This window comes from Diuraphis noxia, unplaced genomic scaffold, assembly GCF_037042655.1.
Source record: "Diuraphis noxia isolate RWA-SAM2 unplaced genomic scaffold, SU_Dnox_SAM2 contig0002, whole genome shotgun sequence".
In the NCBI taxonomy this organism is placed as follows: Eukaryota; Metazoa; Arthropoda; class Insecta; order Hemiptera; family Aphididae; genus Diuraphis; species Diuraphis noxia.
In genome coordinates, this window is record NW_028301712.1 from 37,510,193 (window position 1) to 37,570,880 (window position 60,688).

General features: G+C 30.1%; 2 protein-coding genes across 7 annotated transcripts; both read left to right on the top strand.

The window, feature by feature from the left end:
- The first annotated feature begins 7,410 nt into the window (after window positions 1–7,410).
- Window positions 7,411–50,668, top strand: LOC107162907 (serine/threonine-protein phosphatase 2A regulatory subunit B'' subunit alpha). Of its 6 annotated transcripts, none has more exons than XM_015510056.2 (14): window positions 7,411–8,009; window positions 28,870–28,974; window positions 39,592–40,951; window positions 46,772–46,869; window positions 46,967–47,096; window positions 47,168–47,271; window positions 47,351–47,531; window positions 47,863–48,106; window positions 48,199–48,370; window positions 48,447–48,573; window positions 48,659–48,823; window positions 48,897–48,926; window positions 49,240–49,322; window positions 49,740–50,668. In XM_015510056.2, the coding sequence occupies exons 3-14, from the start codon at window positions 39,809–39,811 to the stop codon at window positions 49,918–49,920; spliced, it is 2,658 nt and encodes an 885-aa protein (XP_015365542.1). In that variant the 5' UTR covers window positions 7,411–8,009; window positions 28,870–28,974; window positions 39,592–39,808; the 3' UTR covers window positions 49,921–50,668. The 6 variants fall into 6 exon arrangements, with proteins under 6 accessions (XP_015365542.1, XP_015365547.1, XP_015365541.1 ...); XM_015510061.2 differs by lacking the exon at window positions 28,870–28,974 and adding an exon at window positions 49,456–49,500 and having other exon boundaries at window positions 49,740–49,879; XM_015510055.2 differs by lacking the exon at window positions 28,870–28,974.
- Window positions 50,669–57,054: 6,386 nt separating this feature from the next.
- LOC107162888 (uncharacterized) lies at window positions 57,055–60,115 on the top strand. The gene is made up of 2 exons (XM_089219313.1): window positions 57,055–57,211; window positions 58,183–60,115. The coding sequence occupies exons 1-2, from the start codon at window positions 57,194–57,196 to the stop codon at window positions 59,950–59,952; spliced, it is 1,788 nt and encodes a 595-aa protein (XP_089075439.1). The 5' UTR covers window positions 57,055–57,193; the 3' UTR covers window positions 59,953–60,115.
- The last annotated feature ends 573 nt before the right edge of the window (window positions 60,116–60,688 follow it).

A 60,688-nucleotide genomic window follows, 5' to 3' on the forward strand; every position in this document is an offset into this window, starting at 1 on the left:
AAATAGCAATTAAAATTTGCTGATAGATATTATATCTTTTACTAATAGTATAGAGGCTATTACACACATTGCTATTTACCAAATAGTAAATTTTAAATTAGTGTTTATTTGTTTTGGGATATAAAGTTGTATTACATATGTGAAGCCACTATAAGCACCTTATTATTATTGATGAAATAATTTTTCATTTTATAATTTGATGAGTTTGAAACTTTAAAGGATTATCGGATTATCCATAAAATTTGTAAATTACTAATTAGTACTTTTTGAATACCACAATATAAAATAAGAATAGAATTTTGATGATGTATATGTAAGCAACTAGATAGCGGTGTAACGTAACTTTTAACAGATTTCTGATAAGAACAATTGGTGATCACAAAATAATGACTCGTTGTGCAACCATTCTATCTTAAGCCGTGGGCACAACAGAATTAAAAATTATTGTACAATACGATAGGCCTTGTGCGCATGTGTGGTGTACGGTGTACTACCTTGATCAGCGCCCTCACGCTTGGACACCGGAATTACAACCACGTTCCGTCTATGAGTATAAGGTATTAAGAGGACGCTACACCCGCGTGTGTTGTCTCCGTCTTACAAGTACGTAACATTGCAAAAACTGTTTTGCGCGGGAAAGAACCGAAAAGGCTACAGTCATAACTAAGAAACGAAATTCTCATCACAGATAAAAGGGAATTTCGACTGTGCAACGTTGTTTTTATTTTTTTGTTATTAGAACTGAAAAAAAAGTTATTCGATTTTGAAAAAGGCAAAAATAATGAATTTTGAAACAATAAGAACTTTTTTTCTATTTGTGATATCGAAAAATTAAAAACAACGTTGCACAGTAAATTTTCTCCTTATTATGTGGTGAAAATTTCGTTTCTTAGTTATAACTGTAGTGTTCTCGGTTCTTTCCCGCGCGAAACAGTTTTTGCAATGTTACGCACTTGTAAGACGGAGACAACACATGCGGGTGTAGCGTCTTCTTAAGGTCTATGGTTCGTACGTAAACGGGACTTGTACGTCAGGTTAGGCAATCACTATGCAAATGTGTGATTTTGTGTAATTTTGATTGATCCATGTCTTATTTAAATAGATAACAGGCTGAGTATTATTATTTTGGTGAAGATTGGCTATATAGTACGCAAGAACCATAGACTATGGCCAGGAGTCAGGACTGACTTGAATTTGTTAATATGTCTAGTAAAATCCAAAAAACACCCTAGCAAAATCACGCAACATCGGTTGAATAAATTGACATAATTTTTTTTTTTTGTAATCGGAAAAAGTGCTAACGCCAAATATGGAACCTTTCCTGTTTCCTAAGCGTATAGTAGGAATCCTAGCAAAATCTGAAAACGCCCTATCTAGCAAATTCGGCAGACTATAAATTAGCATACTTTTTTTTGGAATTGGTCATTGTGCTGGTGCACCCACAAATATATGGCCTCCGGATGTTTGTTTGTAGATTCACAAAGTTCAGGAGCCCTAGCAAAATAAAACAAATTCCTAACAAATTTTTGATGCCAGTTTTGTAGTCTTAGCATAATGTGACTATTCCAACTTGACGGACATCTCACCTTTAGTAGTATAACATCTAGTTCCCGGCTGCACTAGCTGGAAATCTGGTTATTAAGCCACACTGTTTCAGTAGATAAATCTACATATTTCCGTTCATCCTTCTTTCGGCTACGGCTACGGTTAGGGGTTAAAATATTTTTGTACATCGAAAACGATCTTTCTACGTCCACCGAAGTTATCGGGGCGTAATTGAAATCTGACTTAATGGTATTTTTATTAATGAAAGGCTGATTTTTTTTACTATTTTCAATTTTTGCAAGCGCATTTTTGTGTTTATCTCTTCCGATATGTTGCTGAATATGGAATTTTTTCTCACTTGACACTTTGACGTCACAAATTTTACAATATAAAATTAATCCATCGGTTGAAAAAATATTTTCACCGAATTCTGAAACATACTTTTTCAACTTGGAATTGTGATTTTGTTTAAATTTTGGCATAATTGAAAAACAGAATAAAATAAACGCGTGGAAAAATTATTGAACGACAATTATTGCGATCGACAAATGCAGGCGGACTGACGAACAATCTTGAATCTATGCATTACGAACATATCTTAATCTTTAAATAGGTGTACGGGTAATTTTATGGCCATACCAAATACTCGATAAGACGATATCGATAAATATTGCGAATAATAAAACCCATTTAAAGTGATAATACTCTAGCTGGGTATAAAATTATAAAATCAACTGAAAATTAAACACAAAATAGGCATTTATAAGTACAAAAGGTGAAAAAAAGGCAAAAAGGCATTTATAAGTAAAAAGGCAAAAAAAAAAAAGATCTATCGTCTAAGAAATTAAATAAAACACATTTTTGTATAAAAATTATTTTTCTATTATGATTAATAAAAGAATGGCATTTGCCTTCAAATCCGAACCCTACTTATAACTTTATAAGTTACATACGAGTATACGACGTATATAATACCAGCCCTACCACCATTTTAAAAATGTTGCAATTTCTTAGAATGATCCCTTAGGCTTATTAATATGATGTTTATACGAAACAGCGTGGTATAGAATTTGTATGACCGAAAAATAATTTTCAATTTTTGGCACAAATATCAAGGGAGAGGATGACGGCAACGAAATCGTACATCTTTTAAATATTGCACCATTATAAATGACGAGCTGCAGGCTTCTAATTGACAGTTATCAAATAATTAGAATTAATGACAGTTTAAGCCAGCCATTGGCTATTATTAGAATCCATATGACACTTAGACGACACTAATTTTTGCGATTTCTAATTCGCAAATAAAAAGTGTTAGATTGAACTATCTGACTGATACAAGCAAAAAAAAAAGAAACACTTGGGTACACGGCATAACAGCACGGTCAGCAGTTCAGCAAGATCAGTTTATTATTCCAAATTTGTTTTATGATCAGTACCTATTATACAAGTTCGCGTGCATAGTGCGTTTTTGCCGGCGGTCACGGGACAAGGTATGGTACAACTACGTATAAATCAGTCAATATCGGGAATAATAAATTACACATGCTGCAGCATACATATAGTACATACCTGTCGCCCAAAATCGTCTTTACAGGCGCGGATACAAGGATGGCATGGGAGTAATGCCCCCCCCCCACCAAAAAAAAAAAAAAAAAAAAGAGGCTGGCGAAAAAAGTAATACCATTCATTATAGAATAGATCTATTCTATAATTAATGAAAATACTATATTATTTAACATTAAATTATTCTTATTACATATTTCTATATTAGATTATAATGTTTTGTAAAATTGATATTGGTATATTACAAATCTATTTTAAGAATTTTTCTGTAATTTTTAATCACGTAGGCTAACGACACGACATGCGACGACGAAAAAAAAAAATTAGATTTGAGTACAACAGCAAATACTATTAAAGAATTTAAAGATACATTACAAGTTATTTTGAAATGTCGTGAAAATGTTGACACAGAATTTTCAAATATTTTTAAATCATCTGAAGACTTAGAAAACATTATCGATGTAGAATTACGAATGGCTAGGATATGTAAGCAACAAAAAAATCGTTCAAACTATTCTACTAATAATGTAGAAGACTATTAGTTATTACAGAATCACGATATTTATTCCTTTATTGAATATAATAATGTATAATAGATGACTTAAAAACACGTTTTTCACAAAATACATTGGAATTATTTCAGTTACCGTTTTTTTTCGGTCTAATTTGTTTAAATTACCAAGTGACCAAAAAGAAGAAATCAACAAAATAAAATTAGTTGCCAAAGATTTTCAAATATTACTTCATAGAAATGAGGTATCTACGCTATTAGTTGGTGATTGGTGAATAGTGAATACTATATTTGGAAAGAAAAATGGATACGTGAATATCAAAAGGATTCATCAGTAATTTCTAAGAATGCCATTGATGTATTACAAAATTGAAAATTGTGATGAAGACGCTTTTTCTTTAATAAATAAAATATTAAAATTATTAATTACTTTGCCCATTAGTAATTCTAGTTCTGAAATAACATTCTCTATTCATTATTACGACGTCTTAAAACATGGTTAAGATCAACAATGTGTGAAACACGTATGATTGGACTTGCATTATTTAACATCCATAGGGACATAGTCCGTACATAGACATGGATGTTGAAAAATTAATTCAACGTTTCTCCAAAAGCAAAAGAAAAATTTCATTTGCAATTTGAAAACTATAAGTAATAACAAAATTAAGCTAATTTTAAGTTGTACATTTGATTAGAATTTATCGTAAATTATTAAAAATTTAGCTCAAATGTAGAAAAAATAATGTAACTTAATATTTTATAAGCAATAAAATGAGATGTAAGATTGAGTAACCTAAATATTAAAAAAAAAAATGTTTGTTTAATTATTTTCTAGTCTATTTAAAGGTAACCTATAATCAGTAATCATCATTATCCTGATGTTGAAAAGCCCCCCCCCCCCACTTCCTCGTTAGTACGTAACTGATCATCGCATGTATACTATTTAATACAAAAAAACCCGTCAAGTATTTTATGTATTCCGAAATCTGGGATACATACATACGAACAAACAATTAAGAATAATATATATTTCATTTGTACTGTGAATCATGATTCATGACAAACATATATATAGGGTATATAAGTACCTAAACCTAGCACCTATTATCATGATTTTTGATACGCATTCCCATGCAGCTCATTATTTCACCAATACCGTAGTTCTCCACTTCTTATTTGTTGTTTGCAGGTGGTGAAACGAACATAGTCTTTGAAAAGTATAGCTGCTTTTCCATTTTTTAATATTAAGGGATGAGCAGGTGCTCAATATTTTTTTAATTTTAAGAGAAATATAAAATCTGTGCCCTATATGTGTTAAGTGAGAATTTATATAATTATAACATAAAACCTGCACGCGAGTAAAGAAGCTATCCAGTGAAAGCACTATATACCTATTTGTTTTTTAACTATTCATTAGCTAAATCACGAAACCAATTTGATTACCATTGCCTAACCCAACCAAAAAAAGGCTGCTTATGGGTTATTTGAGATTTGTTCGCCACTGTTGTCTGCTGTTAATAATATATACATATAGGTACATAATATATCATATATGTATAAATATCTAATACAGACAAATTTGATTTTTTTTTATATTTCCTATAAACAAAAAAGTCGCAGTTGTTAAAATTTACTATTACCTAGCTACATTCAAATCTCTTTTTATAATTAAATCAAGTAACATTTTTAATGACATTAATAAAAAACCTATTATTTACAACTGTATCTCTAATACTAATGCAACTTAAAGGAGGTGTACAGAAATAATCAAATATTTTATGTCAATAAGTAATGTTTTCTGCAAAAAAAAAAAAATTATCAATTATCAAATGTATTAAATAATAACTAAAACTTATGACGAAACTAAATTAATGTATTAAATTTTCAAGTTTTTTGACGGAGCGAAGACTTTGTTATTAACGTTAATTCAAAATAAATTAATACAGATCAAAAATATTAGCTATATCGATGTACATAATATATACTATAATATATAGCCTATAAAAAGCTCAAAAAGTTTTTTATGGTGTTTAGGAAATGATAATTTAACAATTCGGTCAAAACATCATTTATCTACTGTTATTTTTTTAAATAATATTAACATAAAATCGGGATTTACAAATATCTCGTTTTGCGTAATAATCTCAGCTTTTCAGCTTTTCATATTTAATTATTTTTTTGTTTTTCCTGGCCCTTTTGAAAATGTATCAAATATATATAGATAATACAGAATACTCAGTATAGGTAATATCATTGATTATAAATATTAATTTATAATCAATGGTAATTTACTAATATGAATGAGTGTATGTTTTCAGTTTTATAATATATAATAAATAACATTTTAAATAAAACTTTAATAACAGCTCACGCAGTCATTCGCGAAGCCTGTAGTGGAGTGTCACCAAAATAAAACTACAAATTACAACAAGACATGTAAATTCGTTCTAGTAGTCGTTAGAGATTGTTTAGGTTCCTTTTCAGTATTCTTAGTTATATTTAAGCTATAAGGTTAAAGTTTCTATAGTTATAGGTATGTTGTTATAATACTTATATATATATATCAATCTGTAGCGTATATAGAAAAAATTTTCGTCGTGGGCTATAATATATTATACATAGCAACTAACAATAATGATCTATCACCTATAGAAGCTGCCATATACTTAACAGTTAAGACTATTATTTTGGGAGGGGCTGCAGCCCACTAGGCCACCCCTCTATATACACCACTGATATCAATATATGTATATTCTAAGTAATTTAATATAGTACGAGTAGAATCAATTAATCAGTATACGAATTAAATTAAAGCTGTGTTTTTCATTATGCGTGTAAATGTATAATCATGTTATAAGAATTATAATGAATTAACAATACAATACACTTAGCTATTATGTGTTAATATAATTTATTAACATTTTATCGTGGATTTGTCCGTTGGGTATAGGGAGTAGCTAGCACGCAAGCGAGGCCAACGATAGATATTGTACTAAAATAATACAAATTAGTTTATTGATTATTATTTATATTATAAAATAGGATATTATGAACTTTTTGTGATGGAATTAGAAAATACGATGTAATTCCAACATCGGGTCAAATTTAAAATAAATGTGTTCATTCTTTTTTGTCGCAAATTTTTGCCAAAATTTTAACAATATTTTGGTTTTCAGTACTTTTCACTATGTGTTTTAATAATCTAGTTGTATTCAGGAATGGAATTGATGGGTTGACGGTTAATTAGGTGGTAGTTTGGTATCTACTTAATATTATTGTTTATAAGCACGCAGATTTTGGAGTCCAGCTAAAAATTTAACCCACTCGCTATTTTTGAATTAACTAATATATTTTATCATATATAGCATATTATATAAATATTATAAGTATAATAATAATAATATGTGAATCAGATGATGGTCTGATTATATACCGTCATGTGCTGCGCGCATTACGGCAATAATACGTCAAGGATTTTCCGAAAAAAAAAATTGTCCTCTGAGAAAAGAAAATTATAAAATTTTGCAAAATGGAAAATAAAACTATTAAAATCATTTTAATAAAATGTAACTTAACTAAAAAACACTCGAAAAAACATTAAATTCGTTGAACAAAATAATATATTGTAACGAGCGATGACGATTTTGAGACGCACCGACCGCGATGCATTCAGTGGTTGCCAAATGATTGCTGTGTGGGAGGTTGGAAAGGGTGGAGAGGGGTAGACGCGACACCAAATGGGCGGCGTCCGACTCGGTCGCGCCGGGAGCACCGCGCCACCGCCGCACCCCAGTCATCAATCAAACGTCGTGCCTTTCGGTTCTGTCGATACGCTCACAGTGCTCACTGGACTGTTCACACAGTATTCTGGCCGCGGTGCGTTTCAGCGTGCATTCCGGTCGGCGGCAACAGCATTTGATATTGCGAACAGTCAACGAGAAATAAATAACGGTGGACCTGTGTTTAAGTGGTCTTCGTCTTGATAATCATAAAATAAAGTTAAATTATCGTGTCCCATATCCCGGTGTTTAAGTGCTAAGTTCGCGTTTCCGGTAGCACCATCAAATTCGGCGTGCACCGCCCGGTATTATTGTCTTAAAACTTTCGTTTCGCTAACAGTTCTTAAGCGACGCGGGGATTGCCACATCGTGGTCGTACGATTTTCAGTGTTCCACGCCCGCTCACTGTGTGTAGGTGCAATGCGTGTGGACCGATATATTGCATTTTAATAACGTGATTTTGGTTTAGTATTATAATAAATTATCAACAGACCATATCGATCTCTATTCTGTCTGATCAGACTTCGCATCTGCAGTTGGCCGTTACACTATGGCCTGGGTGACAAACCTTCGCTACAGTACATCCAGAGATTGCACGACACCGAGTAAATACCTATTTGTGTTTATTACTGAGTCTAGTGTCTACTATAATATTATATCCAATACAAATATGGCCACGAGACAGCCACATATGTCATACACATACCTAGTCTGTTATTACTTATTTCATATAATAGGTATCAGTTTTAGTACAAATACTATTGGAATTGAACGTCACATAACACCTCGCATAACACCAAAGTGGCAAAGCGACATAGTCACATACTTAACTGTTAAGTCTTAACATTGTTTTAGTTATGTGCTCTTGTAACCACACACAGCAGTTTTAGTGTTCCATACCTACAAAATGTGTGATTACTGGCTAATGGTCAAGAATAACACAGTCTGAACATGTCCTATTTTTTTATTTACTAGTGACATACATTTAACAATTGATTTTATCAACAAATTCCTGTCCAATAGTTGGTTTTCAAACCCAAAATGTCTATAAATCCAACTTTGTAGTGATTATAACAATATACCGGACAATATACCTATTACTTATATTTTAATTAAGAAATTGCTATTATATTAGATTGGTACACTAAGAAATACCTTTTTTTTCCTCCTTCATTTCTTTAGCTTCATCATATTATGGGAATTACCACAATCATAAAGCTTAGTCCCAGCCCTTAAGTAGTAATTCCTAGGTATAGGTACTACCTAAATTATATTGCTTGTACAAGCTTCTGAATGAACTATGAACAATAGCATGATAATATGTTACATATTAATTATTATTAATGAAGGTAACTAATATTCCTATTAAAAAATACATTTACCCAGAATAAAATGTATCTACAAATCAGAGTAATTTATGAAGTTGTCTAGGTATTCTCTTATATATGTAGTTATTGTTTATTAATAAAATATGTCAACTATTTTAGAATATAAAAGTGCAAAACAATTATATTTATTTAAAAATTATATCAGAATTCAAGAAAATAATTATTGTATTATGCTACACAGTAGTTAGTAGTATCTATTAGGTTATCTATATGATGGCACTTACCTATAGAATTAAAATTTAAAAATATATGTTCAATATTTTATAATTTGGATGCTAAATTTACAAATATGTCAGTAGCGAGTCAGTAGGTAGGTGCATATAATATTAATTTTTAAAATGTATCTTTAAAACCATAGACATAATAATAACATTAATGCCCTCATTATGATTTTGATGACAGCTATATTATAATAGTACTAATATGATAAGGTCATTATTATTTATTGATATTAAATTCCGTCCAATATGGGCCACTATAGAAAATGACTAGTTGATTGAAAAATATTTCTCGAAGGGCCGAGACTACCCAATCCGGCCCTGAATATTATCTAATATGCTTTTAATATTATTCTTGGGTGTTTTGTATATGCTTCTTTTATCTATGGGTATATCTCCTTAAGAAAACTATTTTGGTTTCATTAACATAATATATATTATGTTATGTAAGAAAACTGTAACATTAGATGGACATTTATATTTATAAATCTACTACCTATGTTGTATTATTGATACTAGGTAATACCAAGAGTAATATACCTTTTCAATGCAGTAGCGTGCCCAGGGGGGGGGGAGGTTAAGGGTTATATTCCCTCTCTTCTGTAAAAAAATAAATCCCGTTATTTTTTTCTTCAGTAAGTACTAGCATACATTTTTTTTTAAATGTTTCATTAGTTTTTACCAAGGTTAAGAAATAAGATCTTATAGTATTTTAATATTTCTTATAAAATGCTTACCTATAGCAAGATAGCAGAGTACCTAAGATTAGAGTTTATTTCATAATTCAGAGGACCAAAATAAAATTTTACTTTCTGATTTTCAGATTTTTTAGGTTTTAGTAAAGATTTTAGTTAGGGTTTTAGTGCTCTTTCTAGACTTTTAAGATATTTTTTACTCATATTTTAATCAATATTGGTCATATGTTATAAAATATAATATTAAGTAAAGTAGACCGACTACATGAATGTATTAACGCATCATTTCATTTTAGGCAGGTATTTTTTTTAATCTTAAACTTATGTTATCAGCTATTCAGTTGATTTTGATGTGTTCCTTTTTTGTCGTTTACAACTGTAAGAACATCAAATGAGCGTTAAAAAATATTAGGTATATAATATACTATATTAATATAGCTAACTAGTGTACTCATACCTATTATGTGTTTTCGGTTGAACGTGTTGTGGTTATTCATTGTCGTACATTATCTTGTGCTTTTCAGATTTAGCGTATTTTGTTGTTTTCATTGCATATTTTTAGTACATATTTAGTGATATTTAAGGAGATATTAAAGCATATTTTAAGTCCTATAGAATCCCAATGGTGGTCGTTGCTTATAACATCCCCTCTCCCCGTTCAAAATTCCTGGCATGCCACTGAGATTGAACTTTTAATTGTAATAAACATATATTTATATGTTTATACTAAATACATGATAATTAATCAAATCAACACTTACCTACATGTCTGTAACATAAAATTAAAAATTGACTAGCATCTAGTGTCAACATTAAAACAAGTACTAAATCTCATGCACAATTTTGGGTTGTATTAAATTGATTTTGAAATAGTAATACAAATAAAATAATGATGTAGGTATCTACATTACCTACATATTAATTATAAGTTTAAATGCATATACCTAATTTATAATTAGATTTTATGATAGTTTTATGAGTTTGAGTAATGTAACAGAAAACTGAAGAGATCATTCTGAATAGATTTACAATAGAACTTGTGAATAACTGTTAGTTGTTATATTTAGATATATTGTTTAATAATTTCTGTTGATGTGAATTACATCTCAATAATTTCCATTGTTTAAAATTTAAAATTACTGTCTTATGGATTAAGAAAATATGATATATTGTACCTGGTAACTTTTTGTGAGAACTATAATTATAATAGTTTAATCTTTCCAAAGATTTTATCCCAGAGTTTATGTAGGTAGGTATATGGTACAATGATATTATTATGACAATTTCATAGAAATATTTCAGAGTAGGTACACAGCTATTATCTGACTATGTATTCGTATGTATTACTTTTATAATACTTATGTTTATTGTTTATATTTATGTATAAAATACATTACCTATAAACTCAAAATTATTTTATTGTGTACCATATAATATGTATATCATGGTAGGTACTTATTATTTTAATATTTAAGAAGCAAAAATAATTCTTAACTGACTTAGTTAGCTAGAATCAAATTAGTAATTGCTGAAATTGAAGTCTCCCATTGTCAACTATAAAAATGTAATATTATTGTAATAGTTTGGCTTTATTAACAAGTTACATTTATCATCAAATCTCATAGGTACCACATATTTTACAGACATTTTAATTTTTTAAATTATTATCTCAATAATTACAATAAGAAAATTGCGAGGAAAATTGTATACAATATACATATTATGTTGATACACGAATTTCATGTACCTAATGTTATAATCACACTGGATTCTGAAATGGTGTACATATCATCAGTTTGAAAAAAATTTTTTTCCCTCCTAAATTTTCAAATCCAATTTCAAATTATACGCACGATGTATCGTGCGTAAAATATGAGCGTTTGTGCATGTATTATTTATAAGTTTACGAACACATGATTTTGACCCTATTAAAATTGCGTGTGTGTAGGTGTTCCTTATTGTATTTACATTCCTCATTCCATTCATTATCATATCTGAACTGTAGGTTTTAATACGTTGTGTGGGATTATCCAAACATGTAGGCTACGAGGTTCCTCGAGATTTTCATTCATTCATCCATCTTTTTATTATCATTATTATTATTTAAGTGTGTGCATGCCCAATACAAACTCGAATTAATATATTAACATTTCCGTTTGACATATATTATAGTATTATACTTTATAAACATATAATATTATAACATGTAGCATAGGCAGTCTTATAAAAAAACTAAAGAGATATATACTTCGTTTATTTAATACCTAAACAGGGATTACGTCACGAAAATTAATTAATATTTAGAACAAATTTAAAGTATTTACTAAATTGTACTCAAACTGTTCTGGAACAGTTTATAGGCATTTACCATATTATGTGGTGATATTATGTAAGTACAGATATACAGTGGTAGTATAGTGAGTTTTTGTGTTAAATATGTGATTAATTAGTGTGTTTATTGTAATAATTTCTAAATTACAATTATTTGAATTTTAGTTTGTTCATTTAGGTACTTAGTATGATTTCGATTGTTATAAAATCGCACACTTATTTATTAATAATTATTATGTATCTTAGACTCTTAGCAATATATTTTTCTTGTTTCAAACTCAATCCAAAAATATATGCACCTTAACGAAGCCTCTATAATTAGTTTTCATATGATAATCTTACATATCCCTTTTTATTAAAAAAAGTTGGTACTTAGCCAAATAATATTTGTAGTATTATGTTTTTGTGCGCTTCAAGATTTTTATGAAATGATTTAGGTAATTTGAATATCTCGACAGTGCCGGATAGACAAGGTATCGGCCCACCGAGTTTTAGTTTTTTAACCGGCCCTAAAAGGGGCCTTTTTCAAATAAAAATGTATAAATTGATTTAGATTTGACGTAGTGCACAGAGTTAAATAAATGTATTCAAATTTGTGTTATGAAATAATTGCCCAAACACTTACGATCGACATTTTTTTTGAGCGGCCCACCGAGATTTTCTCGGTAGCTCGCCTATCCAATCCGGCCCTGTATCTCGACGAGAATTTTGTTTCATTAAATATATTAGAAGTTTTCTGACGAGTTTGTTAATATTTTGATTAATTTAGAAAATGCTTTTATTTTTTATTTATTATGATTTAAATCGATTAATTAATAGTTAAAAATCATATATTAAGTCAAACTAAAAAATATCATTAATGTGATAATTTAGCTGTATAACCTGAATAAGTATTTCCATAGGTATTTCCCAATTTCAACATTACCAGACTGAAGTCTTTAGATTGGTACCTATATTTTTACTATATAATCATGTATTCAAACATTTTATAGTTAAATAAGTATATACTGTTAAAAGTTTTTAATAATTATTAAAACCTTTATTTATAGCTGAGGAATAAAAATTAGTTTTTTATTTAGTGACTTCAAAAACTTTCAAGCCAAATTTACATCAAAAAATAAATAACATACATTCCTAGAGAATTAGCCGTTTTACAACATCTAGTTAAAAAAAAAAACAACTGCTATAAAAAAATATATCTATAGGTACTCTATTAAATTAAATCGTATTTATTTCTGAAAAACTTATACCTACGGTGCCAATCTCAATTGCAAATAATATGATTTTCGTGCCATATAATATATAAATAACAAAATATAATTATAAATTAAATTTATTATCATATTACGAACATTTTTATTTAATAGTCTATGAAATGAACACTGTAATTTAAAAGAAATTTCTTAAATCGGTACATTTATTTTTAGATACTAATATCAGAATGCCGAGGGCTTCATTGATTTTTCTATGATGTGTGTTTTTTATCAGGCGTGTGGAGTTTCTAAACATTAAATACATTAAAAAAACAATTTGAATATTTAATAAAGATTAGAAATTTAACACATTGTTTTTATTTTTTTTATTTTTCTGTTCTGAAATGTATTTTAAAATCATTTAGTTGCTATTAACATATTTTTTATATCGTCGATAAGTCAGTTTTACTCAATGAGGTCAATCACATGTTTTACTATAAATTACAATTATATTTTTCTCTTTTTTTGTAGTACTTACCAATCATATACGTTAATTTTATTTGATTTAATTAGGAGGTTTAAAAAAAAGTACGAATAATTTAAGTTATGATACATTATTGGTACCAAATATTGTATAGAACATAAAATATTGTTTATTTATTTGTTTTTTATGTTCTATTAGTTATTATGTTCGAGAGCTCTTAGGTATGTATGATAATTTATTGGCCTAAACATTATTATTAAAATATTTCATAAAAGAATAACGATTTAATATTTTACTCTTCCATTATAATATGTATGATCTGTACGAGTTTGTGTTATTCAAAAATCTTTTTTTTAATAAAAAAACTATTATTTCTACTGATTTGTTTCAGCTGAGGTTTAGCTCTAGTTTAAGCTAAAATGTCGTTAGTTTGATCATTGTCATTATGTTCAATAAACTCTATTTAGTGTCACGATTTCAACTGTAGTTACGAATTCAGAATTTGTACATCTTGTATTCTTGTTGTTTGTACATATTGCTTGTAGGAGAACTAATATATTATTACTATCATTAAATAAATATATCGTATTCATTAAATTTTCTCATAAGTATACGATTCGGCAGATAAGATTATATTTGTTGATATTACTCTCAATTATACAATGAATTAGGCACTAATAATAGTTTGATAAAAATATTTTAACCTTTCAGTAATATGATCAAAAACCACCAGGATTATTAGTACATTTTTATTACTAAATAATATGTATAGTCGTGAACGAAATTTGTATTTCTTAATTTATCTTAACATAACTCTCTTAATGTTGGTGCAAAATGCTATTATGAAATACTTATAATTTTTAGAATAAAAACATTTTGTGTTGTTATCTCGGTTGTTATGATATGCTTTTTTTTATATAAATATTTCCGTGTGAAATCATAATAAAAGTAATGTTAATTAATTAATAGTTTTAATTTTTTATATCTACATATTGTTAATTTGTTGTTTTTAAGTCCGGGAAATTCTTAAAATTGAAAGTATTATTTAACATGAAATAATATCTACACATTTGATTTAAAAAGCGGTAAATTATGATGTTTGATTACAATTTATTGAAAATTATCATAAATATTATGATTTATTGAATCCCAGATGAATCAATATAAGATCTCCATAATCCATTGATTTAAAAACGTGTTGAAAACGATCCTTGATTTTGTTATAACTATTTATTATTTTTATAATGTTAAATCATTATTTAATTATATTGTGGTACCTATGTTGTTAAAAAAAATAATGATTGAATCTTTTTTTAAACAGTATTATAACTATTTAGCACTTATTTATTATAAACACGAGATCTACTTGTTGAAAACGAAAAGAAAGTTTTTATTTTGTTTTACGTTTTTAATTTTATATTAAAAACTTGGCTTATGTTACTGAAGTAATGAACAATGCATTTTATTGAGTAGGTAGTATTTTTGTCTGTTTATAACAAAAATTATTTAAGGCATATCAATTTTCATAACGCATCCAATAGTATTAAATAATATTTTGATATATTCATTTAAAACGTAAATTTGAGTTTGTATTTAGGTAGATATTTTAAAATATATTTATTAGATGTTTTTATAGTTTAAACTAAAAATAAAAATAATATTCCACGATATTTTTATGAAATGTAGTGTTAAATGGTATCCAAAACCGTCTTTCCGGTATACCTATATTATTTAAAAATAATAAAAAGAAAACACGTCTGTATAATAAGTACTGTTTTTCATCACTCAACTATGAAAATTACGGTACCGCCTAATACTTTTTTAATTTGTTAAGATTTCACTTCCTTGATGATATATACATTTAAAAAATGTATTAATATCAACCTATTTTATTTATTATCAACTTTATAAATAATAGCCTGTTAATGTAAATACTAAATGGTATATTAATATAATGTATCAGACAGCGTATTAAATAGTTAATATAAGATTAATTTATATTTATGAAATCATTTTAATATTTAAAACAAGCTATATTATAATGAATCATTGTTATATAGATAATAGTTGAAAAACATCAAACTCAAGCAATAATTTCATAAACACTGTCATTTGGATGTTTAATATAAGTACTACAGTACAGGTTTGTAAAATTAAGACACAATATTAATAGTTACTATTTGTCAACCATTATTTTATATCATACAAATTAACACTATATTTATATTAAAGTAGTTAAAAAGATTATTATTTTTTAAATGTATATTAAAAGTTATTATTATATTATTTATATACATTAACAATCTACGTTAATAGTTGTTTACAATGAGTTATTTGCAACAAGGTGACGCCCGGTCAAAAGGACCGATTTAGTCCCTGATTTTATCGGTGTTTCCGAATTGCGGACAAAAACCGTAAAAACATGTGAGTTGCGGACGAAATCTAAAAAGGTAACATACGAATTGCGGACACAAATATAAGATACTAATTGCGGACAAATTACCTATTATTATTTTTAAGTCATCCTAATATATATCAATTGATCGAGGCCCTAAATGAAGTACAGACTAGTAGCTATACGAAAATGAATTGTTCTGCCGTGCGAAATTTAAAACGAGCAAAAATAACTGTTGAAAAAGAGGCATTTATTAGCAATCAAATTTTGCAATATTCACGTGGTGAAATCAGTTCAGTAGAATATCATATATACAGGCTGTTTCAAAAAAATGTTTACCAAAAGATTTAAAGATCTATAAATACTATGACGATAATCTATAAGTATTTTATAAGCAATTTTTGTTACAAAATTAAAACATTAAATAATTTAACAACATTTTAATAATAACGATTGCTCTTTTACAAGACACAAATATTTTTAACCCCATCACCTACCAACTTTTTGGTAGCTTGTCCTAAGTCCTGAAAAAGTGGTGAAGGGAAATATTTGTGTCCGCAACTCACCTGATTTGAGAAATGTGTTTGAGAAAAAAAACTCTGTACGCAACTAGTACTACGATAACGAAACTCGTGTTCGCAATTGTTATGTTACAATATTGACCTGAATAATTTCGTCCGCAACTAGTATGTGTCCGATTTTATATCACGTAAAATGATAAATTTGGTGCTTTTAATACTTTCATTGTCTCATTTCTTTGAAAAGTTAACTAAGCTAATACTCCGGCTAATACTAACCCTAAAATTTCTAATCTAATCATGTTTACCATATATAGGCTCATAGCTTATAAAATTAAAATTGAAACATAGGTAATATTATTTATTTTAAAACAATAAAAATTGAAATCGTGTAAAATAATATTTAACTGAAAGTTAATTAAATAATTCATGTTTATTATATTTACTGGTATTCATCTAAAGAAATACAATAATAAATTATGGAAATAAATAATAATATTAAACATACATCAAGTATTTGTTTTAACCCTATTGGCTTGTGGACTGCGGTATTAGTATAGTATATCCCTTTATACCTACTGTATAAACCAATTGAAAAATAAATTTTTTTTTTTTAAATATAAAATAACGGTCGAAATTATTTTAGACTGCTGGGTATTTTTATGATATTAATTTAATGCGTATACAATCATATGGTAATTTAACCAAACCATATTATGTTTATTATTGATTAATGATTTATTATGGATAGGCAGTCATTTAATTTATTCGTTTTAATTTTCAATAATAATAGCGTTAAATGTATATATTTCAATAATTCTTGGTATTTTTAAAATAAGGGTGTAATACGAGGCCATTTAGTTTCTTATGAGTTGAGCCTGAATTTAAATAGACTACTGATATTAATTATGTCATCACCAGCCAGGATGTACTATATTGTATTTACAATTATGTAATAAAACAGCCTACATGAGTTGCCTATGATGAAAATCAAATAAAAAATAAAAAATTTTCAATGAAAATTGGCGTTATATCATTGGTAGTGAATCGTGATCGAAATTCGAGCTGCACGGCATACGAGAACTTGTTGAATGTTGTATTATTATTACCTATTACGTTAATCCTATAATGTGTGCCCACTGCAGCCTATGTATCCAATCATAAGTCGCTCGTTGCACTCAAAATTACCTTGACCCGCGAGTAATTGAAGAAAAAAATACAATTCAATTTTATGTATATACTTATTATATGCCTATAGAAAAAACCTTAATCATCTATGCGTGTGGCTCTTTATAATTGCGTGTGTACGAAGTTGACGTGCAGTGTCTACGCAGCTTTATATACTTTAATTTAATAATAATATATTATATAGGTACACACGCGTGCGCGCGAACACGTCTGCATAAGCCCAATTATGAATATTAATTCCGACGACCGTGTTTTCGTGTTAAAAGTTCCCTCTGTTTGTGCACGCTATATTATATTCATCATAATTCATAATATATTATGTACCTATTACCTATGTAGGATAAATTCCTGGTAATAATTTTGCAATATTTTGTTTAGATTTTTTCAACGGGACCATCGGGACGAATTCCACGTCCGATGGTGTATTATATATATAATATTATTAGAATATTCAATATATTATATATAGACATGCGTGTAATAAGGATAACCACATTGGTGGTTATGTATTATAGTAAAAAAAGAAAAAAGAAAGGCACACCGGCTGCCGCCCATCTGTCAATGACCGCGGCTTTAGTACTTGTGTATAGTTGGTATATATATCTACATCGAAAACGAGCGACTGCGACGTGTTGTAACGGTATGCCCATTTTGTACTCGCATTTTTCGATCCTCTATCAATAATAGTTTCATATTATTATAATGATTTTTATTATTTTTATAATTTGTTTCAAATGTTAACTACGATGTACTCAAACACTAAATCACACTTCCAACTACTGATGGTATTTAATTTAGTTGTGACGCAAACTTGTTATATTTGTGACCGATGCTGACTGCAGGCCGTATATCATATTATATCTTAACTAACACAACCCTTGATCAAGCTTATGAAACAAACACTTACATATGAAAATAATTATTTGATTGATATGTAGTGCTTATGTAAATACTAAATATTCTATACAGTATAAGTATAATTGGTATAACGCTATAAATTTATGTTATTAGTGCAATAGTTCCAGAGGTACAAATGTATGATAATATGGTATTGTATATTTGAGAAAACCCGTCTATATCGACTAAAAGTATATCATATAACACACCATTTTTTTACTGCACTCATTGGAAACCAATGCGGCTAGCAGTGAACAAGTTCGTAGGTAGCCAAAACATTACTCCAAGTGATGTACAGGACATGTTTTGTGGTCCCACTGACGTCCCGATTTGCATGAACGAGCGAATAAGGGCTGCCTCTCAACGCGCCACGCAAGCTTTTTATGAAATGATCGAAGACATTCTTAGCTGCAAAGAGCATGATGAGAGGCTAGCTGAGGCCTAAGCAAGAGCGGCTTTAAACGTCTGAGCTCTTTCCGTCAAAACAGCAGAACGGGATGCCAGGCCTGCGGGTGCGTGCGACACCGGGCCGAGCATAAACGGGATCGTCATAATTTATCTATGGGACATTTATGCTGTAGCATTAGGTGTTGTAATATGTATATTTGATGTTAAGTATTGTGATTAAATGTTTTAACGTTATTCATCAATAAACGATGGCAGCAGAGGAGTAGTATTGTGCAAACAGATCCTCCTCTGCTGTCGGTTCTAACCAGGAAAAAAAAAGGTATATCATATTGCATTATATGTTTGCTCAATTTTTTTCATTTTTAAACGTTTCGTGAATGATTTGAAAATCCCTAGAAGTTTAGACCAATAATGTGATCACATCTGGGACATTATGATAGACCTTAACAATTAGTATCATACATTCAATCACCATGAAATTGCAAAACGAAGTATTTTTTAACTTTTTTTATTTATGTAGATATATACTAAAAATGTACCGTTTATAATTTTACTAGATCGAATTTCAAGTGATTGACGTATAATATGAGCTTAGAATACCTATAATTCATTTAGGGTGTAGTCGAAATCATTGTGTCATAGGTTTTACCCAGAATTTACGACCAGTGTAGGTATTACAGTGACGATTTTAAGAGAATGCCACACCCGCATATTGTGTTGTCTCCGTCGTACAAATGCGTAGCATAGCAAATTTTACGCTCAGAAGATCATGTTTAGCTCCGTTAATTTAAAATTTAGAGTGAATTGACCTATTATAAAAATTAAAGGCAAGATTATTACCGAGGGCATCTTATAGGCTTTTTATTATATTTTAATTTTAAACCGAGTTATGAGTATTTTAAAATTGTAAATTATTTTTATATCTAAAAATACTCATAACTCGGTTTAAAATTAAAATATAATAAAAATCCTATAAGATGCCCTCGGTAATAATCTTGCCTTTAATTTTTATAATAGGTCAATTCACTCTAAATTTTAAATTAACAGAGATAATCGTGATCTGCTGAGCGTAAAATTTGGTATGCTACGCACTTGTATGACGGAGACAACACATGCGGGCGTGGCGTCCTCTTAATATGTTTATCATTTTACATTATACAGTACTAAAAGTTTTTTGAAAACTGGAAACCACTATAGTTATAATTATAATTTAGTAAATATACTTTTATTTTATTTTTCATAAGAATGGGTAACTATGGCCATTATCGTTTTGTAAGGGGGTTACGGTTGATTGAGAAATACCTATATGTGGGACGAGGATTCGTCACTAAACCCCGGGTGGGCACCCATCCGGGAATTGGCGATGCTTGAAAATACATTAGTGACTGAGGCCAACCACTAAAATATTAGGTATACCAAGTCCTGGTATATAAACTATTTAGTTGTATAGCGCATACGATATACCTATTATTAATTTCTATTATAATATTATAGTTAAATATTGAGTAGATATTCAACAATATAACTAGAAAATAATATATTTTATTTTATACTTATATTATAATTATTATTGTTTGTTACTTGTATATAATTTTTCTATACAAATATCTTATAGACAATTTTATCATTTGTTGGATTAATTATTTTCAACGTTTTTACCAATATATTGATTTAAACTGTTAAAATAAGTTATAAAAATGCAGGTTTATATAAAATGGATTAATAGTCACACATGTAGGTACTAAGATAGTAAGATGTGTCAGGTATGCAGCAGGCGCGGTTTATAGGTACGACATCACGTCGCGTATGAACCTTACTCTCGCCACATAGTTTGGTGTACGCTGAAAATCTAGCGCATGAGCATGGCTGGCATACGTATTCATTATATTATACATATGTATTGTTATTGTGGTACATATATATTATATATTATATGAAACATTTTTGGTCATCTATAGAATATAATATATTGGGCTCGTGTTATAATAATAGGTAGAGGGTGGTTATAGTAAAGAGTCGTTCCAACATTTTCCAATTATCGTTAATTTAAATTAGACTTTGAGACTTTCTACATGACGCTTTTTTCGTTTTTTTGTTAATTTATGCATGTATACAAAATATTGGAGAATCCATGGATTTTAAGGACGTTTCATCATTAAATATTAAGATATAGGCGTAATTTAAAATTATTAACTATAAGTACATATAGATATATAATTTCATATTCATTATTCGTATGGCTGCTATTATTCGTATACATGTATAAAATATATAGTAATAAGATAATTTTTTAATTTGTTTATTTTTATAACATTATTTTAAAATAGTTTAGCGGAAATAAGTAAAACGAGAAAACTCCATAGATCACACTGCAGCGCAGTATATTATGTATATTATATATTATTATTTATTACATATTATTATACTTTAGTCAATGTCTCTTTAATATTGTATTAAATTACATTTGGGTAATATGTGATATTTTTTAATTCTTATATTTATTTACTTATTTACAGTGACTTGGTTACGAATAATGACGAAAGTATTATATATCTTCATTCTCTCGTGGCCTTAATGTTATTAAAGACTAGTGTAGATTTTCGACCACATTTTGTTCTTAATAAGTTTATAATATAATATTATTATAGTGTTTAGTCATTTTTATATAAAAACACTAATATCAAATATTATATATTCATTTTACAGCAGTGTTCCGATTCTAAACGATTGGTCGAACAACTGGTTAATGTTGTAAATGTTGATTCCTTATAAAATTATAAGTTTTGTCAATGACCGATGTATACTTTTATTTCATCTTTATATAGTTTATACATCGGATATAGGTGAACAATAATAATAAGACGTTAATATAAATCATGGATGCGAACTAGGTCCGAAATGTTTTTATTTTTTAAAACTGTTAAATTTTATTCTGAGGGTCCACCAGAGGGATGGTTCAATTTAAGCTAAGCGATGGATGAGTTTGTTTTAAAATGGTATGTTTCTTTTTTCAATGTTATTATTTTTTATCTGCCAGATTTTTTAAAGCAAACAATTCAAACATTTATAAAAAAAATAGTAGTTAAGTCAAAATTAAGAATGTGTATGTTTATGGCATCAAATTTGATTTAATTAATATTTTGTGAGGTCAAAAGTAGGAAATTTCCAGTACTTTTTCATAATTGGAAAAAATTAACAAATAACAGTTGCAGTTTTTGAAAAATTTTTTGTGATTTAGAATGAAAATTCAGTATAAATATTGAAACTATATCATTTGAAATAAATCTTTTTATAATTATATATGCCTCCCGAGTAACAATTTAGGTTCACACACGGTTTACAATCATTTATAAAATAGCGGTGCTGCACTGCGTTCAAATTCCGTTCCAAACACGGTCTAAACAGTAATTTGCATACCAGATTTAACATGGAGTGCACCGAGTTCCACAAAAGTGCAATTTCGGTGTTGGGACGGTTGTAAGGTTCATTTATTGACGGTTCCGGTAAAGTGCAAATTCGGTGTTGGGATGGTTGTAAGGTTCATTTATTGACGGTCCTGGTAAAGTGCAAATTCGGTGTTGGGACGATTGTAAGGTTCATTTCTTGACGGTTGTACAAAAGTTAAAATGTAATGACTAGACTTTGTTTTTTGTTTAATGATAATTCCAATTGTGAGGGGGAGCAAAATTCGTACTCATACCCCTTGTAATTTTTATTTATACCTACTTGGCCCATGTATTAACCAACAACCTTTTTTAACCTTGGCCTTAACACTTTAATATTCATTTTTTTATAATATGATTTCAGTTTTGTGTAACCTCATACTATATACACATATAATATTATATACTTTACTATTATTATAATACCTATATATGTACACTAAAGTCCATCATATTTATTCAAATTTTGATACATAAAATATTATACATCTCTTGTATAGGATTTTATTTATTATACTGTGCATACGTTAGTGATGTTGAATTGCTAATCATAAACCATTACATGTGTAATTTTTTATTTAAATAACAAAATTAAACCGCATAATTTAAATTGAATAAACAATCTATATAATAGAAGTAATTATATTATAATTTTAAAAAATTACATAAATACAAATTATAAAAAGGATAATGTTTAAAATAATATAAGTAACACAATTAATATAAAATTATGCCAACTACTATTTTGAGGATTGCATCTGTAAAGGTGATTTCTGATGTTGAATTGGACGGCAATGTTTTAAAATATTTGATATAATTTCTTTAAATACCTTGAGGTCTTGGGTGGTATTTATCCAACCAGACAGTGATTCTAAAATACATTAATACAAAATAAAATAAATTGTTGATGATTAAAACTCAAATAGGTCAAAATAATGTAAAAGAAACCAAATAATTAGACTACAATATTTATTGTAAATATATATAAACAATATACATATTGAAACCATATTTTTGGATCTAAAAAACAATAATCTGTTGGCAGATGCCACATTATAAGTAGGTAAAATCAGCTTGTAAATGGAAAATAAACATGCTGAAGTCAAAATAAATAAAAGACAATAGACAATAGAATGATAGAATTAATTTTTTGTTAAATAAATGAAGCATAAATGGTAACAAACAAATAAACAATATTGAAGTGTAAATGATATATTATTATTATTATAATTTAAAGAAATTTGCGCGGTTCTTTCCCGCGCAAAACAGTTTTTGTTATGTTGTACGTTTGTAAGACGGAGACAACACATACGGGTGTGGCGTCCTCTTAAGAGGATGTCAGCGCACCATTTGTTATCTCTCTCTGGCCCACGCGCAACATAGACAAAACGCATTTACACAGAACCATTTTTTCTATGTTTTTAAGTAATCTTAGAGTAAAAACACCCATTACAAAAAAAAATAGAGAATAATATTTTTGAGGGAAAGACATATCAATATTAAATTTTATTGCAATTTGATTTTGTATTCGACATTCAAAATAAACAAAAAAATGTTATAAATTTAAATGATGTTCTAATTATTTTGAGACAATATTTAGACAAACCGTTATGTCATTCCCTCAAAAATATTATTCTCTATCTTTTTTATAATGGGTGTTTTTACTCTAAGATTACTTAAAAACTTAAAAAAAACGATTCTGTGTAAATGCGTTTTGTCAATATTGCGCGTGGGCCAGAGAGAGATAACAAATGGTGCGCTGACATCCTCTTAAGAGGACGCCACACCCGTATGTGTTGTCTCCGTCTTACAAACGTACAACATAACAAAAACTGTTTTGCGCGGGAAAGAACCGAGAAGGTTACAGTTATAATTAAGAAGAAAAATTTTCACACAATATAATGAGAACATTTACTGTGCAACATCGTTTTTATTTTTCCGATATCACAAATACAAACAAAGTTATTCAAAGTTGAAATAATGCATTTTTAAACAATAAAAACTTTTTCGTATTTTAGATATCAGAAAAATAAAAACGATGTTGCACAGTAAATGTTCTCATTATATTGTGTGAAAATTTTTCTTCTTAATTATAACTGTAACCTTCTCGGTTCTTTCCCGCGAAAAACAGTTTTTGTTACATTGTACGTTTGTAAGACGGAGACAACACATACGGGTGTAGCGTCCTCTTAAGATAAATAGGTATAATTATTATATTAAATTACTACATACCTTATTCCTTTACCTTTAATAGGTAGGTGACAGTACAGTTGACAATTGTATATTTGTAAAGGTAGTGACTAACAATAAAATAATTTTTAAATTTAAACTTTTCAAAACAGTAGACTTGAGGTTATGCCGAAAGCCGTATATCGAGGTACGCCGATGGCCGATACTGCAGACTGCAGTATAAAATGCGTAGTACGATGGCACGATGCAGGCGGACGAACTAGACATCACTAGTCAACTAGCCACGGAGGCACGGAATAATATGACAATAGAAAATTAAACATGTGCACTCGGCCGCTGATTATAAAATATTTATATATAAATATGTAATATATATATATATATATATATATATATATATATATATATATATATATATATATATATATATATAATATGTAATATATATATATACACTATCATAATACGAATATAATATATTGGAAATGAGCTATTTTTATTTTGGTTTTGCGTTTGAGACGAGCATCATATTGTTATATATATATTTATATCGTGTTATCATGGCTATTGTTATGTTATAATTGGCGAGAATTGACTGTTTGTTTTTGTGATTTTAAACGCGAGCAGCTCGTCCAGGCGTCCCCAACGTAATAATAACAATATAACATGATATTAATTATAAACACCGACTTCTTAAACCGAATCTTAAAATCGAGACCGTGTCTAAAAAACGGCTTTCGTCATCAATGTGTTTTAATTTTTTAAAAGGATGTCAGCGCACTATTTATTTTCTCTCTCTGGCCCACGCGTAACATAGACAAAACGCATTTACGCAGAATCTTTTTTTCTATATTTTTTAGTAATCTTAGAGTAAAATCACCCATTACAAAAAAGATAGATAATAATATTTTTGAGGGAATGACATATCGATTTTATATTTTATAGTTATTTGACTTTGTATTTGACTTTCAAAATAAAATAATGTTGTAAATTTAAACGATGTTTAAATTGTTTTGAGACCATATTTTGACAAATCGATATGTCATGCCATCAAAAATATTATTTTCTATCTTTTTTGTAATAGGTGTTTTTACTCTAAGATTACTTAAAATCATCGAAAAAATGATTCTGCGTAAATGCTTTTTGTCTATGTTGCGCGTGGACCAGAGAGAGAAAACAAATAGTGCGCTGACATCCTCTTAATGCTAAATTCTCGTTAGTACTTATTAGTAAGTTATTAATACGTTATTAATTTATTATGTTTTATGTATATTATGTATAATAAATACAATAGTATGTTTAAATATAGACAATAGTTTATACATATAGACTCTAACAGTCTATAATACACAATTTAGTCAATTGAACCGTCGAGACACGGTTCAGTCTATTGCACGGACCTAACACTAAAATATTATTTCACTCGGTTAACAATATCTTCGTGAACGGTCCAGACACGGTTCAGTCGATCGAACGGACCTAACACCAAAATATAATTTCACTCGGTTAATCATTTGATTTGTGAACGGTCCAGGCACGGTTCAGTCGATCGAACGGACCAGACACCAAACAAAGTTTAAAAACAGTTCAAAATAAAATTAGCACTCTCCATGCACCCATCGGTCAATTTAACCGACCTCACACCCTGAAATTGTTACTCGGGCTATTACCTATTGGTTAATAAATGTTCACTCTCTCTCTAAGCTATCTATAGTTGTTTGAAGTTGTCTACTCTTTTCCGATTTCTGTTGAAAAAAATCGTGTTTCTCAGTCTAAAATCTTGAAGTAAATAAGAACATAAACTGTTGTTGTTTAAAAATACGAAAACCGTATAGGCACAAAATATTTTTTGTAGTTAAATAAATATTGCTCATAGATAATTTAATATATTACTCATAGATACTTAAAACTTTTCAATTATAATTATACTATTAGTTTCTTATATATACATTACAAAATGTAATTTTTTAAATATTTAGATAAATTAAAAATTATTCATTCTACCAACTAGCTATACATAATTTTACCGAATTAAGAAAATACCAATACTAACAATAATTTATGCATCATAAATTATCTTTTGAAATGGACTAAATAACACATTCATTTCACAGTATTGCCATTAAAAATTAACCTAGTTGTATAACTATATTTCATGTACACTTCACTTAAAATCTACTAAAAAGAAAGTCGAGTCTTATAAAGATGATTTTGGCATCTTTTGTTCACAATAAGATACATTAAGATGTGCCTTAATATTGAATTGGGTCTTGTAAATTGCAGTTAACCAATATCTATGTGTAATTTTACTGCAGCGTCACGCCCTTTCTAGTAGGACCTGTTACTTCATACCTACTTATTATTAACAGACTGAGCTTACAAAAAAAAAAAATGTCGTCTACATTTGTCGGTGTAGTGTATCTAACATATGTATTTGGTAATATTACCTGACAAGTGACATATAGGTATGGCTTGGTCAAATTTGTATTTATATGACTAGATATTGATAACATATTTAATCAAATAACTGATACCGAACATTCAAGGCTCGTTTTAAAATTTGTTTCGAGGTTTTTGTATGCAAATTCTAAAAGTTTACCGAATATAATTGTATTTTAAACTGTGTTTAGGTTGCATAAAAATATTGCTTAGCTATTAATTAATTATTTAAGTAAAAGTTTATCAGGTTTACAAAAATATCAATCCCTTAATTATAATTTTTTTTCCTATCATCGTTCATAATAATTAACAGGGCGTTGCTTTAAAAAACACAAATCAATAAATAACAGGATATCTGAAACCTAAAATCAAAAAAATGATCCTTCAAATTAATATAGATAATTCCATTAACTGAATATGAACATAACATTGGTCACAACTCCTCAAAAATTTAAGTACCTATATACTACTTTAAAATCAACTCGATACCTGATTGACGATGGTGTAGTAATTTTTATTTCATTAAATAACGATTGGTATGTGCATATATAGATAGATTTTTGTATTGTTTGTAAATGGTAAATACATCATGACTTATATTACTTCAAATTACTACATTTTACAGTTACCTATTTTATTTATTACTTGTTTCCAAGTCCTCATCAGGTTCAGCCTATGTATGCATCGCAAATAATTTTATAACGAGTAATGGTTTTATATGACGGCTGATGGTTATTATTTCTAATATACCTTTTATTACCTTTATTTTTCTATTATAATATTGAAATTAATGTTTTATAATGTCTCTATTATTTGATAATTTTAAGTAAAACATTTGAATATTTTTTTCAAACCATACCCATTTATATTATTAAAACAAATTAAAATATGGGACTTTTTACTGTAGGTCAATACACCAATAAATGTTATAATTTAATCAACTATCATATTATGATTATTGTAAAATTGTTTCTATAAAATATATGTCTTTCATATTCAACATCATAACAATATATTAATATAGATATATAATATATATGTGTGAAGAATTAACAATTTGTCATTAAGGCCGTATGAAATAACAATCAACGTGATTGACAGCCGAACAATAAATGAAAATTCGAATTATTCGAGGTCATTTTGACTAATATTTCATCACTCAAATAATCGGTGACACGCGTGGTTATTCTGTAAATATCGTCTTTGTGGCAAAATTTGAAATTTTGTGTAAGTTTATAGGTACATATTTTATACAAAAATGTGAACGATCGATAGATTACTATTCTTCTTCTTCTTCTCAGCTTACCGGTCCGTTGAGGACCATTGCTGCCTTCAAGAAGTCTCGCCATCTCTTTTTGTTATAAATCAGGTCAAAACTTACATTATGATCTATTACTTTTAGGTCTCTGATTATTACATCGATCCACCGGGTTCTTGGTCTTTGCAAGGGCATTGTTTTGGTAATTTTTTCTAGAATTAATTTTTTTAGTAGTGTTGTCGTTTGCTCTCCAAGTGTATCCAAATCATTCTAGTCGTTTGAGATTACTATTCATTATTCAATAAATACTAACTAATATGTTTTGTTTTTTCTACAGTATTATCAAAATTTAAATAATTTTTTTTTTTTGGTTTCTCCATTTTTTTTATTTTTTTTTTTAGATTATTATTTTGATTTTAGGGGCATGAAGTGTGCAATAAGTTGTAGTATTGTTTCAAATAAATTGTTATGACCATAACGCTTACACCACATGTACTCGACCAAGTAGCTGTTCAGTATTGGTCGGTAAGTAGCCCACTGTTTTTATTTCGAGATTTAATTTTGCTCCAAGAACTCTCAATAGTATTAGTTTGAGCCAAAGTATTAGGATCTATGTATAAAATTATAATAAGCCAAAGAAACTTTTCTAATTCCTGTTCCCGACAGATCAGCACGTACATTGTTAAGAATTATTATTGAACATGTTGCTCCTGGCATGACAATAATTATTACTGATGAGTGGCGCTCCTACCAAAAGCTTGATCTAACTTATCAATACATTTCCGTGAATCATTACATTAATATATATATATATATAATCATCTAAAAAAAAAAGCGGAGGAACCAAAAAATAAATAAATAAAATAGTGGTAGTGAATTAACGGAAAAGGTCCATTTTTATTTAGTTTTAATTTGTCGTTAGTTGATTATATTGTTACTGCCACGGGAATGCCTCCTCATATATTTCCTAATGTTGGTATAGTATTACCTATTGATAGATATTTACACTATGTAAAATAATATATTATATTCAGTGGTATTACTTTTAAACTTACAATAGCGTTCCCTTTTTATCGACCATACGTCAGTGATGAACTTATAGGATTTTATTCTTAGCTGGCAACTGCACAGGTAATGCGAACGTGATAAATTTATCGTAATCCTGGACTGGGTCCAAAGCTTCTGTGGTAAGGGTTATTTTTTTATCAACGGTTAAGTGTTAGGCGATTTAGTCTAATAATATTACGTTTGCTAGTTGAATAGTACAAATATATCGGTATATAATCAAATTAACTTAAACAAATGTTTAGACTTTAAAGTACTTACACCAAACCAAAAATGATAAATGATTAATCTATTATAGGCGTATTATATCTTATCAATTAAGAAAATACACTTGTTAAAATAAATACAATTATTATTATTTAGGTAATTTTATATGTTCAAAAGTTGTGTTATATATTTATTGATGTTTTATAAAATCTAAACGTATAGTTATAAATTATTATGATATTAATAACTGAATAGTTTAAGACCACATAAGTTATAAAAATATAATTTAGTTTTTTAAAGTATTTGCAGTTGAATAACTAATATATTTTGATGGTAAATTATTTGTGATGCAATTATTTTTATATCGTAAATCGTTTATAGTCAATTACCGTGTATTCGATTTCCACTGATGAGGGTTTTTAATAACTTTATAAACAGTGAATAAATTTATAATACATATATAGTGTACATAAAACGTGAATTTGTCTTAATTTACCAAAGACGGTCAGAATTGGTTTTCAGACTTTCCATTTGTGTGTATTGATATGTGCTTTATTTCTCTTCGGATTAGTTCCTGTTTGTCTTCTAATGTAGTGAAAAAATAGGTTGAATCATTATAGATTTTTTTTCTAACAACGATTAGTAAGTAGTTAAGAAGCCTGCAGAGTTACTGTCCATCTACAGGAATGAGAATTGATAGGCTTCATAATATTAATTTTAACATTGATTTCGTGTATATTAAATGTATGGATATATATATATATATATATGTCATATTACCAGTTAATAACAACTTATAATTTCATAATAAAATCATGGATGTGAACTGCTACGTATACCGTACACAATATAATTATTATAATATTACACACTCACGTTATGAGCGGATTATGCATCTCGCCCGCTTATTATTTATGTTTTTTTTTTTATCACACGGTAATCCACTTTTGGCTGCCGAAACTTGGTTTTGGGGTTATTTTCTTTAAATATTTTATTGAGAGTTATTGTCGCGCCGTAGAGGGCAACGATCGAGACAGAGGCTGGAAAATCGGCAGCGTAGGCGACACGTGCATCAGATCTCGTATAATATGTTCGTGCGCGTGTGCCTGGCGCGTTTTTTCGCCGCACGCCCGGCTGACTACCGTCGCCGCGCCGTCAGACTATTTCAGGCATAGAAAAACGTATCCGCCGCCACTACCACCGTCATCGCGCCGGTCGTGTTATCAACTCGCAGCGCTTATATAACGGCTTCAATGATATTTACAAAATTATGAAACACATTCGCGAATTTCAGCGTCGTGCTCGTTGTATAGGTATATTATAAAATAATATTATTTATTATCCTACATCCATCTGCTATAAGGCGCAAGATATTTGTCAAACTGTTGGCGGGCGCACCATTTGCAGGTGTCGCGGTACATCAAGAAGTTTGCTGAAAAAAAATACATTCCATACCATACTTAGATGACCTGTCGACCTCACTCCATGACTTATCCCGCTGCCTACCTCCTTCTCATAGGTAATGTGATTATACGTGTATAATACTGTGTTTATTGCGGCACCATCTGATTGTTTTCTCCTCAGAAGCATTATTTTTTGTTATACGACGAAAATATGCTCTGTGCTTCAGCGTATTATCGTCAATAAGGAGTTCGTGTATCACTTGTACACGCTTGTAAATTACGAAATAAACAAATTCAAGCTAACTGTATTATTATTTATATTTTTCAATATGTTATAATCTTGGTTAAAAAAATTAGAACCAATTCCTGTAAACGCTTCCACTAAAAATAATGAGTAAAAAGAATGATATTTATGTAAAAGGGTTTGCATGTTAATGTGTGATGATTCCTAGAAGTTCATAATTGAATATTCATTAATTTCCCTTTTTCTAAAAAACATATCGAATTATATTAAGAATTTCGTAAGGTCCAAATATTTAATCTAGCAACTCGTGAACCGCCAATACCGTAAAAATTATAGGTAGATTCTAGATATTTATAATATGTGTTATATAATTTATCGACGACAACATTGTGCGCGCGCAATTTCATTCGCTCCGTTATAATATATATTATTACATTATACATATAACCTTATACACATCACATAATAGTATTATCAACACGCCTTCCACTACGCCGTAACGGTTGGTTCTATAGGTATAAAATACATTGCGGTATATCGTATATATATATATATAGAATAGGTAAGGTTACCTTTAAGAGAAGAACCCATTATTATTATTATTTTCCTATCTGTATCATAGACCATAGCTATCCCATCCGTCCGGTTTTGTTCAATTATTTTTATTGGCAGCTTGATGGCGGGATAGGATAATGAGAAGAAAAAGAATAATTTTTTTCATCGACACATCTTACCTTTTGTATCTCCCGATTTTGGCGCTCGTGCGTGTATTCGCAATCGCAACTTCTGATAAAGCATTTTTATTTATTGCTGTTATTAATAATAATTTAATTTAATTAGTGTTTTATAGTCCGCAATGGTCTACTTTTTTTTCCAAATGAGAATTTACTTTTTGGTGTAAATTGTTAAACAGAAAATTTTTTAAAATTAAATAGCTTGACCAGAAGTACCTATATCGGCTATACCTAATATATATTTTAGTATTTATTTTATTTGGAACATGTTTACAATTTATATAACTTTGATGTTAGTATATTGGTATCGTACCTATCTGACTAAATACAATTCTCAAGTATACTAAAAAATTCTATTTTCTATTTTAAATACTTGGCAATTTAGATGAGCTATACATAATGTATACTTGGATGAATCACCTGCATGTATATATGTTTGAAAAATGTTATGAATAACGTATAAAATCAAACCCTGTAACATTGTGACATCAATAACGTTGTTGAAATGGTAGCGATTTGCCACCCTTTGACATAACTATTTTCGAAAAATTGAAAAAAATTCTTAAAAAATATTAACGTGGTGCAATTTGTTAGCCAAAATAATACTTGAAATAATGCTGTGATTTTAATGGAGCTATATGTAATAAAATAACTGAATATATATATACCTTGAGTCAGGCAGTTACGTTTAGAGCTGCAGGTGCCTATAGGTACTATTATATTTTGCTTATTATTTTTCTTCTTTTTTTTTTCATTTAAATATCAGTCACATTCCTTGGTTTATGGAATGTTATTAATACAGATTTTTTTTTTGAATTCATTCAAACTAAAAATGTTTCAAACATTTTTCCTTAACTCCTGTTTTTATAATTTTATTATATTTATTTACTACATAATATTATATCATACATGTATTATTTATTTTCCTTTTCAACATAATTTGTTTTGTTTTTTTATTATAATTTTTATAATTTTACGGTGTTTATTCAATAATCTTATATGAACGTGTATGTTAGTAGTTTGTATATTGAGTTTTTTTTATGTCAATATTATAATTAAAACCATCGTACTAACGTTTTATTTTTTTACAGTATTTTCTTGCGTATCATAAGAATGTTTTATTATTTTTACTGTCGGTAAAAATACAAAAATACAATAAACACGACTGTTCAGTTCATAAATCTTATTTAATATTCCGCAGTTTTGGAAGTTATATTTGACGATAGTACATAATAATATGTATTGAAAAATATTGTGCTTCATATTAAATTAGTTTTATTCATCATTCCTGTCTTCTTAAAATTATTATAATTTAACCAATTTGTATTTATTGAAATCTCAAAATCTCTTCGTAATAAGTGTTGTAATCTGACATTTTTATAATAGTGTTTCTGTGCTATAAAATGTATTACAATAACATAGTAGTATTGGATATCATTTTATATTAAATACAAAAACCGTAATAATTTAAAATGTATTCACAGTTTACATCTAATAAAAATAGGTGCCTATTAAATAGTATATATAAAATGTAATTATTAAAGCACAATATACAGAGTGATTCTTTTAAGTGGGTACACTAATTATCTCGAAAAGTATTTACTTTTTTCAAAATATTTTTTACATGGTTTCAAGTTGTTAAAAACCCAACGTTTTAATTAAAAAATTATATTTTTAAATATTTTTTATCCTTATAATTTTTTAAGTTTTTTACTTTTTTGAATGACAACATAGAGTTTTAATTTCATATTCCAAAGCACAATATTTTCCTAACTATTTTGATTCATAAAAATCGAATTTAGGGCTAGTAGTTTTTGAGTTATAAGTATTTAAAGTTTAGATCGGCAGAGTGGAGTGGTACGGGGTTACCCCGCAAAATGTCCACTACTCCGCTTGTCTAAACTTTAAATACATATAACTCATAAACTACTCGTCCTAAATTCGATTTTCATGAATCAAAATACTTAGAAAAATATTCTGCTTTGGAATATGAAATTAAAACTCCATGTTGTCTTTCAAAAAAGTAAAAAACTTAAAAAATTATAAGGATAAAAAATATTTTGAAAAAAGTAAATACTTTTCGAGATAATTAGTGTACCCACTTAAAAGAATCACCCTGTATATATATTATGTGAAAACTAAAATTGCTTTAATCTTCAAGACGGACAAGACGGTAACACAAAATGCATTGCCGTGTGTCTAGGAATGCCCGACAAATACAAACTAATAATAATATTTAAATCTGGTTTATACAGTTATTACTTATTATGTTTAAATACAATTAAATATATTGACTTCTGCGGTAAAAATACTGCGTATGTTCGTTTTTATCCAAAATTGTACCCTTCTCTTTTTGTAGATGATTCACATTTCGGCTAAGACAAAATGTTTATTATATAATTGATGCTTTTTGTTTTGGCGCAAAAAGGAATGGTACGATTTTGATCGAAATGAAATCGATCTTTTTTTAAATTTAGTCGTAAAGTACCTAATAATAGTTTACTCAAGTAAGTAGTTATAATGTACTAAAATCAGGGGTAGATCTAGGATTATTGTATTGAGGGTGCTACGATGGTTATTATTTCAAAGACCAATCAACACAAAAAATTTAAAATGTTAAATAATGTGATATCCTATCGAGGAAGAATTATATGGTTAACAGCTGAGAGAGAGGGTGCTATACTGTAACATAGAGTCCCTATATAGATCTATCTAACCGAATACGTTTCTAAAATTATAATTTTGTATATACTAAAAAAGCCATTAAGTAAAAAATATTTTTGGCTGCCAGATATTATAAATTATTATGTTTTAACATAATCCTACAGGTATCATGTTTAATTGATCGTCCAGGTTTCCTAAATACACTATAATAGTTACATTTACACCTTACACATGTATTATGTTGTATTTAAATGGACTGTAAGTTTAGTTAAAATAACATTAAACAATGAATTATAGTATTTTACAGTGACTGTGTAAAACTAATTTAAGTCTGCTTAAAAAAAATGAATTTTATAAATGATAGAAATAACGAGGCTAGGTATATTATATATTATAATCTCTTACCTCGTATATATTTTATGTACAATAACAATAGGTATTACTGAAGAAATAATAACTATTTTTTACTACTAGTAAAAAATTATGTTAAAATTATGTCGTAGAAATAAAATATTATATTTTATACTACTGTTTTTCGAATGAAAATTAATTGCAGCAGTAATCGATATATGATCTATATGCGTATTGGCATTTGTCCTCATTACTCGTGTGTGAAGCAAAATATCGGATTAATATAAACGCGGAACATGTAGTATAACTCGATAAATATATGACATGACCTTTTTGTTATTCATAGTAAACTACTAAACTAAAAAAGTATTTGGTACCTATAGTTGTAAAACCGTTTAGAATTTATTTAAGATACCTAACTATAGGTACTGTATAAAATGTAGATAATCATGAAGAAAGACTTCTCAGAATATTGTGAAGACAAATTCACCAATGTTCAACTAATTATCATTCATAGGCTTTTAATTTGACCTATTGAAATAACATATTACTATAATGATATAACCATAGGCATATTAAGCTAATGACGACTATGAATTTATAGTCATATTATTCTAATTAACTTTCTAGTTAAGTTTGAAAAATTGATTTATATCGTATAGTTTGAAGATCATAGTTCCTAAAAATACACTCTGTGTAGAAATCTAATTGATACGTATGTTCTACGACCACGTCCAAGAAATGCGTGGACGAAACGAATTTTGTATGTGTTAAGTTATTTTTAACTATATAGTTTATAGCGTGTTCTGATATTCTGACCGTTAGATAAAATATGCTAACTATTCAAAAGTTCCAGTACCCGTCTAATTACTATAGCTATTGCATGGATTCGCAGGTGTGGGACTTTGGTCTACACACGAAATCAATAAGTCGTGATTAATTGATACCCGTACAAGTGTAAAACAGAATTTAACAGATTGATTTAATAATATTATAAAAACCGACAAGTTCTTTAGTTTCAAATTTAACTAAACTCAAACTATACTCTGGTGCAAGTATGTGAAAAATTCAAAAATACCCTTACAAACTGGCTGTTTTATATCTTTCGAATAATTTGGATAATACCAATATAATATTAATCTCGTTCTTTTTGAAAGGGCCAAGTGATTTTTTTTGATCATTTTATGTATGTGCAAAAAGTGTTATTCAATTTTACGAGCTGTCCTCTGGACATAGGTATCATCAAGGTTTTTTGAAGATGACTGATCAATGTGAAATGTACCGGGATTGTGTGTGACATTTGAGATATGGTGACTGGTACTTAATGCTTTAAATAAAAACTCAATTTTGAAACTATGTAGATTGTCGGTAATATAATAATTAAATACTAAATTACTTTGTATATCTTTTTAAATATTAATGTAATATGTAAATATACTAATAGATAATGTACTGTTACATCCAATGGCCATAGACGCCGCGGATGGTTGTTTAATAAAAAAAAAAAAAAAATAATTATAGCATCTAGGTACCTAAATAATACGAATTAGTCATAATTAATATATCATTAAATCAGTAATAGTCATTATTCAAATGGTTGTGCTGTAGAAGCTATATATACATTTTTACCGAACTTGAAACGAGTGTATAATAAACGTACAAAGGAATCTATTTGATTTGACCGGTTAAATGATTATATTCTTAACTTTATTGATTCTATGCTTCTATGGCTTTAAAAAATTGATGGGACTTGAGTAAAAATTTACTTGTTTAGTTTTTAGTATTTTTACATCGAAATTTTTAAAACTGAGACAAAATGTGTTTTATTCAAAGGATACAGATTGTTACTATGGGTTGGTGGCTTAAAAGAAAAGAAAGTAGAAACCCTAGATAATAAATACCTATAATACCTAAATAGCTATATAAATACCAAAGTGATAAAAAAATATTTAAAAAAAAATAGTTTTTTTTTTAGAAATCGCAAAAATATAATAATATTAATATAGTCGTGATCGAACGTTTCGTCTTGTACACACATATATTACTTTACATGGGCAGGGTAGTACAACAATGTAGTATATTATATAGATATGTACTATATGTAGGTATATGTTATTATTATTATATACTATAATACCTCAGTGGCGGCGAGTTGGTGGTTAGGTATTCAACCTCATTCTCGTCCCTTACTAGTTTTTCATCGTTTAAAAACGTAATAATGTTCTTATAAACCACATCATAATGTATATATGTATATTTTTGTTTTGAAACCCCTTTCCCCCCGCTCACAATAATTGTAAATATCTGCGTACGTCATTGCAATACTTTAGTATAAGTACTATGTTTCAGTACACGCGTATGTACGGTATTATATGACGAACCACTCGTCGACGACCCATGTGCACATGGGACCGAGAGAAATTGCCGCCGGATCTATATATAGAAACGCCACTATGGCGGTGTTGTACGATCGGAGTCAAACGTTCAACCCGTCGCCGTCACTGACGGTGACTCGGTATACTTCTTCGACCGTAGTAGTCTATTCTGCCTGTCTCTCGCGCGCCCGCGTCCGATAGTCATCCGTCCGATCCCTGTTCGATAAATCGCCAAAACAAGAGATTCACTTGTCGTCGTTGGTTTTAATTTTTATATTTTTATCGTCCACTCGTTCGATTGATTGTCAGCTTTTTTATTTTCATTCGTCCGATGTTATACCTCGCTGGCGATTCGTTTAATTACATTACGTACTTGGGTTTTATTTTATTATTTACGTGCACATTACAGTGAGAGAGAGAGAGAGAGAGAGATAGAGTGAATGACAGTGAGAGAGAGAGCGCGAGGTGACAGAGAGACGACCAGACCGTCAGCCAGCCAGTACGCCGGTACCCGTATGTACGCACCGAGGAAACGACACTCCGCCACCGCCGCCTTTTGCGTGTCTAATATATTAATTGACAACGCCCTTAGTTAATCATTTCCTTCCTCTAGAGCACGCGACCTTTAACTCGTCTGGTGCTGCTACTACTATTATACACTGCTACCTACTCTTCGGTAATTGCATCGTATACACACATAATAATATTATATATCGTATACATTGTGCTGTATTTTCGATCGAATAATGATAGTAATATTATGCTTTGGTGGGGTGTGTACCGCGAGCAGTGTGCGAATATTTACTTGTGGTTTTCGGAGAAACAAAAACTGTTTTAACATAGCTACTAATATTATACAACATTAACGGCTGCTTTTTTTGTTATAACGGTTAAATCGTTTTACATTTTCAACTATTCATCGTTTTAATAATATTGATTTCATATTTTTAATCGGAATCCTTTACCGTAATTTCGGCAGACAATATATGGAACAATAAATTGTTTACGAAGACAACGCAATGGAGCACAAATTTATGGTGCGGTTAACGAAACGCCAAGATGTGCAGTTATTGTGACGAGGTGTAACGATACAATACGTTTTTTTAAACGATGGAAAAACAGGTGGAAAGTATTTTTGTATTTACCGGTTATACGCTAATGTATATATACACATAAACGGTGCACTCGGCGCAGTGAAATCGAGAGTGACTTACTCTATTCCGTATAGTTTCGTATTGATTTGTCATTAGTCATTACGAAAATAGGTGTTTATTTTCTCACGAAAAACGGCGTCGAAGTTCCGTCCCATGGCAACATGTATTAATTCACAGCTGCAGTGTATTTAAAGTCAAAAGTAACGTTTGAATATTTTTGAGAAATCGTGTTTGTAATCATTTGGATTGGAGTTTTTTTCATCTGAATATTTTTAATAATTGCATTTTATTATAATATCAAGCTATTTATATTAAGTTATTTCATAGTTTATTGAACATAAACATAATAATTTATTATATAGTGTTGTGTTGGAGTTTTCATACTCACTGACCACTGTTTCCTCTCTGTAATGTTTTCGGAAATACCCCTAGAGTTTTGCAATTTTTATGGAACACGATTGAGTAATAACACTATACTTTCAACTCACAAGAGCATAATATTATAACTAATGTATAGTTGCGGTAATTTAAGCTCCACGTTAGAATTTAAGAATATATTATATAATACACCAATATTGTGTTATTAAAAAAAAAAAACAGTATATCAACACGTTATTAAAAATTAAAAATTAAAAATTAAAGTCTTTATCGTATATTAACGTTCAATACTAGATGATGAGTCGGAAATGGCTTAGTTTCAAATAATGTGTAAATATGAACATAATTTGTTTGCTTCATATCTAAATGACGTAGTCAGTTCGTGAATAATCCCGATTCGAATCGAAGGTCGATAGACAAAAAACATTTTATATTATTTACAGTTACCTTGTCACTGTTTTGATACGCTGCGGCATCACAAATATCAGCGATACTATACACATACTATATAATATGATGTATAATATATTATAATAGTCTAACCGTAATATTTCTAAACTGTTTCAGGCGAGGTATCATAACCGATGTGCAGCTGCAGGTCTAGGTTAGGTACACGGTCATCATGACGAAGCGCAGTCATCGCCGCTGAGGCCCATCGTCTCAACCACTATTTTAGCAGTGTCCACGTCCCACACGCCGACGGTCGCGCCGACTGCCGAAGAATTGTATGACCGCCGTCATCGTTGTCTTCGGTTGAACGGTACACGGCCAGGTTCGGCGAGCGATGACCACGACAGCTAACCACCGGGCCGCCGCAGGAGGTAACATGGCTCCCGAACCGGAGGAAGACATCGCGGCCATCGCCAAACAGATATCGGACCACGCGGAGGCGATATACCAGACGTGGAAGGCCCGGGGCCTAGCGCCCAACGAGATACTGACGTGCCACCGGGACTCGTCGGCCGCAGCTGACAAGTTCGGCTCGGCGCTGACGCCGCAACCCAAACTACCGTCAGACGTGACGGCCCAAGGACACCATAACCGTGGCACGCAGCTGATGACCGACTCGAATAGCACCAACAACCTAGAACGGCTGGTGAACAAGTTCGTGGTGGAGGACAAGGCCCGACTGCAGGCGGCTCGGCAGTCGCGTTCACTGTCGCCTAAGCCGTTCGCATCGTCCATTCAGTACGCGCTGCAAAAGTTCGAACAGAAAGCTTCCTCGTCCACCAGCCCCGTTTCCGAGCCACAGCTACAACTACAGCAACACGCTTCCGCTGGCAAGCAGAACGTTGGCGGGAGTGGTGCCGCCAAGAGGTACTGCAGCAAGCCGTCACCGATACGGAGCTATGCAGCGGCACCTGTATCAGATGATAGTAAAGTGGACGGGCCTGTGTGGCCGTTTCGGAACGGCGGCAAACCGGTTGTGGCTCAGTCGCAGCAAAACACTTGCGACTTTATGGATGAGGTGGCGAAAGAGGAACAGCGGCTGATCGACGCACTCAAGAACGGATCGGTGGTTGAGAACAGGAAGACTGAAAAGCCGGCCGTACCCAGCAAAGAAGGCGTCCTGTTGCGATCGGCCGCTGGTAGTTACGACGCGGCGGTGACGGGTCACCGTTCTAAGCCAGAGTTCCTCATCGGGCTGTCAGCGCTCAGCTCTTCCAGGCGGAACCAGCACGCGCACCGTCAACAGGAACAGGTGCCACATCCTGAGCTCACTGACCACCAGCGGGCAAACATCCGGTCCAATCACCACCAGTCCAACCCTGTTCGGCCGTTTTTAACGCGTGGTTCAGTTGCCGAACGTGTGCTCATTTTTGAAAAGTGTCCGACCGAACTGATGAAGAACTCTGCCGTTTGCAATTCTTCATCTGGTCAGTCGTCGTGGAAGAACATCGGATCGGATGTGCACAGCAAAATCCAAGTGAGTTTGTATTATTAATGTAATCAATATCATGTAAATAGTAGCAGCTCATTCTCAAACAAAAATATTTTATAAATTTTATATACTTGGTTGACTTTTAAAAATTGGCTTTTGAAAACCATGATATGTGCGCAACTGGGTTGGAGGGAATAGCTTACTATAACTGTTAAGTCATTAGATTATTTTGTTAAAATGGATGAGGAAAATAATTCCTATCGTATTCACTTCGCTTCACTATGAATTATGATATATATATATATATATATATATATACCTACTATTAAATTTAATATTCAATTATTATTGATATTCCGATTGAAATAACAAAAAAAGTTTTTAAAGCTGACTTTTATTCGCTATAGGCTCGAAAATTAATGTTGTAGCTAACTATAGAAAGTCTATTTTATAGTCATATATTTTTTTTAAACTTTGTTTATTCTTATGTATTACATTAGTTATTTTTCTATAAAATTCCTACCGTTATAGCCGTTATAGGTTCCTAAATACTTTTTAAAATCGGATAAAAAGTGTAAAATATATCATTATTACAAAAGTTTCAACATTGGTTATAAGGGAATATCTATTTAAGTCCGGGGCTCGGCTTGCGGATCGTACATCATAAACGACATAAACACAACGTAGGAAATGCGAAGCTATTGTCATCTCGGTGTGGTTTTCCTCGAAGGTTGCAAAGGTATCGTTGTATAGCTATAGTTGCGTGCTCATTCCCACGGTATGAATCACATCGTATACGAATGTTTAGCATAGAACCGATTTATTTATAGACGTGTATTTCAAAAATGAATTGATTGGATGATGAGGTATAGGTGACTTACCACACCCACGAACAACTTAATTTCGGTTCGAAGTTCTTCCGTCGAGATCACGGACAAGTGGCGACATATAATATAAAGATCTGGTAATTTATACCGATGCCATAATGACTGAGTTTAATCGAAAAAGCGTAATACAGACATAATTATAGACTTATTAATACATATATAGTAGGTTCCTACTTAGTGAAACGTAGCCAGGATTTTTCTTAAGGGATGCTCTAATCTTATATTGAAATATTACTTAAGTGGGGGGAGGCTATTTTGTAGTAATCAATCTTATTCATAAAATTATAAAATATAGAGAGTAGAACCATAAGACAAGTGGCAGCATATTGTCATAGATACCTACATTAAAGCATATACAAAAAATGTGTATATTAAATACATTTATTTTTTCTTAGATACGGCTAATGGAAAGTATATTACGACATCTAATTCATCTAAGATAAAAAACACCTTCCTAGATATGTCACTGCTTACTTACGGCATGGTTTGTAAAAATGGCGTATTCGTTATATTATTGACGGATGCGCTTTTCCGCCCACTTAGTAGTCAATTGTATATGCTGCAAAGCGTATAAGAATTAAGAATATGACATCACAGCGTCGTGTTCATGTGATATTGTGTATATTTTATGCGCTACGTCCTTCTTACCTATTACATGGTATTTCGTTAATATAGAGTGAAAGCAAAATAGCAAAACAAAAAGCAAGAAAACAAAATGAGTGAATTATATTTTCTTTCGAAAATATTATGTGTCTGTTGTTTGCTCTGATCTTGTAAACCAACAACCTGGAAGTGTTTAAAAGCTCTCCAAAAACAACAAACATTATGTATTTAAATAGTATAAATGATAAGTGACAAACAGCATTCAACTTCAAATAAACAGGTTTACAAGAATTCATTTGAAAACCTTCCAAAAGTCGTAATAAATTATAACGCAACGCCAATATTGAAATATTTTAAAGGGATCGTATATAATTTTTCGTTAAAAGTATAACACAAACATTTTTGATACTATCTAAATAATAAACAGAAAATGGTAAATAATGATCATACTTCGATTTTTTTTTCTAACAGTGTTGCTATATTGTCTATAGTTTATGTTACACTTCATGATCGAAATTCGTTGTGATTTGTTTAGTTAAATTTTTCGTTGTTTTCGCGTGAATTTTGTTCGCTCTTTTGACGTAGAACCCTGTTATATAACATAGGTACCTACACCGTACAAATAGCAACTGTGATGTTATAAGATTAACTCGCGCGTATTGCTAAGCACGTATTTCGTATCGCAGTAGGTAAACGGATAAAAGACGCGCCATCGGATTCAGCAGCAGCAAATTTAATAAGTGGGTTTTCATTTTTCATCACATTATATTAAAACAGAGCGAGCAATCGAGCTATAGATGTCGGCGTTGAACGCGTGGCGGCGGAGGAGGGAGAATGTTGCAAGGCAGGTTTTTTATATTTTACTATTTCATTTTACAAAGTCACAAGTGAATGTGTTTCACAGTCGCTGGGTCAACATGTGTTCGGTTTTATAATAGTAATAATACATCGTCATAATAATAATATAATAATAATAAAACGCCGTCGCCGCAGTCGGACGCGTCAACGCATCGCGCGCTAACCGCTGCAGAACCGGAGTGGTGCGGCCTTCGTCGCGCACAATAATAATAATAATAATAATAACAGTGTTATGATAATAACGATGCGAGTTTGACGAGTGGAAAAAAGTCGTCCGGTCAGATGTTCGCGTACGGCTTTTGTGTCGCGACCTCCGCTCGACGCAGTCTCACCGTCGCGTGTACGTTCAGCACTGCAATAATAATACATTTTGTACAATATTATTGTATAGTATATCGCTGCGTGATTGCGACCGACATCGGTTTGCCGCGTTTTTATTAATTGTTTTTTTTTATATTCACCATTTCGCTTGTTGTTCTAATGTTTTAATTGTTTACTAAGGTCGTTTCGTTTTCGTTTATCCGCGTAAATTATACCTCACGGTGGCGGTGGTGCCGTTTCGCGCGTGGGCTCGCCATTCCGCGCAGTCCGCCGCGATCGACCGACGACGACGACGGCGGCGGCGATTTAATAATACAACACTCGTTTGTGCGATATCGTCGTCGTCGTGTGTACCATTACGCCGCTCAGACGCACATCCCGTCCGCGTGACTGACTCCCCTCAAATGCGCCTCCCGCCGTCCGCGTGACTTACGCCGCGACTTTTGCAGTATGCACCGGACGTGCATCCGCCGCCGCGGTGTGAAATATGTCGTCGGGACACTATGGTGACGAGCGTACGGTCTTGGTGCTATGCCTGTCAGGTGCTAGTGTTGCAAAGGCACGACGGTTCTGGTGTCGGGGATGATGGTCGGGTCCACGAGCCCAGGTTTCCGTACAAACCCTGGAAACAACGATTGCCCAGGTCTTACAACAAGGTTGGTGATACCGAATATATGGTATATGGTATATTCGGTATATACATATTATCATAAATACCATAAATTGAACATAGGTTTTTTTTTTCACTCGCCCGCAATACGATTTCCTTTCAACCTGTAGACGCGGACGGCAGAACTTTTAATAATAATATCACATATTATAGAACACCCGCGTATCGTTTATACGGAGGTTCGATTGTGTTTTCTTGTATATGTATTCGATTCTCCGTGTTCTCCCCTCTCAGGCTCATTTAAATTTTGCAGTTTTCGACGAATGTTTCGAACCGAAACTTTAAGGTCTTACGTATTATGGACGTATTATAGTATATACTTATATTTCGACACAGCTGTCCGATAACGGACGTGTCCGTTATAAAGAGTAATGCTATGAGCCTGTCTCTGTCCTCGTACATATCCGCCTGCCCGCCTACTGTATGGATAACAAACAAATAATATATTATATCAAATAGGCGTAAACTAATATGCCCGCCTCCACGCTTGTAACTGTATATAGTTTTACATGATATATCGCGGTGTATGTACATCAAAAAACATTATGCCGAATTAAAATTAACAGAGATCGTCTTTTTGCCTACTTTTATATAATATACCACTTTCCTAAACGTTTATAAGATTTTTTTAAAGTGGAACAAATATTTCATTTAAAGCTTGGTCACATCGTGAAAGTTATCGGTGGCGGGGAAAATATACGGACGCTATAATCTACAGTGTATAACACAATAAATTATATGAATTTCGTACGTTTTGAGGAAACAAAAGAATCGTTTTACTGATTGTACCTGATTTGTTCAAAATTTCAATAGCGATCTGATCCAAACTGTAGTCTGGATATGTAATTTTGCACAAGTTTAATATGTTTAGTTAAACTGACTACGACGGCGCGGTTTGTTTTGCCTGCAAAAAGGGCGCGGACATATTATTACGAATAGGCACAAACGATTTATATATTTCATGGTCATCGCTATACATTAAAGCGGCTACCTTCATCATTACGATTACATACCTATACTTATTTGATGCATACATGATATAACTGTAGGTATATATAATAATAATACGTGCAACGCAGCTGCAGCTGTTCACGTCATTTTCGAATCGAATAAAATGTCCAAACGCCCTTGGTTCGAATGTGATTACCGATAGGTTTACTTGTGTACAACGACTCTGAATAATTTAGAAGATTATTAATAAGTTCTTCATAATCGTGTTGTGAATGCGGCCGACTCGATGGGGAGGTTGTTTTTATTTGTCGAATTCGTTCGTTCGTTTGTAACGCGTTTTATATATTACAAATAATTGTCGTTTTTGTATACCCATCATGTATACACGCATAAGATACCTTCCACTACTCATGTATGTATTACAATAATAATTGGAGTTAATATTATAGAAATATAATAACATGGGTTCGCCAAATGTCATTTCCGCGGGTCTTGTGTAGAACCCATGCGAACCAAAACAGAGAATTATGCATTTCGACGTCTTTCGCTTTTATTTCGATTTCGTGTGAAAATCGAGTTATGTAGTATGTCTCAACTCTTAACCATGTGTTCCTTTCGTGTATTGTGTATACCATGTTACTAAAATATGAATTGCTTTATATTACCATAATATTTCGAATATGGCTCTACGAGTCCGACGTCCTTCCGTAGGTACCAGGCAGGTATATTTATTATTATTGAGTAATCGGTGGATTATGTAAAACGAAATAACACCGCGTCTTTAGGTCACGTACAAGATCGTTTATAAAATAATTGATAACGGACCCCCTCTCAACTGACATATACGCACGACAGCCGGTTCTTATATTATGTATCTAAACTCTAAAGAAATCTGTGTATATAATGTGTACCTATATTTAATTATTATTATGAATTCAACGCGTGCAGGACGAACACTTCGAGTTATAATAATAATAATATAATCAACATATTATGTTATGGATGCGATGGCGTCGTGAGCTTGTTTTTCGGTGGCAATTATGTTATAATGTTGTCCCTCGTAATGTTCGTAGTCGGAGGTCATTAGTTTTTATATATCTGTTGAAGTATAAAATATTATGTATTATTATGTAAATAACTTATAATTCAAATGCATAATATATATATATATATTTATGTCGATGCGTTATCGTATTGTATAAACTCATACATAGGTATCTATTTTATTCTAAAAAAATGTATTTCAATACCTACATTTTTTTTTAAATAAATGTGCTTACAACTTTGTAATTTAAATTATTATGTCCAAAGGTGGACTTATTGGGATAGCGATGTTGAAATTTGGGATCGTTTTCATAAATTGGTGGTACCGAATTTTGGTGATAAATAGTAATAATAATAAGCAATTGGGGTCTGGGAAAATTATTCTAATTTTCTGGGGCCTATCTATATAGTTCCAATCAGCTATTTCTTAGGATAACGCAATAGTCGTGGTGAAGTAAGAAGTAAAGAATTTTTTTCTTCAAACTATTTTAATAGGAAGAATCGTGTTAATAATTGATTGTATCGTTTCAGAACTATTCAAAGGAATCAAATCAGAAACCTGGAGCGCCTCCACCGCACACTACGTTACAAAGACATACTAAGGCTAACCGTAACGTATTTATTCCTAGGTATGGTAACGCATATGTTTTTGTGTGGTAACGGCACACGATGATATAATATAGCCATATAGGAGGTGTATTGAATTTGATTTTTTTTTTGTGTTAGATTCTACTATCCATTTGGCAAGCCTGAGAGTCAACAGCAGTGGGATACTATCGTCAAAACAATCACAGATTTCTTCATGTCGTTGCCGAATTCACAAGCTTCGAAACATCATTTTGGTCAAATTGCAAAGGTAATCATGTCTTAAATTTTGATCATTTTTGTATGATATTTCAATTTTTGTCTTTTTTGTGCGTGTTTCAGTTATGTAATTGTCCGCTTTATTGGAAGCAACCTCTGTTCTTTGCCTGTGGCGGAGACTTGTCCAGTACTATAGACGTAAACACCTTCCTTAATTATTGGAAAGAGTAAGTCCATTGTTGTCATTATTATTATTAATTCAAAACTCATAAATCATAATAATAATAAATCGAATTTTTTTCTCAGCGTGTGGTCTTCTTGTCACGACTTGCCATCGATGTTCATACGCATATTATCCAGAAACTCAAAAAAACAAACATTATCACCCGAAAACTTCATCTTATTAGTCCAAGATGTGGTCGATTCCCATCCCGGCTTAACATTCCTGAAAACTGCACCAGAGTTCCATTCTAGATATGTGCACACGGTAATTAAAACATTATTTAACCAATTTGTTTTATATATAAACAAATCAATTAACTATGTGTTTTATAATTTTAAACGATAGTAGACAGTAGTGTGATTTAATAATTTATCATACTATAACGACTAGTGACCACATGTTGTGGTTTACAATTTGAATTAATAATATTTATTTTTATCCATTAATCAACATTTTTATTTTAAAAAGTATTTAATTTCAAGACCACAAATATTTTTAATTCCTAATAAAAAACTATTTAATACAATTCTTCAATTATACAAGTCATATTAAAAACAGACTAATAATATATATTTTTGTAAATTTTTAAAACCAGGTAATATCAAGAATATTCTACAGTGTTAACACATCATGGAGTGGTGATCTTAGTCTAGCAGAAATCAGACGATCAGATTTAATTCGAGTCATTGATCTATTAGAAAAAGAAGAAGATATCAACCAAGTAACTGCATACTTCAGTTATGAACATTTCTATGTCATATACTGTAAGTTTTGGGAGTTGGATCGTGATCACGATTTATTTATTAGCAAAACTGATTTAGCCAGACACAGCGATCATGGTTAGTTTGATGTGAATAAACATTTTGTGGATAGTATTATAAATTATTTCACCTGTCATGATTTATAATTTTACGCATACAATTTTTTACAGCTTTGTCCACAAGAATAATTGACAGAATATTTTCTGGGACTGTTACTAAGAAAAAGCAAAAGAATTCTAATAATAATTATATAGAAGAAAAGATGAGTTATACTGAATTTGTTTGGTTCCTAATGGCCGAAGAAGACAAACGACATCCTAGAGCGGTTGAATATTGGTTTAGGTAAAATATCCCAATATATATGTTTAACTCTATAATGCTATATTACACATTATTTGAATGTAAATAACTTATTCAGATGCATGGATATTGACGGTGATGGTTATTTGTCTATGTACGAGCTTGAATATTTTTATGACGAGCAATTGCAAAGAATGGAAAGCATAGGAATTGAATGTTTACCATTTGAGGATTGTTTGTGTCAGGTATAATATTGAAATACATTTTATTATAAACATCTCTTTTAAATTCAATCGTTTATGTCATTTTTGTTATTTTAAATTAATTTAGATGCTTGACATGGTCAAACCAAAGTGCTGTGGCAAAATATCATTAGCTGATCTCAAAAGATGCAAAATGACTCCAATATTTTTTGATACATTCTTTAACCTTGAAAAATATCTGGATCACGAACAACGTGATCCATTTGCTTCACAGAGGGATAATGAAAATGAAGTTAGTAAAATATAATTTAATAAAAACTAACTATTATTTGTTGTTTATTTAAATGGTATTGTATAATTTCAAGCATACGGATAATGGAAATAAATATTATAAGGTCAGTTATCTTAATGTTTATAACTGTTTGAGTTGTCAGGTTATTTATTTTTATTTTAAGTTAAAGACTTCCACTACATGGTTATTAGCAGTTTTTTTTACTGTAGGAGGGTTATGGTTGGTTCGGAACACGTGTGTCTAGGATAAGGATTCATAATTAAAAACTTAGGTGGTCACCCATTCTTGACCTCAGAACATAAGTAACTGAAGTCATCCACCGAGCCATACCAGGCCCTGTTTTATCTTATATTTGTTATTATGTATTATATTATAGTCTTATGTGCAATAAGTTTATGATTTTTTTGATGTTCTAGGCATCAGACTGGGATAAATATGCTGCTGAAGAATATGAAATGTTAGTAGCTGAAGAAGGTGGAAACGATGCACCAGAAGAAATGTAAGTATTTCATATTTATTACATTAATGTGACCAATGGCTTCTTTACGGAAATCTTGACATTCTTTTTAACTTTCCATCACTACTTAAATATTATAAATATGAAAAAAAAATTGGTGGTAATATTATTACAGAATAACAGACGAAGACATTTGAAGGAAGAAATATATATGATAGTGGTAAGTGTCTGTGGTCTGTTGTGCCGTCCTCCATTGTTGTTTAGCACACTCCTATAATTTTGTAACACACCCGTAAACTAGATCTTTCCTTACGATTGTTTTATTTTTTTTGTATAACCACTGTAGCTCTAATCACCTCACTGTAATAACACTATTTTAAACAGTTGTATTTTATTCTTCTGTATTTTAACTATTCATAATTAAAGTTAGCAAAGTATTAATACTAAAATTTTTTTTAGAAATGGAACTGATATTGAAGATATCCTGTCACCCAATTTGGATGATGTATTGAAATCATGTACGTTTAATAAACTATCCAATCAGCCTAGAGTTTTGGTCACTGATTTCTCTTCACCATCTACTATGTATGATGATAATGATTCATCTGACTATGCTGGCGATAGTGACGATGATATTTAATTTAAATACACAATAATAATACATAATAATAGGTTATAAATAATAATAATAATAATAATAATAATAGTAATTTTAGTAATAAATATAGTAACACAACCACGTTATTTCTTTGTGACAATGGGAATTGCTGACATTATTATACCAAAGAATATAGTTGCTCATATTGTCCTCTTGTTCCCATGTTTTTCTTCTGTTGTTAACTTGAACTTATAAATGCATAATTTTTGACAAAATGTTACATAACATAATTTATGTGTGTGTTTTTGTTAATAGGCTATAGCCTGAAAATATGTTCATTATTATTTTGTTTTATTTATGAAAGATTAATTGTTGTTGTTTTCAAAAATGTTTAAAGCATTATAAAAGGTGTATAAAATAATTGCGCCATGTACCAGATTTTATATTTGTCATTATAATTTTTTGTATGAAATTTATAAATTGTAAATAATTAATTCAATTTTTAACTAGTTAAATTAATTTTAAATGCAAGTAGTATATTTATAATGATGTAAAATATGATTGAAGAAAAACCAAAATATTTGTTAAATATGTTATACAAATCTTATTGAAATAGTTTTAAGAGTTGTGTCCGTTATGTTATAAAAAAAAAAACAAATTATTAACATAGTCTAGTCGAAAATAGAATGTTATTATAGTATGTACTAATAATAATGACATTATTTATTAATTACATATTTTTTAAAACAAAATTGTATGAAATATTAAAATCTAATTTTTCTTTCTATTATTGTGTGTTTTATTATGAAAATTAAAAAACCTAATCTATTATACTTGTATGTACCTACTTATATATTTTAAACTTATATTTAATTAGGTATGCTGTTTATTAAATTTGTTGTGTTTTGAATTAATTCTTCTTAGTGATATCTATTCTTATTTTCAATCTTCTAATCAATTACCATGATTTTTTTCAACAGTTGAAAAAAGTGATCAATAATTTTTTATTATTCTTTATGTCCTTTAAATAGATCTACAAATTATTATTATTAAACATCTATACATGTTTAAGTATGTGTACAGTACAACTATAATATTATTCAATAATATTTTGACTAAATTAAAAAAAATAATATATTATGTATGTTACGTACTTGTAAGACGGAGAGAAGACATGTGAATATCACGACTATTGCCTACTCTTAACCTTTTTTTTGTTTTTATATACACATTATATCAATTATGATTATGTTAACTTTAGTTTAACTCTTCAGTCTTTATAAAAAATAAACATTTATTAAAATTAGATTGTAGTATAGTACTGAATAATATCATTGGGTTTTTAATGGAAGATTAAATAAGGTAGGTAGGTCAATATTTCTCCAAAAACTTAAAAAAAGATGTATTTTTCATGTTCCGGGTGTCCAATAGGGACCAGTATAAACCTGGCGAAAAATAAATTAAAAAGTGATAACATTTTTTTTTATCTTTTTCCAATTGGTTTGTATACAAACAACAAGCTGTTTACATTAAAAAATATTTCATAATAAAAGTTAATAATAATATATTTTATAATATTGTTAATGACGATCAACAAAGTGTAACCTATAACCGTGTAACTTTGTATGGTGTAACATATGTTATACTTATAAATTATACAACACATAATACATAATATTATCAATATTATGCTTACATATTTCATAGAGAATGTATTACCTAGGTGGCCAGGATTTAAAACTTTAAATTTTAACTATTCAGTTTTTACAGAAAAATATAAATTCTTTTCAAACCTTAATGTAAACCTAATTTTTATGAGTGTAGGTAATGCATTGTAATGTGGATTATGCATTGTAATTTTCATAGGGCTCATTGTGCATCTGCCTAGGTAGTTGCATGGCTGGACACTACGGACCTGTGAAGGAGTGTCGTACGAATTTCCAAACTGGACTTATATACACTTATATACTGGTGATGAAATTAATTGATTAAAAATAATCAAATAACTCGATTGTTGGAAAAAATTATTGAATTAATTTGCTCAGTCTAGAAATCAACAGATAAAAATTGAACGAAAAATTAGTAATCAAGAGTTATTTGAATAATTGTAATAACTTATAAACCTAATCAAATATTATTTTATCCTATTTATCTAGTCATGATTAATCTCAGTCATCATATCTAAATTTACAAGAAAAGTAAGAATATCGAATTTAATTGAACATTGGACACAGAAAACAACTGTTCGATAGAAAAATAACATTTTCTGAATTATGCAAACTGGAGTAAATTAAATTATTTATGTATATTATGTATATCTGCAACTTCAATTCTTCTTTCCTCTGAGTATTTTCAAAAACTGGATTGTTTATTAATGATATTGTAGAAATCGGCCGTCACCTCTCTCCAAAACAAATTGAATACTTAATATTTTTAAATACAATGTAATACACTATTCAGGTGCTTCTTTTCTTTTTTTTTTTTTTGGTTTGGGATGATCGCCTATAATTACGTTCCTGATAATATTGAGTAATATTTTTATTTATTTAATATTTTTATTTTGAACAGATATAATATATTATAATTTATAAGCGTAATACAATGGCGACATTCTATGTTTACTATGAAATTATGTTAATAAAGTTTCTATAAAGTTAATATAGTTTTCAATTTTGTATTAATAAGTCGATCTGATTTTTCAATCGATCATATTAATAAATTCTTCGTTTAAAATATTTCATTCGATTATGATAACAAATCGATTATTCCCACTATACTCATCTATACTAAGCTTGCGATTTCATCTACCTATTTGTTGACGTAGGGACATTTCATAAATGTAAATTTATTTTTTGTCAAGTGGCTGGCGAGCGGTTAATTGACTTTTGGAAAGTATGTAACTTACGTGTTTTTGATTTTTTGTAGAGGAATAATTGTTGATCAAACTTCGTAAAATCATAACTACTAAAACTGCTATAAAAAGCTTACAGAAAGTTCAGTTAAATACCCAAAATGTCAAAATGTACCTACTAGGAAACTGGAAAGGGAATAATCTGAGCACACATAAATATTTTGAATTAGAAATTTAGTTATACCTACAATTTCAGTTTAATTTTCAGCTATACAAAATAAATAATTATTGGCTTTTTAGCGTTTCTAGGGGACAATGCACTGAACTGAATTCCGTAAAATTACGACCATCATGATTAAAGAATTTAGGTACGTGGTACGTCTCCCCTTTCGAAGCCTAGTGACAATATTATTAGTGATTAATTAATTACCGTAATATCACAGATTAAATAAAAATTTTAATGTTCAATTTTAATATTTTAATTTAAATTGTGGTTATATCTTATGTCTTATAGGTATCTACGTAGTACGTTGTGTGCTCAAATCTAACCGCCATCTATTAGTATATATTGGGTTTTGATGCACTCGCGTAAGAACCACTGTTCACTTTTGTCGATAGTCACTAGTCTGTGCTGCTGTATGAGTTTTTTTTATCTCAGATCAAACTTCAACAATGCATCATATTGATTCAAATATTCTGTGACTATATTATTCAAATATTATCATGTGTGTCGTGTGAATTGAATTCCTGACGAATTTTATCACGAAAAATTATATACTCAATTGATATATTATGAAATATGAACGCTAGTTTTGTAGCTGCGACATTTACGAGTTGTTGGTCTAATGATTTTGTCAATATTTCATGATATACCTATTGGTTATTACTTATAGTTTCAGAGAAGATTGCAGTAATAAATGGCATCGAATTGAGGGATAAAAAGTCTACGCTTGGCTCTACCCAATAAATATAACATTTTGTTAGGTACCTATTATAATATTATACATCACTATTATCTTTATATAATTTTATTGTGTACATTATACTATATTTTTAATGATCATAAATTTATAACTGTTTTTTGCTATAAGTTCACATGCCTACCAGGCTAATTTGTATTTATGTAAAATGTGAAAAAATGTTTCAAACGGTCTTATAAATTATAGTTAAATACTTAAATCGCTATATTATGACCAAGAAGGTGCAATCCGACGAATATACTACATATATAGTTAAACTGCGACGAATGTTTTAGTTATTGTTGTAACTTATAAGAATGAATCAATTAAAATGCGTATGTAAATTGTCTACAGAGTGATGTTCAAGTACCTATCTATTAATCTATGAATACAATATAATTAACAATATTACAATAGTACCTATAAATACAGGTGCGGACTGGTAAAAAACAGCGCAGAATTATGCTATAGAATTTAAAGGGAAAATAACAAAAATGTCTGGGATAAATTTAAAATATGTAGATTAGTCGGCGAAATCAACATAAGCAATTATTTGCGAAATTGATATTAAAACAGCGCAGTCGATAAAACCCCAAAAGACGCTATAGCATTCCAGCCAGTCCATGGCTGCATAATATACATAGTCGTAAATCACAGAAGGGCTAAGAGGGCCAAAATTACAATTTTTATGTATCTACCTACAGAAATATTATGTTCAATTATACGAAAAATAATTTCCATTGCTAAATAGATAATAAATTATTTAAGAAATAGTGGGCATTATACATATCTAAATAAAATGTATCAATATATTTAAAATGTAGATATACATTTATTCAAAACTACGTATTTCAAAAAAGTTGACAAATATTAAATAAGCCATTGCCCATTGATAAGTTATGGTATGTTATCATAATTTGAGCTATTGTTTAATTTAATATGACGATACCTAGATAATTTATAAACTATATTATGTACATTCATTTTTATTTATTTATTGAATTACTTTAAAATTAAAATAATATAATATATAAATGATATTTCAATTGAAGTATTTTATAACTTCTTATATTATATTATTATGCTGCAGTTTGTAAAATTGTATTGTACTTCTTAAGGGTCGAATACAGAATAAGTAAATAAAAAATAATTAGTTTGAAGTTTTGTAAATAGTTTTTCCAAAAACATCGCATTTGAAAATATAATAATTGCGTTTAGCGTGTGTAATATAATTGTATTGTTTTAAGTATCAAAAAATAGTATTTTATTGATTATTGCTAAATTCTTAAAATCGATATCCTACAATTTTGACGAATTTAATTGTATTCAATCTTCTATAAGCTTAAATGCTTATAAAAAAATATTGTGAATCTGTAATTTTGGTGTTTCATTTATGAACAATGTATGAGAAACGTTGAATCGCATTTTCAAGGTTTTTACCACACAAACAGTTTTTATCAACATATTTATTTTTGTCATTACAAATTTAAAAAATATATATCACTATATCAGTATATACCTAGCTCAGAAGGATCAAAATATTTTGAAAGTGTTTTCAAGTATAGAAAATTCTAATAATTGGGAGAAAATTTCAAGTATTTTATATTCGTTTTTGAATTAGATATTTGAAAAAATAAAATTGATTTTCTCAAAACCAGGATTTTTTAAAATCCAAAAGATTATTTTGAGAAATAGTGGAACATTTTTACATTTGACTCCTCCTCCGCCCAAAATACCAATAACTACATCCAATTTGTTATCAGAACCATTACCCGAGCATATTTTTCATTAGAAAAAGTGTCTTTATAAAAAACACATCTTTGTAAAACCAATACATTCATCATCGCTCTGGTTAGAATCTAAAATTATGTAATAGATAACATGAAAAATTTGTAATGGAATAGTGCAGATTGTTTATTGATCTTAAAATGAAAATTTAGCATTGTATTTTAAAATGTTCATAAAATTCTAAATTATTTTTAAGAATTGTATCAAAATAATTATTTAATATATATATCTAAAAACAGAATTCAAAACAATTTAATTTAATTTAATTAGAAATATTCCATGAATCTATGTCATGTACCTACAGGATCGAAAATTGTAATATAACTTAATATTATATTTAACCGTAGATCATTTTAATCATGATACAAATTTTCTTGTGAATCTTAACATTGAAATGATATACGTATTGTGTATTATGGACAGTGTAGTCAGTAGCTAGGTAATAGACTTTCGAAGTAGATGATAATATTATATATTTCACTATTTGTACTTAAAATTTTTAAAAAATATTATTTTTATTTATAACTACCACATAGCATCCACAATAACAACCACAAGACCGTAAAAATATGTCGTTTTAACCAGATGTCGTTTTATAAAATATGCACATATTAAAATAAATGTAATTAGCTGGAACCTTGAAATTAATGTCGCTATACCCCGAATGCTGTTATGACCAGTGTTGATATAGATGATTACTGACTGTATTAAAAACAATATTTTTAGTATTGTAATAAAAAATTAGAATACAACATTTAATTTAAAATTAGCAGGATTTATAAGAGCTGATATTGGTATAGGTTTGTTCTAAAAATCGATATATTTTATTTTACATAAAATATATTGTATTATAATGCAAGTAAAATTTTACAATATTATAAATAGATATATTTATGCAACTGATATTTTTATTTTAAATATTTTAAAACTCGCCATTCACTAATTCTCTACAATTAATACATAGGTAATATTATACAATTTACTTACAAGAATAATATATAATACACATTAGGCCAACATTTACATAATTTAAATTTGATGTTTGTACAAAATGTATTGCAAATTGGCTCGTATAGCTGTGTTATAAATTTTATTTTAATATTATGATTAGTGATTACCATGCGTAGGTATATCATATTATTATTATGTGACACTGCGTTGACTATAGCGAAGGAGTAGATGCTTAAAGTAAGTGCAAAACGGCTGCGAGTCGATGGAACGGGGTAATACATTTTAGCGGTTGAAGGTCGTAGACTGTAGAATCCATATCATAATAATATAATATTATGGTTGTGAAACCTTTGGATGAGCATTCTGACGACCGGTTTTTCGACATAAGAAGACCACAAAAAATAACATATACACAGACGAAAGAAAATTATGTATAATACGATTTTAAAGATAATTAGTACACAACGAGTACACACACACGCACACTCAAACACAATTTTTTTTTATTAAAAAAAAAACTTGGAACGGAGATTGAAAATTTAATATTAGGAGGGGCTTGTCGTGTTCAGATGTCTCTTCAAAGTTCTCTCAACCCGGATTACTGGTTTTTGACAATAACTATTGCTGGAGACAGTCCAATATATCGCAGCACCCGCGCGTGTAGCCACGAAGGTATATATAGTAAAGGCCGGCATTCAGTAATGTATCCAGTCAATTGGCGGCTGTAAGGTTGAACAGTACCAACGAGACAGACGCCACAAGCATTATGGCTTCCAGTGTTGTGGTGAGTACGAAAACGACATTATTTTTGTTATACCATACTTATCAGTTATCATACTCTTATAGTTAAGTAACTTGTCTTCTTACTAAAAATATAAGATGACCTAAAACTGTAACAAGCTTCTAATTTCATTTATTTAAAAATTATATCATAATATTATAATAAATATATACCCAGTAGATAGTATAACTTGGTATCCAAGTATTCTTTAATTTATATTTAATTGTTAAAGCATCAGATTTTATTAATATAGTCGTGATTTTTACAATAAATTTCTTTTTACTTTAATTCGCTTTCATAATGTGTAAGCATGTAACAATAGCGGTAGATATTTATTTTTCGAAAAAAATGATTTAAAGTGTCTTGAAACTTTTCCACTATTGCATGCACCATGTACCTACCTATTGCATATCTGTAACACATTGTTGAGGTACTAAAAATTTGTATAAATATAATTATTATTGTTACAAAAATCTATAAGCATACACTTTAAAACTGTAATAGTTAGCAATACAATAAAAACCTTAATGTACTTGGAAAGTTTTAGATACTAGGTATATCTACACTTAGAATATTTAAACTTGTTAATTTATTAATTTCAAAATCATAATAATATTATGTTTGAAATACTGATTTTATAGACACATAGTTGTGATAAAGATATATAAAACGTAAAATACAAATAATAGTCAGTAAACTTCTTAAATTATAAATTAGTAATATTTAAAAATATGATCGTTAATTTATTTATTTAAAAAAATGTATTTAATTAGAAATAAATTTAGTTAGGTACGAATAAAAACGATTTACTCGTAAATATTTAATATTATAGGTCGTGATGTAATTTACATTATTTTAGTTACAAGTTAACATGTTAGAACATTTTCATCAAATTTTAAATAACATATGATATTATTATAAAATAAAAAAATAGAAATTATTAATTATTAATTTAAAAATTTAACTTTTTATAGATACAAATTGCTCTACTAGGACTCCTAGTTGTGTCCACCGCATTTGGTGACACAAAGCCGGCAGAAAAGAACGAGAAGAAGAGGGACACCTTATTCAATCCATCATTCTTATTTGGAGCTAAGACGTTTGGTAGCTCGTTCTCGACGACTGCTGCACCATTTAAATCAATTTCTTACAGCTCAACACCAGCTCCGTTCGCATTCGGTAACTCTTTTGCGTCGAATGCCTACTCCAACGCCGCCGCAGCTCAAGCCTTTGACTCTGCATCGTTCATTGGATCGTCCACACCTGCTCCATTCTACGATGGCTCATTCGGTTCATCTACTCCGGCATCTTTAATCGGATCATCTACTCCAGCACCTTTCTTGTCTGGCGCAGCTGTCTCTGGTGCCGCACTATCTGACTCGAGCTTTGCGTATTCTTCCACCCCCTCAGTTTTATTGGGCGGATCTTCACCAGTTGTGTCATCCACCCCAGAACCTGTCGTTTTGAACAGATCACCAGCTTTCTCTACTTCATATGGCTCTTACTACTCTGGAGCCTACGCCCCATCGTACTCTCAAGGTGCAATCATCAAGTCTGACGCAATTAGCCATGATTCGGTTGAATTACCAGCAGTAGCTAACGCCCCTGCACCTCATCACGAAGTTACCATCACTAAAGAAGTTCCAGTTCCATACTACGTGCAGGTTGAAAAGAGAGTACCATACCCCGTTTTGGTTCGTGTACCACACCCATACCAAGTTACTGTAGAAAAACATGTGCCATACGCTGTTAAAGTCAACGTAGACCGTCCAATCCATGTTCCTCAACCATACCCAGTAGAAATCGAAAAGAGAGTACCTTACCCAGTTGAAAAGCCAGTACCTTATGAAGTGAAAGTACCAGTCGACAGGCCATACCCAGTCCATGTTCCGTTCGAAAAACCCGTGCCATACGCAGTTGAGAAGCCCGTGCCATACCCAGTGCGAGTAAATGTTGACAGACCATACCCTGTAGAAAAACCAGTGCCATACCCAGTCCCCGTCGATAAGCCAGTGCCATACGCCGTAGAAAAAGCTGTGCCATACCCAGTAGAAAAGTTAGTCCCATATGCCGTTGAAAGGAAGGTACCATACCCAGTAAGGTATGACGTTCCAGTTAAAGTTCCAGTTCCAGTAGAAGTTAAAGTTCCAGTATCTGTGGACAGACCAGTCCCATATCCAGTAGAAAAGAGGGTGCCATATCCAGTTCAAGTTCCTGTTGAAGTTAAGGTCCCAGTCCCGGTTGCAGCCCCGGCTCAACGTTTTGCCACTGTCCACTATTATCAACAATCTCCGGTCGCTTTAGGATATGAATCTAGTGCTCTTTATGGCCAATCTGGTTACAAAGCTTTCTCATCTGGTTTAGCTCAAGGTTCTGGAAGTGCATTCTACAGCTCTACTCCAGCGCCTGCTAGTGCATTCTACAGCTCTACTCCAGCGTCTGTTGGTGCATTCTACAGCTCTACGGCTAGTCCAATAAGCACATACAGTTCAACTGTCAGCCCAGCTGGATTCTACGGCTCAAATGTCGTCCAAGAAGGTTTCGTTAGTTCATCTGCAGCTCCATACAATTTCGGTCAACAATCTTTCTTCGGATCTTCGACACCAGCTCCATTCAACACTGTTTCTGCTGATTTAGCCTCATCTGAATTAAAGTCCACTAGCATTGGATCTGCCAGTCTAGATTCGGTCGCAATTGGAAGTGCATCTTTGAAAGATAACAACTTTGACGTTGTCAAGAAATAAATCGTTGAGAACTTAAGCTTATCTGATATGAAATTTTAATTATTTTAATATTCACCAAATTTTTTTTAGAAATCCATCGTTTATTTTTCAGATTGACAACTTCAATTATTAATCTGTAATATTGTAAAAAATGAAGATAAAAAATATATGTGCAATTAATTAATTTAATGTATTTATTTTATATTTTTCAACATCACGAATCATAACAAATCAGTATGGTTTGAAATTAGTTTATAAATTGGTAAAAATATGTAATGAAAAAAAAGTCTAAGGAAAATTGAAAAATATTTAAATTTTTCCCCAATAAAGGTACATAAATTATCATAAAGAACTGCGTGGAAAAATATTATATTACATAACTGAAATAGATAGAAATATTTCTATTGTATAAAAGAATATTTTGTTAGAATATAATGAAATATGTGTAAGATTGTACTAATAAGTCATATGACGATTATGACGTAGGCTCAACGAGTAAATTACTTATAATTTATAAAAGATAATTATTAAACAACGTGTTTTGACTACACATTTTCAGTTGATGTTAACCATAGATTAACTATTTGTAATGCTATTTACCCTTGCATCTCTTAGCTATTTTTTTCAACTCATTTGTATGTCGTTGCGTATTTTATATAATTGAGGTAATATTAAACTTGATAAGTACGAGTATATGTGATACTAATTCTGGCGTAACTATATGAATACATTTTCCTAAATTTTTAAAAACGATATA

Excerpts from the sequence above, each read along its gene's own strand:
- LOC107162907 (XM_015510056.2), top strand. The coding sequence starts at position 39,809 with ATGACCACGACAGCTAACCACCGGGCCGCCGCAGGAGGTAACATGGCT. Across the intron at positions 48,107-48,198 it reads AGCCAGACACAGCGATCATG|CTTTGTCCACAAGAATAATT; the intron begins GTTAGTTTGATG and ends AATTTTTTACAG. Across the intron at positions 49,323-49,739 it reads AACGATGCACCAGAAGAAAT|AAATGGAACTGATATTGAAG; the intron begins GTAAGTATTTCA and ends AATTTTTTTTAG.